The sequence below is a fragment of the Schistocerca gregaria genome, chromosome 1 (assembly GCF_023897955.1).
Source record: "Schistocerca gregaria isolate iqSchGreg1 chromosome 1, iqSchGreg1.2, whole genome shotgun sequence".
Taxonomy (NCBI): Eukaryota; Metazoa; Arthropoda; class Insecta; order Orthoptera; family Acrididae; genus Schistocerca; species Schistocerca gregaria.
In genome coordinates, this window is record NC_064920.1 from 417,699,452 (window position 1) to 417,771,540 (window position 72,089).

Sequence of the window (72,089 nt, forward strand, 5' to 3'; positions counted from 1 at the left end):
ATTATGCACCAAATTTAAAAATGTAACTTATCATAATCTACTCATTAAGAGTAAGTTAAACTTAATATGATAAGACAAGTATTACAATTAGAAACCAAGTATTTGTCTTGAAGCTCATGGCGCTCAAATATTCCAACTTAATTCAACCATTACTCGAAAATTATAACACTTTAACTCTTCCAACAAAGTTAATAGATAGCTTCAGACCTTTATTTAGGGGTTTTTTTCTCCTTACAGCCCCCACAGAATGATGGAAGAAAACAAGTTTATCACTCACATTTTCGCTGTTCATGTGATCGAACTTCAAACTTCATCATCTGCCATGACATTTAAATATTTTATTTCTTTACTACTAATGCTGTTCACAACAAACTTTGTAGACAGTATCTGCATACATCACTAAACCTAACTGGAAAAATTATATCACTGTACGGAACATAGTTCAGTGGGTATGACATGACACACACTTAAACATGTAAAAAACTAGCTTCTGCTAACATTCACGTGCAATAAACATCAGGTGTGACATTTTAATTTATCACTTCTTTACCACTAATGCTATTCACAACACATTTTTCGTATAGTATCTACACAAATATCTGAATGCACCTACAACATAATGTCAATATACAGCAAATAGTTCAGGAGATATGACGTGAGATATAGTGAGATGCGTCAAAAACGTGCTTCTACTTAAAACGAAGGGCAAATTACCTACACTACAATCATCCAATATTTCATAATGAAAGCACTTAGAGACATCTAACAAACTTCATGCATAATTTCAGTCCTTTTCTAAACTTTGTCTCACTTACATGCTTATCGTCAAGAATAATGGAATTAGAGCGCAATTATGATTGTTGCAGTGCATTGGGAAGAACTCTTGTCTGATCTTAGCTGGGGCTTTATACTGGTACCACATATAATTAGGTGTTTCCGATTATTACATCAACTTATGAACATTAAATATGGTTCATAAAATTATACAAAAAATTTCTTTGTTATTTGTTTAGCTTGGAGGAGGACATAAAAATGGAATGTATGATCATCATCATTGTCATCATCAAATCTTCATCCCTTCAAGATGCAGAAACAGAAGAACTGGCAGCCAATGGCCTTGAAAATAACTGCCTTTTCTTCATGCAACTGAGATGATGCTCCTCACATACTGACTGGCAAGCAGACATCCATTCACTATTGAATTAATGTGCCTATTCCTATTTTTCACTTTTATAAGTTTCATCTTACTAACAACTCTTTCACAATTAGCAGGGAATTCTCTCTCGCCAAATAAAGTTTTTATGTTGGGCATGTTCCCACATATGTGACCACTTCTGAACAGTTCTTAATATTTTCATCTATTTTCTACGATAGAAAGTTTCCTTCAGTCATCGTCGATTTTTTATATATGGTTATCATCATCTAGAGAGAGACTATTCTTGACAATGTTGACATAAGAGGTGTAAGAGAAAGGAGTATTTTCTCTTTACGTGTTTGGAAGGGTCCTTTGAGGCGTCAAACCTGCAAGCAATGACAATAAGTTATCATCAAGATTACATCTCTTTTTCAGCTCTGAAAACTTCGTCTGCATGAAATCCCTACATCTGCAGTAATAGTCTTTTACTGCATCCCATTCATTATATGTTTCTGGTTCCAGAATTACCTTCAGAGCTTCAACTCCTAAATACATTTGGCTATCACGAAGAAACTTTGACCTGTTGTGGTGACAGTGTCAATCAATTTATTGGTTACGACATAGTGCTGGTCCATGAGCCAATGGAACATTTTCTTGAACCCTGTACCGTCTTTTAATGTAAGCCAATAATAATAACTTTACCACTCTGCAAGTTCTTATTTAAATCTGTGAATTTCGGTAACAGAGAGGTCAAAAATAAATAAAATAATTAACAAAAATTGTCCTTGAGGGATTAGACAATTTCTTCTGCCACAACCGGCACATCCTCTAGGTATTTAAAATCAAAATAGAGATGCAAAGCAGCCCATTGCTCTAAAATCCCCACTACAATAGCACACAAAGATAGCCATCTTGTCTGTGATGGATGCAGCAATTTATAAATTTACATATCTAAAAACTTTTGAAGTTCATGCCGTTGTGCCCGTCCCTTAGCACTAGCTTTAAAATTGTTATGGCTGTTCCAGCTACGTCCTTCCAACATCTGGGAAGACATTTACAGGCTTCACTGCCATATGTGAAACGTGTGACAGATACATTTGAGAACAATTATTCGAGGACATTTTTCAGCCAGTCGAGATGCAACAGAGTTTCTTGACCCCATATTAGAATTACAACCGTCAGAAGCAAATTCTAGAATATTGTTTTCAGTAGCGTTGTACTCAGAAAATGAAAGCATTAGATTAGAATAAAAGTTTTTAATTATTGCACATTCCTTTGCTTTATCATATTCACCCTGATTAAAAATTTCATAAAGTTTCCAAAATTCACTTTCAATTATCTAAAAACGAAACAGGATGTTTTAACAAATCTTACATCTGTTGACTCATCAGTAAGAACATTGAATTGTGTATGTCTCAGTGTTTCTGCAAGTTCATTCTTATGACTCACTCCTAACTTTCTCTACAATCTGGGAACACTTAATGTGAAGGAAATGTATACTGTCAGCGATTTTAAAATCAAGATGGCAACTCTTAACCCCTAACTGGTACATCCAAAAATGTTAATACACAAGGTACACCTGGGTCATCAGGACCCAAATAAATCCTGAACAGGTTTTAGAAGAAAATAAACAAGATGATAAAATTTAAATATTAACTATTTAAGATGGTATTATTAATGCTAATACAAAACTAGTTTTCTTATTTCTCTTTCAGAAGCTATTTAAAAAGACAATGAAGTAGTTAAAGCACAAAAAGTGAAAAACATACATTTGTCAAGTCATACTCAAGAGCTACAAATATTAATCTTTATAACTGAAATTACACATTTACAATCAAAATGGACTGTTCTTCAAAGCTGTAAACCAAAAGAAAAGTTCAAATATGGTATAAAGATTTCTGCAGGCATAGCTTCTGGAAAGATTCTGTGGTAACATTTTCAGCCGAATGACATCCTATCTTTCTTAGATGGTTACATGGAGCACCTTGTTCTCTTAGATTTAGTAGGCGGAGCCTCTTTGCCGGCTTGTTATGTTCCTGGTGCCTCGTTAGGATTCATTCCTAAAATATCACAAATATAATTTCTGACGTCTTTTCTCAGAAATGGAGAATCCAGTCTTCTTTTCATATGGTCACTTACAACTTCTATTCCTAGTTGAATGAGTAATTCTCGACGAATAATATCATTATTATCTTCTTTACCATGGAGTAAAACAAAAGCGTTTACACCAGCTATATCCAATATGGTATAGAAGATTCCATAGGCTTCCGCCTTTTCTTCTGGAAGTTGTATAATTATGAGTTTTTTCATCAAGAGCATCAGTGCCCAATTTTGTTCTATTGTAGTCATATATAATTTCAGGTTTATGTTCCACCTCACATTCACCATAGTGCATTGTTGACATCATATTCACTACCTTGTTCTTTTTGGGATGTGTGAAAGTAGTGTTATACAGCCAGAGTATCCATAAATTGAGGAAGACTCATTTCTGCCTTTTGCTGCAGTAATGTGTTTAAGGATAGTTCAGCCTTATTCTTTCTTATAGTGCCAATATAAGTAAAATGGCATTTGTACAACTCATTTATACAGTTGAGAACCTGAGAACCAGTTGTCTCCAGACACATTTCTGTTGCTTCCTCTAGATGGTTCAACCAACTGCATGGCAACTGCTGTTGCAATGAGCATACGCTGTGGGGTGGTTACAGCTGGTTTTCCACTATTAATTTCGGCATTCAGACAGTAATGCATTTGTCACTAGCCAGGATGAATATTTTTATTCCACATTTCCTTTGCTTAGAAGGAATGTAAATCCTGAATGCACATCTGCCACGGAATCCAACAAACATTTCGTCCATGGTGACATATTCTCCAACTGGATAGTTTTCTTGGCAACCTTTTACAAATGAATAGAATAGCCAAGAGATGTGGTACATTTTATCTCTGGGTTTTCTGGTATCACAGGTTGTTGAATCATCAAAACGAAAACAATGCAATAAAAATAATAGACGTTTCAAGGGCATAGTTGTTCTACGAATTGGTCTACCAGTGCCATTTGTAGCAAACAAATCATCCAGATCTTCACTGTTTGATTTGAAGGCTCCCCAGGGATAACAAAGACCCAAAAGGGCCTTTATTTCCACTTTATCTGTTACTTTTGAAAGAATAAACTTTTAGACTCAGGCAGCAATGATATAATTTTTTCATTGGTTCTGCGTGCTATCTCTGCAATCATTTTATAAGTAAAAAGTAATTCCCAAAATGCTAGAGGGATCTTTTTGTTAGCTGTCTAGCTGGGCCATGTATTCCAGGAAGATGAATTGTAGTGATGATATTGCTTGGTGACATTCTACCACGTATGCTGGGTGCTGTTGACCATTTGACTCTATTCCTCCCATAGATATTATTACCTGCTGTCACTTTCAGTTTCATGTTCACTAGTTTCACAATTGTTGTCACTTCCGCTTATATCATCAATATCACTGTCCACCTGTTCGTTCTGAGTATCGATGGTATCTTCTACACTCATTTTTATGAAATGTGGTACAATAAATCCAAAATATTGCAAGTGGTGTTAAGATGAAAAACTTCCACTGCAGTTACAACTGCGTCCTTGGGACCCATGTACTTTTATAGATGCAAAACTAGCGAAGACACTTGTGACAATGCTGTGGGCTGATAGCCAACTGAATGCTGGAGAGTACACAGGAATGCATGTCAGTGTGCTGCACACATTGCAATGCTGGAAAAAAATAAATTTCTCTCAGGTCCCTAGTACCTAGGTGTACCAGTTACCGGTTAACTATGCCCTCCAGCTGATCTGCAACACTGAAAGGCAGATTGTGATCTGCCAAGAATCCCACCAATTTAATTACAGCAATGTGAGCCTGATTATTTAAAGTTAGATCACTTGTAACTGATTTCACAAATGAACTCAAAATTATCTGGCTTTTAGATGACATCATCCTCACATTTTTGACATGGTTTACAATATAAGAATGTTTATAACACATCCCAATTCAGGCACAAAAATTATTTTACAGGTTCTACATATAGCCCTTTCAGAGTTAGGTTCATCAATCCACAACCAACCATTACATTCAGGATTAGTTTCCAAGAATTTTCTGTATTTTTGAATTCGCTTCTTACAGTTAAACACGACCACTACTGCAATCTTCTGTTTCCATTGACACAATTTTGCGTACTTAACACTTTACAAATCGCTCTGTCCTCATCTGAACCAACATGTCAACTGTAATCGTTTTCGCTTATATATGAGCGCAGCGCAGGTTGCAAACCAGTCGATACAGTGAATTCCCCGGAGTTTTCACCCAAGGGAGTAAGCAAAGTTGACTAATGACGCTTAACGTAATCAAATTGGGGAATACAATGGCTGCACAGATGGGCGTGTAGGCTGCTCAAAATCATACTTGTGAAATAAATTGTCAAAAGGTAAATATACCATAATAATTAAAATAATATAAAAGATGAAACCTTTACAACAGTAAGCCTTTTAACAATCGTATAACAGATGTGCGATCCGAGGGTGGAACGTATGTTCGTGCAACATCTCTGGAGAGTAGTGGGTGCGTCATACTATTTTCGTAGAACATCGTTGAGTAAAAATCTGGGAATCGAGAGCAATCAGTGAAAACGGTGAAGATGGCGCCGACTGGTGGTAGGATGCAGAGTGTTGTATTATGTTTTAGTTTTTTGATGGTTTTTCTTCAGTGTTCCGCTTACAGGAAATGTGAGTGTAGTCTATACTGGAATCTGCAATGATGGGAGAAAATTTGTGTGCTGTGATACAGAATTGTCTATTTTGTACCAATGTTTACATGTTTTGACAGCTCATATAATCCAGTTCGTAACAAAATACCGGAAATAAAATAATGTTTTTTATCATTTTGGTGTTAATGAAAGTTTATTGCTAGGCTAAATATGTCCGCAAATGAATTGGCAGAGCAGGCGTATAGCGTATAGTAGTGTTGCTGGAAGTTGTTGAGGCTGTCTTCCGTGAAGAATTTTTAACTTGGCGCAGGCCAGCGGTGAAATATTTGTTTTTCAGTGATTAATCCTTCTGGTGATAGTTGTTGTGTAAAGTGATATACAATGTTGATCGGGTGGTTTCTTTGGGTGTGCAGTGTATTGATCAAGTGCATACTGAATCACTTGAAATAATTAATGTTGACAGCATTTTAATGAAGTTAAAAATTTGAATGTGCGAGCGACTACATTACTACTAAGTTATTCTCATTCTGATTTTTTTCTTCCAGATAGTTTAGGGAATGACAAGATTTGTTCACACGTGAAAAAACAAACAATTAAACTTCCTCCAGAAAATGGAATTTTAATTACTGAACAGCGAACATTTGATAAGTGGTCTGGATACAAAGAATTTCACTGTAAGTTTAAAGTTGAGCTTCTAGATGAAGGAGATTTGTTTGCGGTGATACAAAATGTAACTTTTAGAAAGGATCCAATTACTGGTGAATGCATCGATTATGTACAGGTAATTAGTTGTTCAGCGCTAGAATATGTTTTGACTTATTTGTATGTAATTATCCTAGAGGTTTTGAGTCTAATAAAATGGGGTTCGATACGATATATTTAGCAAATATCAGAGTAGTGCTTTGGAAACCATTGTTGCTCTTATCTGTTTTATATTGTGTTTGTTTTTTTCTTTGTATCTATGAGTAGACATTTGTTTAAATCGTTTTCATGCATTTTGGATGCTTTATTATTTATTGTGAAGAGCGAAGTAGGCAGCACAGTAGTGTTTGCTAGTAAATTTGGAAATGAAAGAAGTGCCAATTTTTCATTGTCGCACAGTTCAGTACAATAATGACTACTTAGAGAATACAGTGGTGTATCTTATTTACACGAAAACATAAAGTATCAGATTATAGCATCCATTAAATCAATGAAGTTCGAATTTAAATGAAATATGGAATAGGTATTGTTATCTGTTAGTTCATCTGTGGATGTAAGTATTGGAGAAACTTCTGCTTTCAAATGATAGAGTGAATTTTGTTTGGTCTTTGCTACATCTATGTCTACATTCTGCAAACCACTGTGAAGTGCATGGCAAGGGTACGTCCAAATGTACCAGCTATTAGGGTAACTTCCTGTTCAGTCAAGTATGTAGTGCAAGAAGACTGATTGTTTTAATGCCTCTGTGCATGAAGTAGGCAGTGGGGTTGCCTTCATAGTTTCGGATGTTATTGAATTTAGCATATGTTAACATTCAGGAGTAAGTAAGAAACATACTTTTTTGTATTCTCAAAAAAAAGAAAGAAAATCGTGCAGATAGATACAGGCCTCCAAAGATGACATTGCGAACATCATTTTCAAGATACGAATCTTGGAAAAAAACTTTGAAATCCTATCTCTCTACATCTACATCCATACTCCGCAAGCCACCTGACGGTGTGTGGCGGAGGGTAACCTGAGTACCTCTATCGGTTCTCCCTTCTATTCCAGTCTCGTATTGTACATGGAAAGAAGGATTGTCGGTATGCTTCTGTGTGGGCTCTAATCTCTCTGATTTTATCCTCATGGTCTCTTCGCGAGATATACGTAGGAGGGAGCAATATACTGCTTGACTCTTAGGTGAAGGTATGTTCTCGAAACTTTAACAAAAGCCCGTACCGAGCTACTGAGCGTCTCTCCTGCAGAGTCTTCCACTTGAGTTTATCTATTATCTCCGTAAAGCTTTCGTGATTACTAAATGATCCTGTAACGAAGCGCGCTGCTCTCCGTTGGATCAACCCTACCTGGTGCGGATCCCACACTGCTGAGCAGTATTCAAGCATTGGGCAAACAAGCGTACTGTAACCTACTTCCTTTGTTGTCGGATTGCATTTCCTTAGGATTCTTCCAATGAATCTCAGTCTGGCATCTGCTTTACCAACGATCAACTTTATATGATCATTCCATTTTAAATCACTCCTAATGAGTACTCCCAGATAATGTATGGAATTAACTGCTTCCAGTTGCTGACCTGCTATTTTGTAGCTAAATGATAAGGGACCTATCTTTCTATGTATTCGCATCACATTAAACTTGTCTACATTGAGATTCAATTGCCATTCCGTGCACCATGCGTCAATTCGCTGCCGATCCTCCTGCATTTCAGTACAATTTTCCATTGTTGCAACCTCTCGATACACCACAGCATCATCTGCAAAAAGCCTCAGTGAACTTCCGATGTCATCCACCAGGTCATTTATGTATATTGTGAATGGCAACGGTCCTATGACACTCCCCTGCGGCACACCTGAAATCACTCTTGCTTCGGAAGACTTCTCTCCATTGAGAATGACATGCTGCGTTCTGTTATCTAGGAACTCCTCAATCCAATCACACAATTGATCTGATAGTCCGTATGCTCTTACTTTGTTCATTAAACGACTGTGGGGAACTGTGTCAAACGCCTTGCGGAAGTCAAGAAACACGGCATCTACCTGTGAACCCGTGTTTAAGGCCCTCTGAGTCTCGTGGACGAATAGCGCGAGCTGGGTTTCACACGACCGTCTTTTTCGAAACCCATGCTGATTCCTACAGAATAGATTCTAGTCTCCAGAAAAGTCATTATACTCGAACATAATACGTGTTCCAAAATTCTACAACTGATCGACGTTAGAGATATAGGTCTATAGTTCTGCACATCTGTTCGACGTCCCTTCTTGAAAACGGGGATGACCTGTGCCCTTTTCCAATCCTTTGGAACGCGTCGCTCTTCTAGAGACCTACGGTACACCGCTGCAAGAAGAGGGGCAAGTTCCTTCGCGTACTCTGTGTAAAATCGAGCTGGTATTCCATCAGGACCAGCGGCCTTTCCTCTTTTGAGCGATTTTAATTGTTTCTCTATCCCTCTGTCGTCTACTTCGATATCTACCATTTTGTCAACTGTGCGACAATCTAGAGAAGGAAGCACAGTGCAGTCTTCCTCTGTGAAACAGCTTTGGAAGAAGACATTTAGTAATTCGGCCTTTAGTCTGTCATCCTCTGTTTCAGTACCATTTTGGTCACAGAGTGTCTGGACATTTTGTTTTGATCCACCTACCGCTTTGACATAGGACCAAAATTTCTTAGGATTTTCTGCCAAGTCAGTACATAGAACTTCGCATAATTTTTGTTTGTCTGCAAGGCTTTGGCTATGTTTATGTTTGCTGTGAAGTTCCCTTTGCTTCCGCAGCAGTTTTCTAACTCGGTTGTTGTACCACGGTGGCTCTTTCCCATCTCTTACGATCTTGCTTGGCACATATTCATCTAACGCATATTGTACCATGGTTTTGAACTTTGTCCACTGATCCTCAACACTATCTGCACTTGAGACAAAACTTTTGTGTTGAGCCGTCAGGTACTCTGTAATCTGCTTTTTGTCACTTTTGCTAAACAGAAAAATCTTCCTACCTTTTTTAATATTTCTATTTACGGCTGAAATCATCGATGCAGTAACCGCTTTATGATCGCTGATTCCCTGTTGTGCATTAACTGATTCAAATAGTTCGGGTCTGTTTGTCACCAGAAGGTCTAATATGTTATCGCCACGAGTCGGTTTTCTGTTTAACTGCTCAAGGTAGTTTTCAGATAAAGCACTTAAAAATATTTCACTGGATTCTTTGTCCCTGCCACCCGTTACGAACGTTTGAGTCTCCCAGTCTATATCAGGCAAATTAAAATCTCCACTCAGAACTATAACATGGTGGGGAAATCTACTCGAAATATTTTCCAAATTATTCTTCAGGTGCTGAGCCACAACAGCTACTGAGCCCGGGGGCCTATAGAGACATCCAATTACCATGTCTGAGCCTGCTTTAACAGTGACCTTCACCCAAATCATTTCACAATTAGAATCTCCGTCAATTTCCTTCGATACTATTGCACTTCTTATCGCTATAAACACGCCTCCCCACTTCACTGTCCAGCCTATCTCTGCGGTATACATTCCAATCCGAGTTTAGGATTTCATTACTGTTTACGTCTGGTTTCAGCCAACTTTCTGTTCCTAGTACTATATGGGCGTTGTGACCGTTTATTAATGAGAGCAGTTCTGGGACCTTTCTGTAGACGCTCCTGCAGTTTACTATTAGCACATTAATATTGTTATTCCTTGTTGCATTTTGCCTACTCTTGCCTTGCCGCGTCCCAGGAGGCGTCTTGTCGGGCCTAGGGAGGGAATTCTCTAACCTAAAAAAACCCCATGTGCACTCCACACGTACTCCGCTACCCTCGTAACCGCTTCCGGCGTGTAGTGCACGCCTGACCTATTCAGGGGGACCCTACATTTCTCCACCCGATAGCGGAGGTCTAGAAATTTGCACCCCAGCTCTCCGCAGAATTGTCTGAGCCTCTGGTTTAAGCCTTCCACTCGGGTCCAAACCAGAGGACCGCGATCGGTTCTGGGAACGATACTACAAATAGTTAGCTCTAATTCCACCCCGAGAGCGAGGCTTTCCGCCTTCACCAACTCCGCCAACCGCCTGTACGAACTGAGGATGACCTCTGAACCCAGACGGCAGGAGTCATTGGTGCCGACATGGGCAACAATTTGCAGTCGGGTGCACCCAGTGCTCTCTATCGCCGCCGGTAGGGCCTCCTCTGCATCTCGGATGAGACCCCCCAGCAAGCAGACAGAGTGAACACTGGCCTTCTTCCCCAACCTTTCCGCTATTTCCCTAAGGGTCTCCATCACCCGCCTAACGTTGGAGCTCCCAATAACTAATAAACCCCTCCCCCCGTGTGCCTGCTCGGACCTTGCTGAAGGAGTGGCCACATGTCCACTCACAGGCAGAGCGGGCGATGCCACACGGCCAGCCTCCACATTGACCCTCCGCCGCGAACGCCGCTGAACCCGCCACTCCCCTTGGGGAGAGGGTGGCCCAACCGTGCCTGGTACCCGCGAAGATGTCTTGACAGCAGGGACAGTGGGTGAAGCATGTAACACCTGGGGTGTACCTTGCGACGCACCAGACTCCCCACTGCCGCTACACTCCGAGGCAGCAGCCTGAAGACGGCTGACTGCGGCCATCAACACGCTCAGCTGTTCGCGAAGAGTGGCCAGCTCCTCCTGCGTCCGTACACAGCAGCCACACATCCTATCCATCCTAAGAAATCAATTTACTATAGAGTGTTAATCAACTTTTAACTAGACTGCTAATTCACTAAAGGCGGTTGATTATTGACTAAACTGTGATTGCTAACCACTTCTTGTAGAAAACAAGGAAAATAGCTCTACCCAGGCGGAGAAATCGGCCGTGGCAGAGCACGCACTGAATGAGACCGACCACATAATAAAATTCCCAGACACGGAAGTTCTGGCTGCAGAGAAGTACTATCATATGCACTTGTTCTGAAAAGCTGTAGAAATACAAAAGCATGTGAACAGTTTCAACAAGAAAGAGGAAAGCCTTACGAAAACGGATCCTGGCTTCCCATACTGCAGCGAACGACCGTCGCAGGTAGCAAGAGGAGAACCGCACCGGAAATGACCACGGAGAAGCCCTCGGACGTGGCGCGCCAGGTACATATAGTCTGCAGCCGCGAGCTCGGCTCCAGTTCACCACCGACAATGGAGGGTGAAGCTTTGACAATGCCAGCCACTCGTGCTGGCGAAACGTTAGAAAAATCATTAGATGAACGTCGGCCGAAGAACCCGAGACAGAAGCCAATAGGCAGTTTGTCAACAAGTGGCCGCGAAAGCGTTAACAATTTTGTATTCACCACCAGGTTTAGGAACAGTCGCACTCGAAGGATGTTAATTGAAAATATTTATTTTAATCATGTCGTAATAGTATAAATGTTAACTTCAGTGATGATTCCACTTTTTGTATATAATTCAGTACCTTACTTCAATAATAATTGATTATATGCCAGCAATATCACACATGAATAGGCAACAGTCATAAGATCAGTTGTAGAGTATTGTGAATTATCTCCTCATTTTCAAAAATTCATAACTTTGTTCACAGTCAAATATCAATGTTGAAATTATTACAGTACAGTGCTATCATATAGGTGTACAAACTGTGCAAAAATCATATTTTTATATTCAGGCCCACATAAGATAACTACCCCAAACTTTACAAAAAATGAAAATTTTCAAATTTCATGAATTCATAAAAAATTAAGGGAACATTTGTAAGTGTTCTTGCTCTCTATGAGGCTAGTAGTATATGATACCTAACTATAGGGAAAAACACTCTCTTATATCACTCCTTGTTTGTTATTTTTGGGCCTAAAAAGCAGATTTTTGAAAATTTGGATACCAAACTTTTGAGGCCATTTTGACTGGTTATTTTTGAATTTAGGGTTCTGTGTGTAATAGACAGTGTTGTAGTGGACACTTTTCTAAAAACAATCATGTCAGTTGCAATATTGTAACTTAACCCAGTGCTGAGATATTCATATTTTTGCTAAAGTCTCGAAACTGAAACATCGTCACGCGCTTACAAACAAAAGTGGCTGCCATTCAGTAAAGGTGAAAGGTAATTTTTTAAGAAAGAAAAAAAAACTATTTTGAACTAATCAATTATAGGGTAATCACATATAAAAAATTAAAATGTAAAACTGGTCAAGCAACCAACTTAATTTTTATTGGACCCCTTCGTTTGGATTGACCCTCTGTTAAGAAAACGTGGTCAGTGAAATAGTCATATGCTCTATGGATCAATAAAGTGCAGAGAAATTACTAAAGCTATGGATGAGTACCCAACAGCAAAACTGACCACCCTCTTCAAAGTAGAAATTCCATCTTCAGAAGAAAATGAACCAAAGCACTCTTCCACTTTTTGCCACAAATTGTTCACAAATATTAATTCATCTCTTGAATATTGTGCATCCTACAGTGAAAAGGTGCAATTTTTACTATTATTCTGGCGACATTTTCAAAGAAAACAATTTTGAACCATGTTCCACCAGTATCAAAGTACAAGGAACACAAAGCAAGATATCAGAGGTCTGTAAAAGGAGCAAATGGGACTGTTCTTGCCAGAATGCCAACAAAAAAGACACTATAACTGTAACAGTTGAAGATAAAAAAGTTTTGAAAGTGAAGAGGTATATGACTCTGAGTATTTAAGAAACTTTTGCAGTTTATAAGACCAACTATACAACTTCACATATTGGAATATCAAAATTGTGTGCACGACGACCTAAATGGGTAGTTCCACACCCACCTAGAGATGTCTGTTTATGTGTGTACTGCACAAATTTAGAACTTTGTGTCATAACTTTGAAGAACTATCTAGAACATGTGACATATGACATCTTGATTGGGCATGTGAAGTCATTAGTAGTCTGTGACATAAAGTGAGAGACTTGTTTGTTTCAAGAATGTGGTGACTGCCCTGGAAAGGGAGGACTGTCTTTGCAGACCCGTGGCCTGGAAGATGTAGCAAATAACTCTGCACAAATTACATATGCGACATGAGAGGATAATAAAGTATTTAAGAAAACTGTTGCCTTTGATAGTTCCATTGGTGAATTTTGTAAATGGTCAGTGAAAGCAGTAACACACCAGCATCAGAAGAAATTGCAACAAAAACATATTGCAGAAGTAAAAGGGTGTGTACAGGCTGACGAACTATGTTCATTGCTTCACTTTGATTTTGCTGAGAACTGGTCTCTAATTCCCCCACAAGAAGTGCAAGGGTATCATTGGAGTAACAACGAGGTTTCAGTTTTTACAGGAGTGACGTATTTTCAAAACAAGACAAGAAGTGTTGCAGTTAAGAGTGATGACACAGGACATGACTCGGCACCTGCTTCGCTAGCAATGCGCAAAATTTTTCAACTGCAAACGGGCAGAGAAGATCATCATCATTTCTGATGGTTCTCCTAGTCATTTTAAAAATTGTTACCAGCTGTTTGAACTGAGTAAGTCACTTGTCCCAAGTGACACAGTATACAGTGCTACTGGTCATGGGAAGGCGCCTTGTGATAGTATAGGAGGCCTGCTGAAATGCCATGCTACCAAACATAATCTTTCCAGACCAAATACAACTGCTATTCAGAATGCTCAGGATTTTAAGAGAGTTCTGAAAGCTTTCACATCCAGTTCCCTGTCTTTTGTTCAAAGAGGAAATTGAAGAATTCCACGAGAAGAAAAAGAAGAATGGTTCAAACAAACCACTCTTGCGAAAGGAATTCAGAAGACACATTTTTAGTCTCTAAGTGATGGGCAAACTCATATTGCACACCATTTAAAGAGCAAGAAAAAAGAAATTTCAATCATTTGACCAACACCTCAGAAACACCAGGATAACATTCAGATTCACAGACTGAGAAGAGGAATGTTTGTGGTGTGCTTGTGTATGACTGTGACTGGTGGATTGCAGAGATTATAGACACCAGTTATGAGTTAAACAAAATTGTAGTGAATTTTATGCTAGCATATGGGCCAGCTGCTGGGTATAGGTTTTTCAGCTGAAGGATAGCAACAACAGCATTAGTGCTGACTTCCTGTTCACAATATTTTGAAGATTGTAAATGCCCCAGTTCCTATTGGTTCACCAGGAAGGCATCACTCTATATCAAAGGAAGATACTGAAGCAGCGGAACACATTTTCAGTTCATTGACTGGCTAAATTCTGTACAAAACAAAGAAGGATACTGAAGTAATGGAACACATTTTTGGTTCATTGACTATAAGGCTAGGTTTTGATTTTTATTAGCCTGTTATGTGATAATAAAATGGGTTTTCTGCACGACAAACATTTCAGTTGTTTATAATACCTGTTCAACCTAAAAGTGGAAGCTCTCCGTTTCAGGGAATGTAGAACTATATGGTATTAATCAACAGGGAAAAAAAAGTCAGTTTTACGGATTGCCATTTTTGAAAAAAAATCCATAAATTATAAAAAAAAGTTCAGAACGCTATAGTAAAAGAAGAGATAAGTCCAAATGGAAGATTCCTTAGTAATCATAAAGCAATTATCTTTCAAATAAAAAGATAAAAAAAAAAAACATATAAAATGTCCCGGAGATGAATCATATTAAAATTTTTCCAAAATTCACGTCTTCAAATGGTGTGCACTGTGTCATCTTTGGAGGGCTGTACCTCAGAGCAGGAACTTTTTGGAGAAAAAAAAATATATGTTTTCCTTACTTAACATATGCTAAATTCAATAATATCTGAGACTATAAAGATAAGATTCTTTGCTAGACTGCCTGAAGGGATATGGACTATGCCAGTAATTGTTCTAATCTTATCCTTATGATCCCTATGCGGGTGATACTCAGGGAGTTGTAGTCTATCCATAAAGTAATCAGTTAAAGTTGGCGCTTGAAACTTTCTCGGAATAGTTTACGTCTGTCTTAAAGAGTATGCCAGTTACGTTTCTTCAGTATCTCTGTTAGACTCTCCCATGCATTAAACAAAAATTAATAACTATTCTTGACTCTTTGGAATACAGAAAATCAACGTCAGCAGTTGTGGCCCAAACAATGATTTTTAAATATGTAAAACACTTTCTGACAGCTGATACAAGATTTATTTTTATCGAAACTCTGGTATTGGGGGGGAGAGAAGGGGGGGCAGTGCCCTGAGTTTTTATTGGATGTTTAACACATATCACATCATTGTTCAGAAAGTCATTCAAATCAGATTATGGAAACTGACAACCTATAGTAAGGCTGCCTCATGAAACTACAGACCCAAAAGTTACAAATTTAATTGAAACATTTTTATTACACATCGTAACTTTATTTAGGGTAAACGACAATTATTCTAGCCACACTAATATTAATTTAAAATGTACCTGTTCAACAGTGAAGATCCATGAAACTATCAATGAAACTTCTTAAGAGCATATCTGTTTTTAATCCACTGTGACAAATTATATTCACTTAACTTCATATCTGTATCATTAAAGTAATACATTCTGCCTAATGATGTCGATTTAGGTACACCAACAGCACATAAAATGTTTTCCTAAGGCACAAAACAAGAGTATTCCTTTTCAGGCCCAAAGAATATTACTGCTGATCCAGGTGGGCAGAGAAAAAGTAGTTCAATGTCGCCTTCTTCATCAGACATTTCCCACGAAGGCGAAGTACCACCTGTCATCACACACAGCTACTACAAAAGAATCTTGTTGAGGACAAGTGCAAGTCCATTGTGGGGCATTTTCATTGAATTAAAAAATCAAGGAAGGCTTTTCGGAAGAAGTTACTCTTGCAATCTCTAAATAATCACAAGAAAGTGGTTTGTAATGGTGAAAATTCCTGGTAACAGTTACCGTACAGGTTGTTGAAAATCTCTTCTTGAGATTTTTGCTTAGGAAATCTACATTGACTTTCTCTAAGAAATGCAAAATAATTGTCAATATTAGGTTTGCAAAAATCGTAAACAAAGATGCAGTTGTTATTTGTGCATAATTTGCTAGTTGAAGACAAGCTTTTCTCAATACATTTTTTATAGTTCCTCCCAAACCATCGCACACAGATTTATCATGGCTCAGCATCAGTAGAAAAATTGTTTTTGTGCCTCACATAAATTTTTAAAGCGTTTTCTATTCTTATTTTGAGCAGCACATCCATTAGTGAAATAAAGCACTTTCTTCACTTGTGGGTAATGCTCTGCCAGCCACTTAACCATCTCTTTCCGGACAGCATTTACAAATCCTACATCATGTTCCATATCATCACTTATAAAGCAGTGGTTCACTATCACCAATTTAATTTCTTCTTTTACCACATAAATACCCACAGGATGGATTGTACATATGCTTCTTGTCCAGAGGTAACGCTGAATTTCATTCCGAATTTCAAAACTGTAGTTTGCAGCACAGTCCATTAACAGAGTTACTTTTTCTGGGGTTATATTTCCTTTCAATTTTTTCAGTGATTTTGACTGACACTTAGATATAAATAAGCATGGTTTAAGTGCCTGTAACTTTGTTTCCAATAAGTCAGTGTATTCTTCAACAGTTGCAGACTGCTTTAGCAGTTCTGCCTGATGATCTGTGTTTATCGACCGGCTGAACTCAATTTCATCATCAGCATCTTTGTAAGCTAATTTCTGTGTTAATAATTCTGACAGATTGTCATCTATGGGACAATTGTCACAGTGATTAAGCATGCACAGTTTTTAGAATTACGTACAAGAAATTTAATAAGTTCTTTGTATGTTTCTTCAATGTGTTCCACGTCCAGAAGCAGTCTTACATTTTTTTTGGCTCACACACACACACACACACACACTGAATGAGTGCGGGCAGCACCAGCTGAAATACACCACTTCGGTCTTAGTGAATAAAATTTAGAAAGACCAATGTTAATGTTTGGATTCTCTCATTTAAAACAATAGTACAGTTCTCTTAAGTTGCAAAGGATGAGTTTTTTTTTTGCGTATACACATTCTTCTGAATGCTAACTTTGTCTTTCGCATCTGGTAACATTTGAGTATATTCGCCGTTTTGATAGAAATCAGTGACAATCTTTACCATTTCATCGGCAATAACTTTGCTCCTTTTTTGTTTAGGAATTGATAAAATATCCATTTCTGCTTCCAGTTTCCTTGCTTGTCGAACCACATTACTGACAATATGTTTTCTTTTGACCAAGAAGGTGGAGCTAAAGTTAAAGTTTGAATTTTTTCAGGTACTCTTACACTAGCCACTTTTCTCTCTTCTCTTAACAATATCATGGCATCAAATTTTTCTTCTCTATGGTCAGAACCTTCGTAATTGCAATCTAATGTCTGGCTCACTTTTTCTAGTTTCTGTTTGCCATATGAGACCTTGTGATTTGGAATGGAGTGGGGAATTCACCCTAAATCATGTAAAATTTTATTTGCATCCTCACTACTTTTGACTTTCTAGTACTGATTTGTGAAATGTCACATCTGGGTCATCTGCATCACTTTCATTTCTATCACTGATGTCAGTTCACAAATTTTGTGGACAAATTGTGCACAGCTTTTGGCCTCAGATTTTTTAACTGTTTGCGTTTTTGGGAAGGATCACAATAATTTCATTGATGACTTTCGTAACTTTTAAGTAATAGTATGCGTGATGTCCACACATAGTAGCACTTTCTTGATCTTTTGGAAAGCAATATCAAATCTCGTTGTTCTTCACTCAGCTCTTCCGTTTTTTTTAAACTAAGGTATAGGTTGTCAAATGACATAGTGTGTTCAGTAATTTTCCTACAGTGCATTAATTCACATTTTCCATTGCAATTAACTGAGTGCTAATTCCATTAAAACATACTTTTTACAACTGGAATGATAGAGCCACACCACAAACAGATAAGAGATATCTCAGAGAAAGACAAAGAACAACTGAGGCCAAATAGACTAATTGTTGCATTCCAGTTATTCTCAACAATGAATTTCAGCAATTGTTGCATTACTTGCATGCCTAGAAAGGTTTCAAACATGTTAGTGCTTTCTTAAGAACACTTTTTTATCATTGTAGAGGGTGATCGGCTGAATACACAAATCATATATATTATAGTCTTAAAAAATCACTGAATTAGGCAAATGAAAGGAAATAAATTTTCACTCTTAAAGAAAGGTAACTTGCCTACCTAGAATGAGTTATACTTAAATTTGCTACTTTGATACCATTGCATCTGAGACAGTGAGTGGATGGACTTACTTTAAAATGAGCCTTTTACCTCACAGCAAAAAGTATTTTGATTTCTAATGCGTGTGTCAATTAGCAGAAGATTCATTGAAATATTTATTAGAAAACTTACAATCTAGGTGATTATTTAAGACCAAAATCAGGTTCCCAGCAAGTTGGAGAAATGTGATATGAGCGTTTTTCCACAACATTGCAATTTTTCTGAAAACTAAAATTGATATGCATGAATACTTTTAAAAATTTTCTTTGTAATTTTACTACTTCAATAAGTTGATATCTCTGAACTATATGCCTTATTTAACTTCCAAAAAAATTCAAAATCAAAAGCTTCATAAACACCTGCATTTATGTAGATAACTACCATTTTCCATTGACATTCTTGCAGAGCCCATTTACCAGAATATCACTATATTTAAAATTTGATGTAAAATAAAGTTGTAGACTGATACCAAAAAGATGTTGCAGTAGTTCCTACGCTATAATGTGTAAAGTTTTGTGAAAATCTGAGAGAGAGAGTTACACATCCTTGGATTGTTGTGTGTTTTGACATGAATAACACTTTCACATCTGTACAAAATATTTCACCTGGGTATTCTATAAGTAGGCCAATTTCAAAAGTGACTCATTAATATTATAGTCAAAGCATACTTTTTTTGATAAGTGCAAAATTTTACATTTCTGAACATTGAGAGCAAGTTGCCAATCTCTGCAACATGTTGAAATCTTATCAAGATCTGACTGAATATTTATGCAGCTTTTTTCAGGTAGTAAATCATTATAGATAAATGCATTGTCTGCAAGGACATCAATATACAACATGAATAGCATAGGTCCCAACACATTTCTCTGGGCCAAAACCGAAGTTACTTCTGCATCTGATGATGACTCGTATAACAAGCTTTGTCCTCCCTAGCAAAAAGTCCTCAATCCACTCACAAATTTCACTTGATACCCCATATGATCATACTTTTGACAAGAAGTGTAGTTGTGGTATTGAGTCAAATGCTTTCCAGAAATTAAAAAACACTGCATCTACCTGGTTGCCATGGTCCAACTTTCAGTATGTCATGTGACAGAAGTGCGATTTGGGTTTCACATGATCAATGTTTTTGAAATCCGTGCTTGTTGGCATTGAGGAGGTCATCCTGTTCAAGGTACCTCATTATGTTTGAGCTCAAGATACGTTCTAAGATTCTACAACAAATTGATATCAAGGACATTGGATGGTTGTTTTGTGGATCACTGCTACTACCCCTTCTTTTAGACAGGTGTGACCTGTGCCTTTTTCCAAAAACTAGACATGGTTTTTTTGTTTCAAGGGATCTATCACAGATTATAGCTAGAAGAGGGGCTAACTTAGCTGCAAATTCAGTATAGAACTGACAGGGATTCCACCATGGCCTGGAGCTTTGTTCAGTTTTAACAGTCTCGCCTGTTTCTCAACACTACTATCACTAATACTTATTTCATTCATCTTGTCAGTGGTATGAGGATTAAATTGGGGCAATTCTCCTGGGTTTTACTTTGTAAGGGAAAATTTGAAAATGGAGTTAAGCATTTTAGCTTTTTCTTTGCTATCCTCAGGCACTTTGGTGCCACTAACAGCCTTTACATATCACTGGAATTTCTTTGGGTTATGAAAAAAATTGCTTGACAGTATTCTGCTACGGTAGTCATTGATGGCATCATGCATTGCTCTCTTTACAGCCAAATGCATTTCATTCAGCATCTCTCTGTTTGCAGCACTATGCTTTGTTTTACACCTATTATGTGTTAACTTCTGTTTCTTTAGAAATTTCTTTACAGTGGCTGTATTCCATGAAGGTTCCCTCCCATGATGAACTGTTCTGCTGGGTACATATCTACCCAATGCATGGTCAACTATTCTTTTAAACTTGAGCCAAAGTTCCTCTACATGCTTCTGACCTGTGCTGAAAGTGTCAAGTTCTCCATTAGGGTAGGGCACTACTGATATTTTGTCTAGTTTGCTGAGCTTATAAATCTTTCTACTTGTCTTAGTTGGTCTTTCTACTTTAGTATTCATAGTTGTTACAACTGCCTTATGGTCACTGATACCAGTTTTGTTGTGGACATTCTCAAAGAGGTCAGTTTTGTTTGTTGCCATTAGAGCTAATATATTTCCATGATGAATGAAGTGCCTTGCCATTTATTCTTGGTAGTTTTCAGAGAAGGCATTTAGTAAAGTTTCACAGGGTGTTTTATCACACCCTCTACTAACAAAACTGTAATTTTTCCAAATAATTGTTGGACAATTGAAGTCTCCGCTGATGATGACAGTATGATTGGGGAACTTACGTACAAGTGAACTGAGTTTTTCAGTAAGGTTTTTGGTTACGTGGGAGATGAGTCTGATGGGCGATAGAACGATGCAATTATAATTTTATGCCCACCCCTGATAGTGAGACTTGCCCAAATGATCTCACATGCAGCTTCAGCTTGTCTCGGTGAATTTTGAGTTCCTTGCCTTCTGCGACAAATGCATCACCTACATTTTCCTATTCTTTCAACAAACACTTAAATTTCCCCCAAAAATCACACTGCTGTCAATTTCAGGTTTAAACCAGCTATATATACCGACTATTATGTGAGCTTAACTGATTTTCATGAGTCAAACTCTGGCACTTTTTTGCAAATGCTTCAGCAGTTTACCATGAGGATTTTAATACACTCACCTGTGGGAGGCATTTCTTTCGATCTTTCACTGTTGCTGTGGGTGTCCTACAGTTATCGTTATCTGGATTGGATGGAGAGTCGCCTAACCTAAAAATATGCTTTTGTGCATCCCACCCACAGTCAGCTACCTGAGAAGCAGCCTCTGATGTGTAGTGCACATCTGACCAGTATTTGCATGCTGGCCCCAAGATTGGAAGAAACATATATTTAGTTACTCCTTCAACAACATTTCTGGGTAGGAGCTACAGTCATATGAAGTGTTTTGGTCATTTTTCTTGCAGTCACATCAGACTTCAAATTAATGAAGTGTTTGATATACCTTCTCCAACTCAGAACCAAATGTCACCTCACAACCTAACCTAAACCTCAAGCTGTGTTACAGATCCGCATGTCACCACATTTAAGATTTCATATGTAGATTCTTTGGCTTTATCAACTTGCTACCAAAGTGTCAGCTTCCAACCAAACTTACTCTCTGGGCTACACTGCAGATCATTGTGTCACTGCAAATCACATCTCAAAACAAACAAAGATGAAATAGTCTGTTGTGTTTTCTTCGTGTTGTGTGCATATGGTACCGCACATCACATCATGTTATGGGATGCAGCCAACATCTGGTGTTGCTAGGTTCAGTTGACCACAAACTTCTGCTATCTTAATTATCAGATCATAGTGCTCCATCTCAGAGGATAGTAGCAACTGTTTAGGTTTGATAGTTCACTTTCAAATTCAGTGGAAATGTTTGTAAATTACAGTTGTGTAAATTCTGTACTTCGGTTTTTGCTAAGTTAAAGATGACTGGTTGCAGTTACTTGTGGTAATCTTAATTCATCAGTCACAGTGTTCAGCATGCGTAACTGATAAAAGTTTGCTTCCTTCAGTGCTGATAATCAGATGTAATCATTCATTTCTGGCATTAGTCCCCAGTTAAGTGGAAACAAACACATTTTTATTTAAAAAATATGTTGACAATAGACAATTCAGTTAGTAATGTGATACATAGTTCACAGACTTCATGGACAGTAGACAACATTTCAACTGTAGCTCCAAATTATTTTTAGAGTAAGGCAGTAGCCTTTATCACTCCAGGCTCTTGAAAAATCGTATGAGCACAAGTGGAATGGGAACTGTATGTGTAAAAAACACTTGTTCACTGTGTAAAAAGAATGTTAATTAGAGAAAAATAAGTGCTGTTACATACAAGACATTATGGTATGTAGAAGTATCAGTTTCATCTTAAATGAAAGCTGCAGCTTTTTTATGGAACTCAGATTGTAATGTTAGAATTTTATACGCTTAGTAAATTCAGCTTTGGTTTTAAAAATGACGTACAGAGAAATGATAAACATTTCTTACATCTTTTTATACGGCCAAGATGACCTTTCACAAATTTGTAATAGAAACACCTGCTTTTAGCTACAAAAGAGACATGCAGTATATGGAAATTTTAGGCACTCTACATATGCAGATGTGTTCTCACCTGCATTTTTGAGTGACCTTTATGAGCAACCATTTTGTTTATAAGTAGCTGTCATTTTTTGAGGAAAATAGGTTATGTAGAAGTTAAAGTACTAGCAAAATCTTTCAGAAAAAATATTTCTAAACATAATCTCCTTCAGCTGAAACTGAAAGGATCATTCATACTTGCGAGATATCTGCAGTAATTGATGTAGGGCGAACATCACGTGTGTCCATTTGTCACCCATTCCTACCACACACACCTGCCATCAGCAAAATTTATATTAAAGTGTAGCATACATCACAAGTTATATGTTTGTGCCCATTGCTAGGCAAAGAGGAATTAAGCAATGCCTCTACAAGCACTGGCTTATCCCAGTTTACATTGAGAAGTAAAGATGAAGGGAAAAAAAGTAGTTTGACCCATTGTGGTCAAGCTACACTTGGTGTGTGTGGCAAATTTGATTAAGTTGAAAGTTCAGATCATGCCAACATGGAACTGTGCTTGAGTTAACATTTAGATCAGTCTGAAAAAACCTAGAAGCCCCCTCTAACGGCATCTCAACCATCAATCTAGATGGATAATGGTAAACAGAGATGGCACTAGCACATGGTTAAGTTATCTACGAAGTCAGTTCTACGTGCTTTGCACTCGCTAAATTCTTTTATTGTCTTGACCTGTAGATGGGACCACTAGCATACATTGCATCACATCAGATTCCAACTTCCGGCATAATCTTCTGGGACAGTGCAGTGAAGGTCAAAGAAGTATTTATTCTACTGAAGTGTGCTGTACGAATATTGTCTATAGCTGATAACTGAACACCTTGCAGGCATCTTCAGGCAGATGGATATTTACGCAATACATATATAGACCAACTCCGTAATGAAATTCATGGTGAATAACAAGAGTGAATTTAGAAGTTTAGAATGAACTCTTGTCATTTACAGCTTCAGTACTAGAAATAAAAAATTCCATGCAGACTATTCATCACTCTAAGGTTTAGAACTGAGTTTTATATTCCAATGAAAAAGACTGTAGAAGGTCATCAGCAGTTATAAAACCATGAAAATGAAAATCCTAAGATATTGAAAACAAATAAGTATTAGCTACTCCTCCTAAAATTTACTTTGATTTTTGGAATCAAGTATGTAAATCTCTCTTTAACTTCAGTGTTTAACCTAAACATGTCTCAACCTCTCTACTATGTATTTAGTTGGTATGGTTCTGTGTATAAACTTGTTGGGAGTAGCCTGTTACATGAAAAAGTCAGTAGGTGAGTAGATAAGAGGAGATACAGTGTCTCCCCCCCCCCCCCCCCTACAGACAAACATTTTATTATTCTAAAATAAAGTAACTGTTTTTCCCCTCACGTAAAAGTAATCCAGAATTAAGTACTGTAGTGAAGCAGCGTGTAGTTGCTGCTTCTGCCTGTTAAAGCTAACTATGCATTCGCATCTCTGAATCCTGTCCGTTATTTTGGGCTTTGTGTGTTCTGAATGTGTTGCAGATTGCCATCTTTAGAATAGCTATGAGGGCATTCTCCAGCTCTTTCTTTCACTGTGTTGTCCAGTCCGTACACACACACACACACACACACACACACACACACACACACACACACACAAAATTCTGTGGGAAAAGGTCAAGATCTACACTGTAGTTGCCACTTCTTGATCTGGATAAAACATGCCAGATGGAGCGCACACAACTTCATATATTGTGCCAATAAATCTTCAGATGTAGAGGAGACAATGAGGAGAGTTTGATGTTGTGATGCAGGGTGCTTCACTAATACAGTAAAGAGAAGTGGGATTCATCCACTCTAGCAAAGGAGACATTGCTTAGACTATTGGACCTCCCATCCAGTAACCATCTTCCTGCTTCAACTGAGTTATTGTAAGGCTCAAGACAGGCGACATTGCTATATTCATTACTGACTTGTGTCATGAGCCATAGATGTTCGTGTATTTCTATTCTTTTTGTTACTGCTGGCTGTTACTTTGGTTTCTGCACCTGGAACCATTTCAAAATGACCTGAAGGTCAAAATTTCTGTAGTCGATATTGTAGCAAATGTACAACACTGGAAAGTATGAAGTCATTTACAATATCGTATGAGAATGTAAGCCCACAACAAAGACAATTATGTGTATCGACATAAAGCTATCATCTAGTAATTCTCTTTCTGGTGCATTCCTCATGTGGGAAGAGAGGCTATTTTGTGATGATTAGTCCTTTTATTGTACTTAGGATAGTTCCCTTCAGTTAGATATTGTGTGTTAACCCTTAAACGCATGATTTTTTATTTCAAGCTGTAAAAATTACCACATTTAGTTTATATTGCCTACATTACAAAAAAAAAATTGAAAAGATTTTTTAATTGAATTAACAAAGCATTATTGTTTTAAATCACTACAAATACAAAAACACACCTAATTTCAAATCTACCATAAAGACACTTGTCCACACCATATCTACTTAAGTTTTCAGAATTAAAAAAAAGGTCCGCAGCTCATGGTTGTACGGTAACATTCTCGCTTCCCACGCCCGGGTTCTTGGGTTCGATTCCCGGCGGGGTCAGGGATTCTCTCTGCCTCGTGATGACTGGGTGTTGTGTTCTGTCCTTAAGTTAGTTAGACTTAAGTAGTTCTAAGTTCTGGGGGACTGATGACCATAGATGTTAAGTCCCATAGTACTCAGAGCCATTTTTGAATAAAAAAAATGATTTTAAATCCCACAAATAAGTGCACAAACACCAAAAAAAGTCTCTACTGTTAGCCGAAACACACGTGCCACAATACATCCACACAGCTGGTTGTCGAACTGTTTCAGTTCATCCTGCTGTTTAAAATGGCTATGAAGAACCACTAGCAGCTTAGCAGGCACAGTGGAGTGTATACACTAAACGACCCAATGAGTTTGTTACAAAATGTTGCTCAGTATAGGATACAATGAAGAAATAAAGTCTGCAGCTGATCAGCTACATTATGCATTAAAGGGGTTAAGGGAAATGTCCGATTCCACCTGTCTGCTTTGATGTCACCAATATGGCAGAAATGACCATTCACAACTACTCCCATATTGCGACTATGACGTCATTACATAAACATGACAACAAATACAAAAATAGTTCGAAAAACCATCAAACACATATTCCTTCAAAAATATAATGAAAACAATCGGACAAGTGGGGGAAATTGGGAGTTTTTGTGTGGAGACAAACTAAAAATACACACACATCACTAAACCAAACGACAAAAACGATAAAACAACCACAACTTCCCAAAATAACTTCCATACCGTGCTAGAAATCTCGTAACTTTCACCACCATCACACTTAATACTAAAAAAAAAATGGAATCAAACACTTCCCATGACCTGTTATTCCACTTATAGCCATCCCTGGTCCGAGATGCCAGAACTTGAGTAAGCCTCATTTCTTCACGACACACTGAAAACTTCACGACTTATCCAAAAATCTGAATAGTTGAAGAAATTTTAGAAGAGACAAAGCACTGTCTCCCACATTGCCAACAACCGAAAACTGTTGACCTTGTCAGTCATATCCATACCTACCAAAGACATAAACAAAGCAATTTTCCAAAATTCACACATGATGAACAGAAAAAAACTACAATAATGTCAACGTAACATAACCAAAATCGTTAACTCACTGAAAAATATTCCGATGAAAAGCACAGTCACTATCAATACCACGCACATGCAATGCTACCACGCAAATTAACTCCATACACCACCTAACACACTACCCATAAAGACACCACCAGATAGAACCACTGACTGCAATAATACGCCACTTATAAACACGCCACACACGCAAGCTAAACCAAAAACATCACGTAACATACAACACATAAACACACCACCAGAGAGCATCACCGATCACATCAAAATGACACCTACAAACGTGCCACTCTCACAAACTAAATTCCGCGCCGTCGAGACGTCACACACCACAACAGCCTTGCATCATGGGTCAAAGCCGACAGGTACAATCGGACGCTTCCGTTGACCCCCATTAAAGGGTTAAATTCTAAAATTGGATCGGTGCTATCTTTTTTTTCTCGCATTTCCATGAAGCCACATTACTATGTTTAAGATATATTGCAATTACTCAATTTTTTTTTTTTCAGTGTGCCTCATTGATAGTATATTTGTGTGTGGCCTACACAATGATAATCGTGTTTTCATACTCCTCATTAATAGCAAGTATTACAGTTCAGTGTGTGATCCACTCAATGAAAGTTGTATTCAACCACCTACCCAAGTTTATTCCAAAATGAGAAAGAAACACATTCTGAATGAGAAAGTATTTGAGGGTAGATCATCATCTATACTAGTATATGAAGACAAGTCGTCGTCGTTTAACATTGTTACCAAAAATCTCGGAAAGCACTTAACTAATTTACTTCCAATTTTTACATGGCTTTGGAATAACTTACGCTATATATTTTTAATATATATAATTGCATATGCAGGTTGTATATTTTATTATATATTGTATATATAAAATACAAAGTGGAAACATTACAAAAATCGCAAAAAATTCTTGACTGATTTACTCCAAATTTTTAAATGATACTAAAAAAAATATAACCTATGTTTGATAAATATTTGTTAAACAACAATATACAGGTTTTATGCTAAAACTGACTGCAAGAAAGAAAATGCTGTGCTGTGAACAGTCCAATTTCATTTTCTTTCTCACATTCAGTTTTAGCTACGATACCAGGGCATTTAAACCATTAAACTAAAGTCTTGCTACCATATGTATTCATCCTCCTTACATATAATGTCAAGCAAAAATTCTATACACAGCGGTGTACTGTTTCATTTTCTTCACCATAGCCATTTTTAACAGAAAGCATTAAACTTGTCTTATTGCATATCACCCTATGCTTAAAATACTATGACAGAATCTGTATTATGCAAAAATTTGTAATACTACCTGTTTGCAGCAGCAAGAGAGATCTCATACACCATGTTTGCTAATGATCCCAAATGATTTACTCATTTATTTTAAGCGACTTCCATTCCCAATCAAGTTTTTGTTGGTCATAGCAATACACAAGGCTCAAGGCCAGTGAGAGGCGGAAAGAGGAGTTGAACCAGTGGATGGGGGCAGGCAATGGACATAGAGGGGAGAAGGAGAAGATGGACAGACAGAGGAGCAAGTAGACAGAAATAGGAGGAGGGGGGGGGGGGAGGGAGGGAGGTGGGTTGGCAGGACTTAATTCAATTCCCACACATATTTAGCAGTTGCAAAGCATTGTCGGGAACACTAGTGAAGTAGAAAGTGACCAATGTTTCTCATCCATAGTATCAGAAGTCTGTCAAACTATAAAATTTTTCCACCAACTTGCCTTAAAAACATTGACTGTAATTTTATTATTTTATTTTACAATGTCTGTGTTTACAATTGTTTTTATACAATGTTCCTTCAGTGATATGAGCGTGTCTGACACTGATGACGATCCACAGCTCCTCATTAAATATTATGAAATTTTATTTGAAAATTGAGATTTCAAAGTGACTTAAGCTTTACTATTTATGGATGACACGTGAAAACCTGTGCTGGTCCGACACAAACTTTCAATGTGTCCCCAATAAATAATACAGGTGAAGTCACTTTGCATTCACCTAAAATTTAGAATATTTAACATTCTTTATAAAACTATGGCAATAACACCTTCTGTAAGCTGATTTTGGGTACACAGTTTGTTCTTTGTATTTAATTTAGAAAATAGCCCATAAAGAACTCCACTTCCACAGACAACCAGAGGATGCAAAAATATTTCAATCCAAGTGTGATTAGTCAGTCTCTCTGTTCTTCAAAACTGATTTCTATTCAGTTGGTGCAAAATTTCATTAGTGAAGGTGCTGGTCCATCATGTCATTGTTCTTCATTGTAATGTGAAAAATTGAGTTTACAGGTATGGAATCTCATTTGACATGATCTGAAAAATTTGAAGAGATAGTTGTTATTTTCAAAAATGTTGTGCTTGTTGAGTGAAATTAGATATCTGAGGTTATTATGTCACGGAGTTTTGAGTGCATTTCCATTTTATAGTACTTTGTTATGTACAGGCATAGGAATTGTTCCTAACATAACAGTAGCATAGCATAACAATAGCTGGTGAGGGAAACAGTTTAGTTTCATAACTGCAGTTTAATTATGTATTAAGTTTTATGTTTTCCTATAGCTCACAGGTGATGATAAACGAATGAAGACTGAGAAAATTTGTGGGACTGTCAATGCAATAAAACGTCTTTATGGAAATGCAGTACAATCATATTCAGATACTGTACCAATAGCTTTTGTGGATTCTGATGGTGAAATATCAGTTGAAGTGTATGTGGCTAATGAGCCTCTGTCTTCAAACTCTGAGGAGCTTACATTTTCACTGGCATTCACACGTTCTGTTCGTAAGTTTTTCACCTTTCTTTCTCCTTTTTTTGCTTACTTTATTACTAAAAACCTTGTGTCACAGACTAAAGATTTTGATGCTGGTTATGTTGCTGCTAATTGTTTTTAAGTGAAATGTTCCTTGAATGAGAAATCCACGTTGTTGAACAGTTAACTTTTAAATTTTTATTGTTTTGGAGATTTGCAAAATCTAGTTGTCTAAGTGGCGAGGCTAATTTATTATTTTCATCCTTGTGACGTGATAAGGTTGAAAATAAATGTACGCTGTTATTTACAGTAACTTTCTACTATCGCTGCTTGGATATTTTATGATACATTGTGAAATTGTGCTTTAAATAGTGCCTGATTTGGACATTATTATTATTATTATTATTATTATTATTATTATTATTATTATTATTATTACTGGTTTGAGAACATATTTACATAGTGCCTGCTTGAAAAGTTCTCATGCATTGTGTCGGACACTATCAGAGAAACTGTACAATATTTCAACACGGAAACTGCTCGTCATGTTCAAGTGAGAATGTGGGTAGCTGTGGTGGTGGTGATACACTATACATGCTAGCTTGCTAGAAATGTGCGGGTGCCAGAAGTGTGTGTGTGTGTGGGGGGGGGGGGGGGGGGCTATTAAATCATTGCAATATATTTGACTTCCATGGCCCCTGCTGGATCATGTCTCTGTTCATTAAATCATTTGTTACACACATTTTGATTCATTCTGTAATGATATCCCAGTATATCAGATACACTTACTTTTTGGTCACTCACTATGTTTAATCCATATTTGTGGAAACATGTGGTGGATCTTCCGTTTAGAATACCCATTCTGAACAAGTACAGAGGGAAGATGGCTATGATCTGTTGATAAACTCTCAGGATGTGATATATCCTTTATGAATGAGTGTATGTAATACATTGCTGTGTTGAGACGGCTAGTATCTCATAATTGCTGGTCAGTATGTGTTGGTTGTGAAGCACATTGTACCTCAAGTATCCATTATCTGTTATATGAACCATTGTGTTAAAAGATGTTCTCCATTTTTTTCCCACTTCCATAGTGAAACAAAGGATAGAATGAGAAAAATTCGTATTATCTACATACCTCAAAAAAATAAATTTCACTTTAGAATGTCTGATAGAAATGATTTATCCTCAATGACATTAGTATAAACATTGGTTACTGTGGAAGACATTGCTTCATTGCAACACCTTCTGTTTGCTCACACTATTGGTCCCTGTGTAAAAAATTGGTCAAAGTGAGCACATGTTTGAATAACTTATTTATATGAGTTGCAAAGCACAGCATCCAATTATGGCAGTCATCTCGACAGAAAGACTACGGTACTACTAAGACTCACACCTGTTGATTTGAGACTGAAATTCTTAAGTTTATCTATACAGTCATCTGATTTGCAAATTTGGTATTCACATTTCCCAAAAAACAGGGCTCAAAACAGAAGCTAAATGAATCATTAGATAGTATGTCAGAGCTCCAATATAGCTAGCAGTAGGACAAAGCAGAACCCATTTTATGTATCAAAGACAAACAAGTGCTTGTACTGTTAGGCACGTATAACTACATAGCTAGGAAACTGAAAATGAAATATTGTGTGGCTAGGACCTCCCATCGGGAGGTGCAAGTCTTTTTAGTTGACACCACTTCGGCGACTTGTATGATGATGGGGATGATATGATGACGAAGACAACATAACACCCAGTCCTTGAGCAGAGAAAAATCCCAACCCAGCTGTGAATCAAACCCGGGCCCACTTGGACGACATTCTACCATGCTGAACACTCAGCTATTGAGGCGGACAGCTAGGAAACTGGTTTGATATGAAGAGGGTGGAATTCTTCCATTGTGTTGCATCTGTAGCACCCTTCTGAACACGTCACTGTATTAAAGACAGATATGCTGACTCAAGTGTCACATTAGAATAGGTTGGACAGGAAAATTGATTGTTGCTTTCCAACATCTAAAGACAGGACATAGCACTAACAATTGGGTGACCAAGATCCTCCTGTCTCCCTCAGCTGGGTTTCCAACACCATACTTTGCATATTTGTGTGGTAGGGAGCTCAGGGACTCAGCATCCCTACGATGATGTAAAATCCTCTTCCCTTTCTCTTGGCATATGTGCTCTGGTAGCTAGCTAAAGGGCAAGTGTATTGTGTACTTGGGCAACCTACGGAACCTTTCAAGCTGTTATTACCAACTGTTGCAAAAAAAACTTTAATACAGTGCACAGTGAGTACTGACTCAGCATATTGAAAAGTCGAAACAGCCTTAGGTGAAATTAAAAGCGAGGGTGGTGACATAAAGAGTGTAATGGAAATTCCACTGTTGAACGCAGTGGTACCGCATTCTTGGTCTAGGGGTAGCATCTTTGAATTACAGTCAAAACGTCTTCGTTCCCGGGTTCGAATCCAGCCGCTGCTTAAATTTTGATTAATAATCAGCATTGGTGGCCAAAGACTTCTGGCATAAGAAGTCACCCTCATTCTGCCAACAGCATTGTCAAAAAAGGTGAATGAGTGGACAGGGCACTATCTTGTCCTAGGGGTGGGAAACTGCCCCTAAAGGCAGAAGAATCAGCAAAGATCAATGGCATGAGGACGCAGAAAGCAATGGAAACCACTGCATGACAAACGCATCATGTATATCCACAGGACATGCGACCTGTAATTGACGAATGTCATGATGATCTCTCCATTGGCAAAAGATTCCCAAATAGTCCCTCATTCGGATCGCCGGAAGGGGACTGCCAAGGGATAGGTTATCATGAGGAAAAGATTGAATAATCAACACAACGATGACGCTCTACAAGTTGGGGCGTGGAATGTCAGAAGCTTGAACGGTTCAGGGAAACTAGAAAATCTGAAAAGGGAAATGCAAAGGCGCAATCTAGATATAGTGGGGATCAGTGAAGTGAAGTGGAAAGAAGACAAGGATTTCTGGTCAGATGAGTATAGGGTAATATCAACAGCAGCAAAAAATGGTATGACGGGAGTAGGATTCGTTATGAATAGGAAGATAGGGCAGAGAGAATGTTACTGTGAACAGTTCAGTGGCAGAATCGACAGCAAACCAACACCGACAATGATAGTTCAGGTATAGGTGCCGATGTCACAAGCTGAAGATGAAGAGAGAGTGTATGAGGATATCGAAAGGGTAATACAGTATGTAAAGGGGGATGAAAATCTAATAGTCGTGGGGGACTGGAATGCAATTGTAGGGGAAAGAGTTGAAGAAAAGGTTACAAGAGAATATGGAATTGGAACAAGGAATGAGAGAGGAGAAAGACTAATTGAGTTTTGTAACAAGTTTCAGCTAGTAGTAGCGAATACTCTGTTCAAGAATCACAAGAAGAGGAGGTATACTTGGAAAAGGTCGGGTGACACGGGAAGATTTCAGTTAGATTACGTCATGGTCAGACAGAGATTCCAAAATTTGATACTGGATTGTAAGGCATACCCAGGAGCAGGTACAGCATTCAGATCACAATATAGTAGTGATGAAGAGTAGGCTGAAGTTTAAGATATTAGTCAGGAAGAATCAGTAAGCAAAGGAGGAGGATTTGGAAGTACTAAGGAATGAAGAGATATATAGCTCATTAGGCAGTACAGTTGAAGTGGTAAGGACCATCACAGAAGTTGGAAAGGAAAACATATTTACAATGAAGGTAACTGCGAAGAAACCAGATAACACAAGAAATACTTCAATTGATTGAAGAAAGGAGGAACTACAAAAATGTTCCAGGAAAGTCAGGAAGAGAGAAATACAAGACACTAAGGAATGAAATAGATAGGAAGTGAAGGGAAGCCAAGACGAAATGTGCTACAGGAAAATGAGAAGAGATAAAAAAAAAATGATTGTCCATACAAGAAAGTGAAAACAACCTTCAGTGACATTAAAAGCGAGGGTGACAACAATAAGGGTGTAGCGGGAATTCCTATTAAATGTGTAGGAGAGAGCAGACAGGTGGAAACAATACATTGAAAGCCTCTATGAGGGGGAAGATTTGTCTGATGTGATAGAAGAAGAAACAGGAGTCTATTTAGAAGAGATAGGGGATCCATAATTAGAATCAGAATTTAAAACAGCTTTGGAGGACTTACGGTCAAGAAAGGCAGAAAAGATACATAACATTCCATCAGAATTTCTAATATCATTGGGGGAAGTGGCAACAAAACGACTGTTCACATTGCTGTGTCGAACGTTTGAGTCTGGTGACATACCATCTGACTTTCGGAAAAGCATCATCCACACAATCCCGAAGACGGCAAGAGCTGACAAGTGCGAGAATTATTGCACAATCAGCTTAACAGCTCATGCATCCAAGTTGCTTTCAGGAATAATATACAGAAGAATGGAAAAGAAAATTGAGGCTGCACTAGACAAAGATCAGTTTGGCTCTAGGAAAGGTAAAGGTACAAGAGAGGCAATTCTGGAGTTGTGGTTAATAATGGAAGCAAGACTAAAGAAAAATAAAGACACATTCATAGGATTTGTCAACCTGGAAAAAGCGTTCTACAATGTAAAATGGTGCAAGATGTTCGAAATTCTGAGAAAAGTAGGGGTAAGCTATAGGGAGAGATGAGTCATACACAATATGTACAACAGCCAAGAGGGAATAATAAGAGTGGATGACCAACAAAGTGTTCATATTAAAAAGGATGTAAGACTAGGATGTTGCTTTTCGCTCCTACTGTTCAATCTGTACATTGAGGAAGCAGTTATGGAAATAAAAGAAAGGTTCAGTAGTGGAATTAAAATTCAGGGTGAAAGGATATCAATGATACTATTTGCTGATGACATTACTATCCTGAGTGAAAGAAGAAGAATTACATGATTTGCTGAACAGAATGGACAGTCTAATGAGTACAGAGTATGGATTGAGAGTAAATCGAAGAAAGACGAAGGTAATCAGAAGTAGTAGGAATGAGAAACTTAATATCAGGAGCGATGGTAATAAAGTAGATGAGGTCAAGGAATTTTGCTAACTAGGCAGTAAAATAACCCATGACTGAAGAAGGAAGGGGGACATCAAAAGCAGACCAGCAATAGCCAAGAGAAGTCTACTGATATCAAATATCAACCTTAATTTGAGGAAGAAATTTGAACATGGACTTTAGGAAAACTGGAACAGGAGAGAATCAAAGCATTTGAGATGTGGTGCTACAGATGAATGTTGAAAAGTAGGTGGACTGATAAGGTAAGGAATGAGGAGGTTCTGTGCAGAATAAGAGAGGAAAGGGATATGTGGAACACAATGATAAGGAGAAGGGAAAGGGTGATAGGACATCTGTCAAGATATGAGGGAATAACTTCCATGGTACTAGAGGGAGCTGTAGAGAGCAAAAAAGATAGAGGAAGACAGAGATTGGAATACATCCAACAAATAATTGAGGCTGTAGGTTGCAAGTGCTATTCTGAGATGAAGTGGTTAGCACAGGAGAGGAATTCCTAGCAGGTCATATCAATCCAGTCAGAAGACTGATCACAAAGAAAAAATAAGAAAACAGAGGATGGATGATGGATGGATGGACGGAAAGAGTACACTGAAGGCCTCTGAGTGGGGGGGGGGTCTTATTTGATAACATGATAGAAGAAGAAATTGAAGTTGATATAGAAGACATTGGATGAAATGGCATCCAAACATCTATTTATGCTGCCATGTAGAATCTGAGAGTGGCGACATAGCAACAGACTTCCCGAAAAATATCATCCAAACAATTCCAAAGATAGAAAGGGCAGATAAGTGTGAGGACTATTGCACATTCAGCTTAACGGCACATGCATCCAAGTTGCTGACAAGAATAGTGTAAAGAAGAATGGAAAATAAAGTTAAAAACCAATCAGATAAGGACCAGTTCGTCTTCAGGAAAAGTAAAGACACCAGAAAGGCAGTTCTTACATTGTGCTTGAGAATAAGAAACAAGGCTGCAGAAAAATCGAGACACACTTCATGGGATTTGTTGACCTCGAAAAAACATTCAGTAATGTACAATGTTGCAAGATCTTCGAAATTCTGAAAAGAAAAAAGGTGTAAGCCAAAGGGAAAGATGGGTGATACACAGTATGTACAAGAATCAAGATGGAACAATAATATTGGAAGACCAGGAATGAAGTGCTTGGATTGAGAAGGGTGTAAGACGGATGCAGTGTTATGCCCCTACTACTCAATCTTCTCGTTGAAGAAGTAATGACAGAAATTAAAGAAAGGTTCAAGAGTGAAGTCGAAATCTAGGATGGAAAGGTATCAATGACAAGATCACTGCTGACATTGCCATCCTCAGTAAAAGTGAAGAAAAATCACAGGACCTGTTGGGTAGAATGAACAGTCTAATGAGCACAGAATATGAATTGATATTGACTTATGAAACAAGGAGGACATAAAAAACAGACTAGCACAGACAAAGGGGTCATTCATGGCTAAGAAAAGTCTACTAGTATCAAACATAGACCTTACTTTGAAGAAGAAATTCCTGATAATGTACATACGAGCACAGCATTGTTTGGTGATAATCGTGGGCTGTGGGAAAGCTAAGGCAGAAGAAATTCGAAGCTTTTGAGATGCCATGCTACAGATAATGTTGAAAAGTAGGTGGACTGATAACATAACAAATGAGTTCTCCATAGAAGCGGCAAAGACATTGACAAGAAGAGGGAACAATGGCAGAACACATGTTACATCATCAGGGAATAACTTCCATGGCACTAGAGGGAGCTGTGGTGGGTAAAAACTGCAGGAGGAGACAGAGATTGGAATACATCCAACAAATAATTGAGAACAGTATTATGAAAAAAATAGATTGCTACTCACCGTATAGCGGCAATGGTGAGTCGCAGACAGGCACATGATCACTGCCTATGGGTGCTGAGGCTAAACTACATGCAACAGCACGTGGAGAAGCAGTGTGGGTGATGGGGGTTTGGAAGAGGCTTGGGCAGGCAGGCGGAGGGGGGGGGGGGGGGGGATAGCAGTGTAGGGGTGGTGATGGTTCCCATACATCCTCCCGCCACCACCTGCTGCAGTCTGGTCATGAGCATCATCTATCCCATCAAAAACAGGGCTACCTGTGAAATCAATCGTGATCTACAAACTAAGTTGCAACCACTCTGCCATGTTCAATGTGGGTGTGACAGCCAACAAGGTGTCTGTCCCTATGAATGGCCATTGACAAACTGGCGAAGAAACAGCTGGACCACCCAGTTGCTGAGCATGTTGTCCAACATAGCATTCTTCATTTCAGTGATTGCTGCACACCCTGTGCCATCGGAATCCTTTATACCAACATCAGCTTCTGAATTGCACAGGTGGGAACTCTTCTACACACTCTTCTAATCCCCAACACACCCAGTCTCTCTACTTTTCTCCTTTTCAGCTTCCCTTCACTATCTGTCTAACCTTCTGACTGCACTTAGCTGCTTTACCCTCTCTCCACCATCCATGTATGCTCCCACAAGCAGCACTTTACCTTTCCCCATCTATACGCTGCTATCCTTCCCTCTCCCCACCCCAGGCTCCTGCTTACTCCCACTCCACCACCCACCCACCCATCCATCCACACAAATTATTTCTCCCATCATGCACTGTTGCTCACAGTCTGGGCTCGGCAGCCAGACTGTGTGTGTGTGTGTGTGTGTGTGTGTGTGTGTGTGTGTGTGTGTGTGTGTGTGTGTCTGTTGTTAAATAACAGGACGTAAGGTTCAGGTGCTGCCACAGCATATGCTGAATTTATCTACAGTCGAGTGAGGTTCTGAAATTTAACATGGTTCCACCTCAGCACTTGCTTTGCAAGTATTTGTAATTTACTGCATTTTATAACATTGGCATCAAAATAGAAATAACTTGCAAATGACACAAGAGCAACTAAAAAGGAACCATGTCACCCTTCGATAAGCTCATGATTAAGCTCCTGAGTTTGTATTCTTACGTGGTGTTTAAAATGATAGAAACACAGTTACATCATATTGGCACAAAATGCCCAGGCAATCCAATGAAAATGTGATAAAATACTTAAGAACACAGAACATCATTAAAAGCTTCTGAAGTCTTTATCAGACCGTATGGAAGGTGTCTGTTCAGTAACTGAAGCAGCCAGTCAAAATTATGGAAAGAGATATAACAGACCACGATAATGAATTACTCTTGATGTAACAGGTTACTTAAGTTCAGCAAGTTAACATTGTCGTTAAGAATTCTCTTAAGTACAGTGTAGAAGAGGTGGGAAAATAATTCACTCGTCCAGAAATATGTCCTTTGAGACTGACTGGTAAGTGTGTATTCATAACCATTGATTATCGTGAACTAAATCAAACATTAGAAAGTCCAGCATGGATAACAACTATATGGAAAGGATAGATTGCTGCTCACCACACAGAGGAGACAGTGAGACAATATACAGACTGCTAAAATATTTAAACTTTTGGGTGCTGAGGCCCAATCTGCTGATTGTGATGAACTTTGAGTCTAGTGTAAAATGACTTAAAAAAATTGTCAGGGCTACTAGCAGATATCGATTGTACATCATTTGAAGTTTCCTATAACATGCAGTAACAAAACAAAGAATGTTTGGATTAAGATTATTGATGAGTTTACCAAACATTGTATTAAGGATTACTCGAAAGCATGTCATAGCTTTGTTTTTGGAACGAAACTTCTCATTTGCTATGGTTATTGAAATTTGGCAAAAATTGAAGTTACACGATTACTGGTGTCATGATAGTATCATTCGTACACTAGTCTACTTGTGGTAGAAGTATATAACAGCTTGCCTGTTACTCACCTACACAATCTTATGCCTTAAGCTGTGTTGTATATATGTATACAGTCACAAATCTCTTATGCGCCCCCACCCAAAAATAAACAAATAACAACTTCTATAAGTGACTTGTCCATAACACATTGGTTTCAACTAAGATGCTTGCAAAGAATGTGAGAAGAGCAATTCATCCTCTTTTGATTAATGGAAGTTCCTATTAACTACAATATAGTTGTTTGAATCTGGCCAATCCTTAAATTAACTGTGTCGACCTGTGCTGATTTGGGACAAAGGTCAAGAAAAAGAAGTTACCTAGAAATTGCCATCCTCCAGTTTGGATGAAATGGAAAAAAGTTGAGGTATTAATGTGCCGGTTCAGATGTTGTTTGTTTCAGCTATGTTGTAAAAAGCACATATTTGTTCACATTAATGATATATGTATCCTGTGTTGTCATTCAGTTTATAAACCAATTTAAGCACTCTTTTTATCTATTGCTCTAATATCTTTCCTTCACTTTTCTAGCCTGTTCTTCTCGGAACGCTTTTGTTTGTGCAGAAGACAAGTGCATACCTGAGGAATTCAAATTAGATAGTATAGTGAACTGCCCGTATGGAAGTTGTTTAGACGAGCACTGCACATATGGAGGTATGTCTCACTGGTTTGATTGCAAGTCTATTTTTAAACCAAACTTACTCACATCCAATTCCCCTTCATTTTGCCTGTAATTCTTCTTCTGTATATTTTAAGATGGTGCCCCACATTTACAACTGACTGACAAGAGGTGGAATTTTTTAATTTTTTTAAATACAGTCAGTTTCAGTCCACATATTTAAATACAGTCAGTTTCAGTCCCCAGACCATCATCGCATATCATAAAATACACTCATGAAATACACTGTCTAACAAAAACAGTGAAGTTCTTATGAGGGGAGGAGGAAATGAAATCAAGCTCCACAGGTTGAAAGTGTACATGATATTATTTCAGTGACTGCAAAATCGAGTCAAAATTTACAAATAACTTGGCAGTAATAGCCCCTTATTGGTGTTCTGCAGCATGCCTTTTTGCCTGTATACATGCACAGGTTTGGTTGGGAAGGGTGTCACAAAGCTATTATATCCTCTCTGTAGCAAGATGGCCCATCACTTTTATAACTAATCCATGGTATCCTGGATACTGGCAATGGGACAGAGTTGACATCCAGTCTGGTCACAAATGTTTTATTGAGGACAGGTAAGGAGATGGATCAGCTATGTTTGAATTAAATAAATATTTTCAGAAATTAACTAGAAGAAATAAAAATATATTCTTTAATGAACAGTGCAAGGAAGTTGAAGATAGTAACGGAATGGGGAAGACAAGAGATCTTTATAAGAAAATTAGAGAAATTAAAGGAAAATTCCAGGCAAAAATTGGAATGATAAAAGATAGAAACGGGAAAGATCTGAGTGAAGCAGAGGATGTTAAGGAAAGATGGGCAGAATATGTAGAAGGACCTATACAAGAAAGAACTGTATAATGACAGGGCTCCTACTGCTGATGTTAATGTTAATTTAGAACTAGTGCCAGATATTTTGGAGAGCGAAATCCAGTGGGCCCTTGAAAATATGGCTGATAACAAAACTAGTGATCATGATGAAATACTAGCAGAATTGTTTATAGTCACTGGAAAGGATGCAGTGAAAGTGCTGCACTCAATATGTCAAAAAATATGGATCACGCAGCAGTGGCCAGAAGACTGGAAAAGATCAGTATTCATCCCCATTCCAAAGAAGAGAAGTACTAAAGAATGCTCAGATTACCGAACAATCGCACTTATTTCACATGCTAGCAAAGTTATGTGAAAATCTTACAAAATAGACTTCGTCAATATCTACATCGAGAGTTACCAGAAGAACAAGCTGGATTTAGGAAAGGAAAAGGAACTAGAGACCAAATTGCTAACATTCGATGGATTATGGAAAAAGCATGAGAATTCAAGAAAGATGTGTACCTCTGCTTTATTGACTAAGCCAAAGCCTTTGACTGCGTCGATCACTACAAGTTATGGAATGTACTGGAAAGCGTGGGTGTACCAGATCACCTCATTCATCTGATACAGAGTTTATACCTTGACCAAGAAGCCACGGTGAGAATTATGTATGGAACAACGAAACGGACAAAGATTCAGAAAGGGGTCCAGCAAGGCTGCATACTGTCACCGTACTTATTCAATCTGTATGCAGAACATGTTAAGAGGAATGTGAGGCTAGATGAAGGAGAAACAGGAATTAAAATAGCTGGAATAAATGTAAACCACCTCAGGTACGCGGATGATACGATCCTGTTGGCAGAAAGTAAAGACGGACTGAGAACACTCTTGCTGAAGGTGAAAGACGAAAGTGAAAGGGCCGGTCTTAGGCTGAATGTGAAGTAAACAACAATTATGGCAACTACACCTAGCAATTTGTATGATATAGTTGGAGAAACCATGGAGGTAGTGACCACATTCAGTTAGTTCCGTTCCCAGATCTCTGCTGATAGCGACTGCAGCCATGAAATCCGGAGAAGCCTGTTGCTCGGTAGACAGGCGATGTCAAACCTTGACAAGGTTATAAGGCCTAGAGATGCAACACTAGCAACAAAGATCTGTATTTTGAGTGCTATGGTCTTTCCAGTTTTGATGTGTGGATGTGAGACCTGTACCATTAGAAAGGCTGAACGGCGAAGAATTGACTCCTTCGAATTGTGGTGTTGGAGGAAACTTCTTAGAGTTCCATGGACTGCAAAGAGAACCAAAAGATCAATATTGGATCAAATAAAACCAGATTTCTCCCTGGAAGGTCTAATGTTAAAAGAAAAGCTGACCTACTTTGAACACACAATGCGAAGGCATGCCTCACTGGAAAAAACATTAATGCTGGGGAAGATTGAAGGAACTAGAAGAGGACATCAGAGGATGAGATGGATCGATGGCATCACAGGAGCAATGTGTTCCAACCTGGAAGGTCTACGGGAGAAAGTGCAAGACAGGAAGAAGTGGCGTGATTTGGTTCATGGGGTCATGAAGGGTCAGAACCGACTAAACGAATAGAGAGAGAGAGAGAGAGAGAGAGAGAGAGAGAGAGAGAGAGAAGGGAAACTTAATAGCCACAGGAGTTCCTCAGAATCGTGCAGACAGTTCATAGACACACATGCCTAAATGTGCTCTTTACAGTGTGGTTCTTTTGTGTTTCATGTACACCCATAAAAAAAAATTAATCTTGTGCAATAGGGACTTAACATTCTACCACTTCAGGGGCTCTTTATAAGAAAACCAGTAACAACTGTAGTAAAATAATTTATACCGCTATCCACTTGTTATTTTTTTTAAAAATATTAGTGAAGTGGCATCTTATGCAGATTGAATTTCAATTTTTTTTTTTTTTCATTGTATTTCATTTGGCAACAGCTAGTAATGCAGCACTGTACAGTACTCTTTTTCTTCTTTCTTTTAACTAGCATTAATCTTGTTTTTTATATGGAATCTATGGCACTCAAGTTTTGACAAATTTGTTTTATTTAACTTTGTGGACGGATGCCTTTATTGTTGCCTTAGTCATCAAGATAACCTAACAGAAGGAAGTTGTTTGTGTCACCTTTCTTTGAATTGTGTAAACATTATTTGTGTGATTGTATTTTAACTAGAGTATTTGTGTGTTGTGTTTTCTGAGGTGGAAGTTCCTAGCATTTGCTTAAACGAGTGTGGGAAAACACCTAAAAAACCTCTCTGACTGGCCAGTGCACCAGCCACCCTTATTAATCCATTTAAGCCTGGTGTGTCTCACTTTCCTGTCCCACAAGCTAGTGCACTGCACATTATGCTACATGAGCAGATACTGTGCAGCACACTCTCTCTCTCTCTCTCTCTCTCTCTCTCTCTCTCTCTCGCAAAATAATGTTTGTCTTGGGTTTGTAGGATGGGGCCAACTTACGTTCTGCGTGATGCTAAGTCGAATAGAGCTGTGGTGATGAATGTAAGCAAACTTGAGCTACACCATCTTTTTTCCCAGGTGTACTGCATCTGTCTGTCTGTGATTTATCTCTGTGATTTATCTGTCACTCCCCATTACTGACATTTTGAAAACCAAATACTTTCGGTATGTTACTGGTGATCTTGTTGGCTAATCTGCCTGGTGAGTACACTAAAGAATTTAAAGAAAAAACAGAAGGAAATGTGTGCACTGGATGAGAGCAGGAGGATTGGTTTGCAAAAAACTGACAGTTTCATTAGCTTCCTTTTTTTTAAGTATTGGGGTTCTCTTTTGTAGAACAGTGTGTGAATTTTGGAGGAAGCTGACTGTCAGTCATGTTTGTAGGACAAGGGAGAATGAAGAAAAAAGTGCGTGAGTGACAAATTGATATCTTATTACTGCAGACAATTGTTGTTGTCATTTTTCATTGCTTCAACAATGGAAGTTAATTCTTTCATAGACATTGTAAACTTCATTGAATAAATAATTTTTTTGATTAAGAGATGGTGGTAATTGCAGGGTGGCTGATGGGGGTTTGAGGTGATATGAAGACTTGGGGGGGGGGGGGGGGGGGGGGAGAAATGAAAGAAGAATGTCTTGAATATATTGAATTGAATTGATTTGAATTGAATTTTATTTGATCCTGTAAGATTACATTGTGTACAGTAATTGTACGTGTAATATAGGACACGTCAAAGTGTTAACATTTCTTATCACTTATTTTTCTACACCTTTAGCTTACATTTTTACATTACTGATAATGAGTACCAATATATACAAATTTAATGGCATAAGTATTCTGCAACACTGTAAAAACTCTTTTTCATTGAGATAGTCTTCAAGTTTCTTTGGAAAGTCATTGTGAAGTACACTATCTTTCAGGGTTTTGGGCATACTTCTTAGTAGTCTGATACCAAAGTACTGGGGTCCTTTTTCTAGCATTGCCAGTTGGTGGGGTATGCTCCGTACTTCATTCTTCGTTCTTGTATTGTGGGTGTGTACACTAGCATTTGTAATCCAGGCCCTCACTACCTTTTTGATGTACATTATTGTTTTGTGTATATACAATGATGAAAAAGTTCAGATATTTAAATTCTTGAAACAGTTTCTCTGCATGTTTCAGAGGTCTTTCTTCTTAAAATGGTCCTAATTGCTTTTTTTTTTAATGTGAACACTCGTTTTGTCTCTTGTTTGTTTGAGTTTTCCCACACAGTCTCTCCATACTGCAAGTATGGTTTGAAAAGTCCATGATACACTGTACACAGAAGGTTCTTGTCCTCAGTTTCCCAATACTGTCAGTCAGTTATTGCTCAGATTCGGCATCATTTGCATTTTGCACTGTGCAAGACTTCTCAGGCATGAGTTTGAAAAAAACTCCAAATTAGTCTGCATGAAATATATTGCACTCATGATACCGTAGCATCAAGCCTGCTAAGACTCTAAAATTGTATTCTTTCATATTACTCCTCACGGTCTAACACGCGATCTAGTGTATTTGACATCATGAAGAAATTAACACACCTAGCCTGGTGCTGGCTTGCATAGAGTTTTATGGTATGCCATTGTTACCAATAGCCAACACTTTCCAATCTCACTCATAATCTCCCTCCCCCCTCCCCCCTCTCACCCCTCCCCCCTCTCACCCTCCCCCCTCTCACCCTCCCCCCTCTCACCCTCCCCCCTCTCACCCTCCCCCCTCTCACCCTCCCCCCTCTCACCCTCCCCCCTCTCACCCTCCCCCCCTCTCACCCTCCCCCCTCTCACCCTCCCCCCTCTCACCCTCCCCCCTCACCCTCCCCCCTCACCCTCCCCCCTCTCACCCTCCCCCCTCTCACCCTACCCCCTCTCACCCTCCCCCCCTCTCACCCTCCCCCCTCTCACCCTACCCCCTCTCACCCTCCCCCCCTCTCACCCTCCCCCCCTCTCACCCTCCCCCCTCTCACCCTCCCCCCCTCTCACCCTACCCCCTCTCACCCTCCCCCCTCTCACCCTCCCCCCTCTCACCCTCCCCCCTCTCACCCTCCCCCCTCTCACCCTGCCCCCTCTCACCCTGCCCCCTCTCACCCTGCCCCCTCTCACCCTCCCCCCCTCTCACCCTCCCCCCTCTCACCCTCCCCCCTCTCACCCTCCCCCCTCTCACCCTACCCCCTCTCACCCTACCCCCTCTCACCCTCCCCCCTCTCACCCTCCCCCCTCTCACCCTGCCCCCTCTCACCCACTGCCCCCTCTCACCCACTGCCCCCTCTCACCCACTGCCCCCTCTCACCCACTCCCACACTCCCCCCTTAACCCCTCCACCCTCTGCCCCTCCTCCTCCTGACCCTCCTCCCCCTCTCCCCTTTCGGGCCCAGCCCCTCTTGGCCCCGCCCCCCTCTCGGCCCCCCGCCCTCTGTGTGTGTGTGTGTGTGTGTGTGTGTGTGTGTGTGTGTGTGTGTGTGTGTGTGTGTACTTCCCAGAGCGTCTCAAAATCATGACATTTAAGGAAGGGATGGGAAAAGAGCGCATCAGTGTCAAATGTTGTGTATAGGCTGTTTCCGAAGTTTCTCAGGGTTGAAGTGAAAGAACGTTTTTCACAGAGAAGCAATTTATATGAGAATGTCTAGATGAGTTAGAGCCCCTGTTGTTAAAGTATAAAACAAAAGTGGAACTGATTAAGTTACTTAGTTCAGTAAGAAACTGATCTGGCTTCTAGACAAAAATGAGAAAAAAAGTCAAAATTTGTAATTTTGCACTTTAAGCTACAAATCATTATAGTTTGAAAAAAATTTATAAATGTCTAGCTCATGAAATTTTTAGGCTCTTCTTGTAAGGTGTTGTATCTTGCAGAGTACGTTGATGATGGACCCAAGGTGCCTAAGAGTGGACTAGGCACAAAGGTGGTGCTCGGTGCCGTTGCAACAGTGCTCCTGGCATTTGTGCTGTTCCTTGTAATCATCTGGGTATTACGACGGTGTCACAAAGCTTGCTGGAGTGCTCCGCACCAGCGAGTTCCAGTCTCAGCAGCTGAATCGGGTGCACTTGCAGAACATCTTGCCTACAATCGGGGAAGTAGCCCTCTTGGTCGTACATCGTCTAGTTCAGGACATGCACAATCTCAGTTTCCTCCCACATCTGTGATGGTTGAGTCTGTGGCTAATTTGCCACCATCAGCACCTCCAGCACATCTGGCAGCTGACAAAGACCTCCCACCATCATACGAGTCACTCTTTCCATCACGATGAAGCATGTGCATTGACTCTGGATGAGGCGAATCAAATTAATCTAAGAATCAAACACTTTCCCATCTCATGTTCTCAAAAGCATCAGTTTGAGACATCGTATGCCATTTTTTATCATCATCGTGTCAGTTTTCCGTTATCTCTCTTTCATTGATATGTATGAGGTTGCAACTTTGTGGTTATACTATCTAGTTTTACAGATCTGCTATGAAGTTAGTTATAGAATATTAATTTTGAATGTATGGCCTAAGCATATGAAGAAAAGAGGCAGCATGTAATATGAAGTTTGTAATGACCAGTTTTTCAGGAACATTTATGTTGGAGATTATGAAATCTATATAAGGTGATCCAAAATTCCTATTACAAGCTTCTAGGGGTTGTGGAGGGGCTTTAGTAGATACAGTTTTCGAAAGGAATCAGTGCCCAGGAATTCAGTGTTTGGTAGTAAAATCAGTTTGAAGAGCAGATAACTTCCAAATCTTCAGCTGTTACTGTATGCACAGAAGTTGAGAAGAGGGCACTGTCGTCAGTCCCTGTTGTAATTCTGATGCCACATGACACCTTTATCTGACTACAGCAATGGCTGAAAAAAACTGGCACTATTGAAAGTAGGAGGGTTGGCTGTGATGTTCCATGGAGATGGTGCATGTTCAACATTGAAGAGGACACAGATGAGAGCCCGAGGACAAGTACTCAAAATATTCATGTGCCCCTACAGCACACAAGTCAGAACTCGTTATCTCCACTTTGTGTGTACCATGAGGAGTGTAAGTCTCCTCTGCAACCCCTAGAAGCCTGTAATAGGAATTTTGAATCACCCAGTATTTAGCATTGTGTAGTTTTACTTGGGCACAAGTATTATAACTGCTGATAATTCCTCGATACATGGCGGCCAGAAACAGTAAATCAATGGTTTAAAATTGTTTCAGTCAAAATGCGCTTTTTCAGTGTTTCAGAGACTCAGAATGGTTTTTTTAGCTTTGCGTTGGGTTTGTGATCATCCTTGAGCCCAGATTGAATAATATTTCTGCTTGTTAAAATGTGTAAAATAAAATTTGCTGTGGTGTTAATGTAAATTGTAAGTTCGTTACACTTGCAGTGTTCAGCAGCTCATGGCATTTTCTTGGAAATATGATAAAATCAGTTGCAGAAACTTACCCATTCTTTGACAAATGTGCTATGGAAAAACTCTTATCCAAATATGTGGCTAAATTGTGATCTTGTCCACATTTTCAGTAAAACATTTCTGAGTAGTGTCAGCATTACATACCTGCAAATGTTTAAATGGAGAATATCCCTTTGTTTATAAGAACATTCACATTTAGGGATGAGAAACATCCAAATACAATTGTTAGATATTGTTTATATTTCCTTCTTTTCAGCTTAGAGGTTAAGATGTAAACAGCAATGTCTGGTATTGCTGGGCAGTAGAAAACATAATAATTAGAGTTTTAATTATTGATAGCAATCTTGTTCTTGGAAAGTTTTAGCTCCTAAATATTTTCCTTTGGTATATTTTCTCCTTCATTTGATGTGCACATTGTTATACATGCTGAATTTCCTTCTGCATACATGTGTGCACATGCACACCTGCCAATCCATATACGCTGTTTTAATGTTAACAAACATGTGTATCAAAGTGACTATATTATTTTTGGTTGCCATGGAGTCACACAGACGTTATACCTGATCTTATTTTCTCTTTGTGTATAATCTAGGTACTCTATTGTTGAGTATACTTTCTGCAATGTCTGATTCATTCCAGAATATCTTGTTAGTTAATTTTGGTTTTGATTACACTTTCTTTCACCACACTTCAGGATGCCTCTTCTCTAAGAGCTTTTAGTGATAGGAAACTCTTTTGAAGAATATTATTTGGGTTAATACTTGGATAGTTATATGTTTTGGATCTGCAGAATTTTTTGTTTTCTGGTGTGTACATAAGGGTAATATTTATGATGTAGCTATCATTGATATTTTTGGCATTTGTTTAAGTAATTATTGTCTGATGGTTTACTAATAGGTATCTTTTGAACAGCAACTTATGATGTTATTGTGCCATTTTTCAGTTTTGATGGTGGAAGGATATTTCTAAATTAAAAATTCTCATTGAAACAGTCAGGTGTATGGCCAGTGATCCTTTTGTCCTGATTGCTTAAAGGAGAGATACAATAGGATTTACAATATAGAAGCACAGTGGTCATCAGAATTCTGACATTACTTCTGTTTATGTGGGGAATCAGCCAATCCCATGCAATACAAAGATACAATTCAAAATGAGAATTTTAAAGTTAAAAACTCACGTTCCTTCATGAAGAGACTTGTGAATGAAATATAGATTTCGTGATTCTTATCATCTTTTTTGGTAGTTACTCTACATTAATTTTACCTAGTACTAAACACTTGCCATGTTGAACCATCAAGAAATGGAAGGTCGTCGTTTAAAAGTAATGTAGATGAATCATTCAGGTTGCAAGCTGCCTCTTTTATTACGTGGCGTAGCTAAATGCATTAATAGTCCCAGATTTTTCCTTTGGCCAGCTCAGTAGGATCCTTTACTCAGAAAGCAAAGCTATGGGGGATGCTAGAGATTTATTGGTATAAATATACTCTGAGCACTGGAGTTTTATTATTATTATTATTATTATTACTACTACTACTATGGAGCACAGTGTCGGAAATACTTCTTTTTAATAGTGAGAAATTTTTTATTCCAGTAATGTTGTTGGTTAACTACCATATATGATTGTTGCACAATGAAAGCATTCAGCAGTCAGTTGCAAATTGCACTGCAGTTATCAGATGAGGTGACACAACAGCTATTGGTTTTAACAATTTAGAGGGGTATTTCTTTGATCAGTCATGGAGGGCATTGTCATCAGTGAAATGAAGACTTGAAGAGTCTGGGGATTAGGCAGTACTTGTGTGTGTGTGTGTGTGTGTGTGTGTGTGTGTGTGTGTGTGTGTGTGTGTGTGTGTTTTAAATTCCTTGGTGGCAGTTGACATTGTTTATTGAATATTTTATATTTTTGTATTGTCTTAAGGAATTATTTGTTACCAATTATCTCTGTGGTGCTTTCTGTACTTGCTCAGTATTTTTTTATATGTAGTTTGCCTGAATATAGTGTCTGTGTGTGTGTGTGTGTGTGTGTGTGTGTGTGTGTGTGTAATCTTATGTGCTGTATAATTCTGAGTGTATCTATTTTATTTTTAAGATGTAATATATAATTCCAAGACTTAAATCAAGAATTATACTCATGAGAAAAATATTGTTACAGCTGATCCAATCTGTCACTAACACAATGAATCCTTCTGCAATTGCATGTTTTCCTTTTTGAAACAAACAAAATAAGGTGAAAGGGAAAAGATATAAGAGGACATAAAACTACAGTTTGCAAAAACGAGGGTTCACAGTGGCTACTTAAGAAATTTGCAAAGAGCTGTTGGCTAGACTCTGTCCAACAATAGCTTGGTCACTCTAGTTTACAATGTCGCACGGGTTGATCTGTTAAAAGAACTGAAATATATAAAGGACAGTGCCTTTAATAACTGCTTTTGGCATATAATTACCACAGTTGCCATGATCATTGTGATGTTGTGACATTGAAAAAGTGTGCTCAAAGATAATTTCACAGATATGATGGTGAGCAGCAGTGACCTTGGGTTGTGAGAAGTAACTACTGTGAAGGAGGTCAGAGCCATGATGCATACCCTTAAGATATTACCTTTTTTTCATGCAACTAGTAAACAGATTTTTTGTTGAATGAAAAAGCAATGAAAATCAGAAACTAGAAACCTGTTGTTATAGAGATGTGGCTGTGCGAAGTTGCTTAGTTAAAAGTAGCACTTATTCAGCAGCAGATTCACGTAGGCTCTGCACATTGCACAGTGAGGGCCCATTAAAACAGTTGTATCATTACTGAGATGAAATTTATATACTCTTTAGTGGGATGTGTGCTTTGAGAAACTTTTTAAAACCAAAGCCATGTTCTTACGAGGGCTTGACACCAGATTCCCGTCTAGTGGGAATTGTCTGCAACTAAAAATGTTCACATCTCTGTTATCACCTCATGCACACTGGTTCTATTTATTACTGTTTGTTAACATTTGTTCAGGACCAGTCATAGTTTTTTCTTGCATTCCTCTCTGTATGACCTATTCTACATATGTGAAGTTGTATTTCATTTTTGATTTCTTGTATGTTCAAGTCTTCTCTGTATTATTGACTAAATATTGAAACAGTTTTGGCTTAAACATACATGTTATAGCTTGTTATAATTTAAACATTTCATTTAATGTCATGTAGAAATAGTAAATTTTATTTGGTATGCTACTCAAAAGACTCTTCAATCGTGTTGATTCAAGAGTCAGTAGGTACTGTTTTTATCCCACAACATGACTTGTAATTTATTTACAAATATAACAGGTTTACAAAATTGTGCCATCAGTACATTTTCCATTAATGACAGTAAAACAGTAATATTCTGTTACATCTTTGTTGTAGAAAGAGCAATAATTAATATTTTTGGTGTTGGTGTATGCTTCAGTGACGAAAGGATGGAAGAGAACATTCACTTGAAGAGAATTTTACATAAAGGATACTCAGGGATAAAATCTCAATTTCTTGTTGTGAGTTTTCATACTTTTGTTGTAATAGAGAAGATCTGAGATTTTAAAATCAAAATTGTATTAGAACTTATTATAATAATTATTATTTAGTGTTTATTTTAGATATCCCTTTCTCCATGGTATGTCTTCCAATTTTTCAGAACTGCTTTTATTCATAGTTATTTGTATTTAGTGAAGTGAAAATATAATGCAATTCTTGATTACCACAAGGGATGTGATTTTGTTTGTGTTTTCAAATATGCTTTCTCCATTTTCTGTAATTTCGAAAAATCTCGTTGATGATGTCATTTTGAGGGCTTGTCTTCTAGTACCATTAGCATGTACTTGGCTAATTGAAAGTATGAGAGGAAAGCTCAAAGAAAATTTCAATTAAAACCACCTGTTTGTAAGGAGAAAATTAATTATGAAGTTGCTGATACTGTAAAATAACTTGAAAAGTGTAATTTGCTTGAAGATTAACATGCAGCCTAAGGCTGAGATGCACACTTATCAGAAATTGAACTATTTGGACAGATTTATTTGGGGCCATACTTCAAATTCCAACACTCTGTAAGAACTTGTTGCAGGAATATTCTGTCTCTCTTGTGTGCACAGTGGTGGACTGTGTGTTTTTCACAAACTGTTAACAAAGGAACAGTTATTTTAAGTATTTTATTTTCCATCATACAGCCATTGAAACAAGCCGAACTGTTTTTCAGTACCATAGGAAATGTGATCAAACTACTTAATCAAAGATGAGCTTGGGGATGCAATGATTTGATCAATCCATAATTATGTAAATATAAATATGCAGCAGAGGGCAAGCTAAATTATGCCCATTACAAGTATTATTAATTACTTCTGTTCTGAATCTTCTTGTGATTAGGTCCCTCCCTCCCTCCCTCCGTGTTCGAAGGATTTACCTTATTTTCAATGTGTGCCCTTTGAAGAGAACCCATGTACATAGAAAAGTGATTTGTAACTTTATTTACAGACTAGATAGTGTGTGGATCACTTTGTGTTTTGATACACTTAGTGTACAGATCACATAAAACAAAAATATATATTTTGTGAAAGTTTTATATTTGCAGGATATTTTTACAGATTTGTTATAAAGGTAGCCTGATGTAAATATTTGTAAATTCTGATATATTTGCCAGGAATAAACTTATAAGTATCATAAATTATAATTCAGCAAGGAAGAGATGGTTTCAGATAATTTAAGGAAATGTAGCTTTAATGTATAGATAATGATAGTATTTATGTAATGAAAGATGGAAGCTGTGTATACTTCAAAAAGAATACTCAGTTGATTTACATGCATTTTTGCATGATTCTACATGAACTGTCAGTGTTAACTTTGTGTTTTATTACAATATTGTAACCAGTTTACAAGAAGAAAAACTAAGGTTGCATATTTGTTCCAGGTAAATGATTATAAGATTTCCTGCAAATATTTTTCACCGTAATAACTGCCGAAATGTAAAATCTGTTTTGGTTCCATATGTGTTTTTTACAAACACTGACATTATGAAATTGTACATTTGCATTTTTTAGCAGTGGCGAATTTTGTGATATGAATAACCTTTTTGTAGTTTGTGTTAATTAAGTCTGTTACATTTTGTGAAAAAAGTTCTGTCAAAATTTGTGTTACCGTGTATTTTTACTGCAAAACAAAAGATTGTTCAAGTACTTACTTTCTCTGCCTTTCATTATTGCTTGTCATTTATTTCAGTGTAAGAAATAGGCTTTCGAAGCTTTCCATGCATTTGTGCATGTTGTTCATACACTCAAGCAGAGATATCCTCCAGATTTTTCATTAACTTCTAAACTTTGTAGAAATAGATTCTGTTGCTTCTAAACAGATACATTGAATAATGATGTGATGTGAGTGACCAGGAGGATGATTTTGTTTTAATAAATGAGGAGAAGAAAAAACTTTCTTATGGTGTATTTTCGGGAAAAGCTGAGGATGTAGGGCACAAGAAAATTGAGTGAAATGAGAGCAGGAAAAAAGTGTACTATTTAGAACAAAACAAGCTTTTTACCAACATTTCTGAGAATCAAGAACCTGAAAGGAATAAAAATATGGATGGCTTCCTTGCTTTCCTAAGATGATAAAACTGGCTGAGTACTTCGGTTGTTCGGCAAACTGTGATCTAATGATTCAGAGGATGATCGTGGATTGTTCTAGAATCTTTTGTGGCAAGTAACATGTTATTCACATTGCAAATACTTGGAAATTGAAATGAAGTCCCATGCTTCTTGAGAGAGCGTAGGGAAACAATGCAGGAGACGCGCACCGCTGTACTAGGCAAGGTTCTAAAATTTGCCATTGCCTTCTTCCCACTGTAATGGCGATGAATAATGATGATAAAGGTAACACACGACCACCCAGTCATCTCAGGGCAGGTGAAAATCCTTGACCCCGCCAGGAATCGAACCCAGGACCCCGTGCTTGGGAAGCAAGAATGCTACCACGAACTGCGGACTGAAAATACTTAATCTGTGTAAAAAAAAAAAAAAAAAAAAAAAAAAAATTAAAAAAATTGAAGATGGTAGTGGGGCTCAGAATTAAATTTTAAATGTAGAGTGATTAATTTCAGTGGAGCACCAGGTTGTAAATTTACAATGGCTTCTTGCTGGGTGTCTAATGTATGTTTTTGCAATAGGTAGTTACTATTTTGAAGTGTTGATGACCTGTTTCGAAGAATCACCACCACCACCGGCGCAAGTCTTCGTGCTCATTGCTGAGCATTGTGACCCCCGAAGCAAGTTTCTGCATTGTGGATGGTTATGAGCTGCTCTTAGAGCCTGCTGAAGAGGTAGACCAGATATCTACTTTATTTGATCAAGTTGTCTATTCACTGCTCTTGGCCTTGATCTTCCTTTCCACGATTATTTTTTGTCTGGTTTGTCCATCTCGTCTCAAAATATAGCCAAAGAACTGGAGAATTTTTTGGTTGTCATAAGAAGAAAAGTGAAGGAGATATTGAGGTGCTCAATAATGATCTTTTTTTTTTCTTTAAATTAATTTTATATGCAGCATCCTGCCTGAGCATCAAAGCCCAAATGCTGTGATCTGCTGTTGGTCTTTGGATTTAAGGGTTTCTGTCTCCCAACTATGAAAGAAGACTGAAAACTCGAGTATTTCAACAAATTCAACTATTGTGGTGTTTGTTATTTCTCTGTTCTGCCAGAGCTTGGTGAGCTGCTTCATAGCCAATCGTCATCGCCTGATCTGTCTTGTTATGTTCATAACTTTCCATGTCGCAGGTGGATGGCTCAAGATAGGTACACAACTTACAGGTCCTTTAATCAACCTTTGAGTTGAATCTGTACTCAGGCCTAATCCTTATGATAGATTAATGTCTTTTACTTTTGTTAGTAGCTCAGCAGGTTCATATTTGCTGCTGGCTAAAACCACGATATTATCAGCAAATTGGAGGTTGTTAATAGTTCTACCACCAATTGAGACGCCTTTAGTCCGTCCATCAAGAGCATTCCTAATGACATGTTCTGCATAGATATCGTACAATTGGGGGGGGGGGGGGGGGGGAGGTGGTAGAACACAATTGTCCAACATCTTTTGAAACACTTACGAAATCAGACTTGTCAAAGAACCAGATGATGACAGGAACATAGAACTCCCAAGATTTCCCGATTATTTGTCATTTATTGAGAATCTGTTCACAAGTTCTTTTGCCCTAAACAAAACTTACTTGGTATGTGAACTTGCGAAGCTGAATGTATGGCTTGAAAAGCTAGTTCAAGATATAGAGTAAAATTTTGCTTTTGTGGGATATGAGAGCAATGGTTTGGTAGTAGGAGCAGTTCCTTATTGACTGTTTCTTGTGTAGGGGGATGATGGGAGACTTCAACCAGTCTTCTGGCCACTACCCATTTGAATGCAGTACACCAACAGAAGACTAGCTTTGCTTCATTTCCCATGAGTTATAATGTTGGTTTGGCCTCCCATGTCCAGTGCTAAGTTTTGCACCATAAATTGCACATTCAACTTTCTCTTAAGTTTCTTCTTGATACATGTAGACAATATCACAGTACCATTTATAAAAATCATAGCTGTGAGTATCGGGACATAACATACACTAAACTGCTGTCTGACATATTACAAAAATATGTATGTTATGACTGAACACCGAAGTCCAGACATATCATATTTATGACATTTTAGGGGTTTCCGATGAATACTGTTATTATATTTTGAACAAAAAGCTTGATACAGCTTAATTTTTTGAAAGAATGAAGCATAATGCCAAAATTTCCTCCAATAATTGAAATAATGGTAGGGAAATAACCTGGATTCGAGAAGTTAGGGAAAATTTGGAAAGAAACAACAGGAGTCATAAAGATGCAACAGAAGAGAGATTTTTAAAAAGAAAGTGTTAAAAATGGAAGGATTCCAAGGCAGAAGAGGCAAGAAGGCAGGGTCAAAATGATCTGAGCAGAGAAAAATGATTCATAGTGAGAAGGTGAAAGATTACTGGAGGAAGAAGACAGAAGAACAAAGGAGGAAGCACTGAAATTGGCACATGGTCCTTACGTGACCCAAACTGAAAAAAGGGAAATTCGTACAGTTTTCGGAAAGAAAGTGCCCCATAAAGATAAAATGATGGGTTTAAAAATGAGAGGCACAGTATGTAAGATGAATGTCAGGGACTTATGTTGTCCCTAAAGAGTGGAGACAGTCCAGTTTATTAAAAATAGGAAGTCTCCCAAAGAAAATCAGAATGGAGACACTGTATTTAGCACAAAACTCTTTGACTGTAAGAAAATGGAGTAGATGAGGCACCACAAAAGTAACAACTTTCTCGTCTGTTCTAAACAGAGACAAAATCAAACAATGGAAAATACATGAAGGAATCTAACAGTGTGTGAATAACAGTGTGTGTGTGTGTGTGTGTGTGTGTGTGTGTGTGTGTGTGTGTAAAAAGGTGGGAGGACCTTCATGTGTTTGTGAGTGTGCATATGAATTTGGCTAAAGTCTTAATATTTTAGTAGCAACTTTAAATCTCTTTCTGTTTGAACTGCCCTTGCCTCAGTATTTTAGTATGGGAACCAAAGACCCAGATGTGCAACTAGGAGAACTAGCATCCCCACCACCAAATTGATTTGAAGGTTAGACCTGCTGAGACTGAGTGGACCTTCCATAATCTGTGGTGGAGTATTTTGAAGTACTATTTCTAGTGTGTGTGTGTGTGTGTGTGTGTGTGTGTGTGTGTGTGTGAGTGAGAGAGAAGGCAAATGATCATTTCATCTGGCATTTCAGGAACCAACATGAACTTGTAATGTTGTAATGCAGGTGTATTATTTATCTATGGTACACTGGAAACAAATAAAACATTCAGTCTTGGGTTGCAAGTAACCTATTGAATTTAATTGATGATCCGGTGTACTCAGGATGAAATGATATGCGAGACGTGTTTTTCTGGAGAAAGAAGATTTGAGAGTAACTGGCATTTGATCAGTATTTTGTGATAGTGAAGAATATCCTACAAATTAAATATGCAAACTTGAATAAATCTTGTCTCCCCTTATCCTTTCAACATATACATCTTACTCAACATGGAGTCTGAGTGGCCTCACTCTTTTCCAACCTACCTCACCCTATCCTTCATTCTCCTCTAGAAATAATCAAATAATTCTGAAATCGGTACTTGGAATTTCTACTGTTAAAGGTAGGTAGTGGCCAACTATTCTCCCTTTCTCAAGTTAGTTTTCCTTTTGTTGTAACTAAATAAAGTAATTGCCGAATCATGGTTCCTACCAAAGGTGTGATAATGCTGGAAAAAAGCAGGATAGCATTAACATTAACTAATCAAGGATACATGGATGTGTATACGATCAGTATAATGGAACATATGTTAAATGATGTTTCAAATTCAACTGTGTTCAGAAATTGAGGAATTAAAAGAAAACCAGTACACTTTGCTCCATTTTATGGCAACTTGACAGCTATGATCTTTTCAGAAGATTCTTAACACAGAGTTCAAAATGGTAAAACAGATGGCCCAAACCATATGGAAAAGTGTTTCACATATATTCCCTCTGTCTACCACCACCACCCTCAACAACATGTGAACACGCAGGACAATAATTAAGCGGCTATCAAAAAAGATATTCAAGGTGTTCAAGTAGCGCTCTAACCTCAGCAGTCCAATACACAGGAAGTTAAAGCAAAACAGTATGCTGACAGAGAATTAACTGTTGGACTAAATCTTGTAAGCTGCAGGATGTATAATAATAATAATAATTATAATAATTATTATTATTATTTGCTACTCAGACATACCTTTTCTATCACTGACCAAGTTGATCCCATTAACTTAAAAGAGTAAATAACAGTGCACATGATAAATCGATGTATGTGGCCTTGTGAAAGGCAAGATGTGTGTATGAGTGCAGTGGAAGCCAAAAGTGGTTAAGAAGTTAAGGAAAGGTGCCAAATCCAGCTGTGATCAGTTTTGAGGTGCTATAATATAAAGCAGGATGATTTCAACAAATGAAAAACTCTGAGTCAATAAGGTTACAGGTAATTCACCAGGGTTATAATACACCAGGATAAATTCAATAAATACAGTAAAAAACTAAAAACCTGCCTCGATTGCGAAAGCACCTAGTGTTAAGTGTTAACTCAGGTTTCAGTGTAGATAACTACACGACCTTCAGAACAACAATAAAACCCACAAGTGCCTAAGAAGGCCTTTGTCAATGATTAGAACAACACCATAGCTATACATTTATAAAAGAAAAGGAAAACAAACAGTACATATGTACAAAGTCAAAACCACTACTTAACTTAATGGTGTATGCTCCACATCACACCGGTCTATGTTTGATGGGCCATGACCCGCCATAAACTGCAGCTGCAAATGGTCGCTCACTTACAAGCCTGACCCGCTATCTGTGCACATGCGCAAGACAAGGGAAATTACTTGAACGTGCATGCGCATGCGAATACGAGAAAGTTTATGCATGGGTCGGGGCTAAATAGCCCATATATTCCCAACCGTGGATCAACGTATATCAAAAAATGGAATAGATAGAACAAGAGACAAGCTAAATAGGAGATGAAACCTAAAAATAACTGTACACGGTTGCTTATGCTAGTAAAGAAACATCTATGAAGCTACCTATGACAACTGGAGGAACTTTAAACTATACCTAAAGCCAGTAGTTAGCCTGTGGGTGGGGGTGAGGTGATGTAATCTAAAGACGTCGTGGTAATAAAAATATAGGGATAAAACGTGAGGCGTTCAATGGGCTAAAATCACTTTCATCGTAAAAGGAAAATGAGGATAAAAAGGATAGGCACTTGTGGGTTTTATTGTTGTTCTGAAGAAGGTGCACCAAAACCTGGGTTAACACTAGGCGCTTTTTTTGCAATCGAGGCGGGTTTTTTGTTTTTTAATATATTAGCGATTGCTAACGCGCTGTGATGTTGAAGGTTCTTAAATTCAATAATTCATTTTGGTGCCATAACTGACTACAATATAAGACAGAAACTAGCACTAACTGGGGAGCAGTGCAGCACGGTTCCTGCTTCCACTTTCACTGCGCATTGTCCGGGCATACATTTACTGTGCGAGTGCCGAAGGTAAAGATATCGGTAATATTGATAGTTATGAGGAAGCTGCTTCACAAACTGAGGGTCCTGCAAAATTGGACATTTTGTCATTAATCGGGCACTGATGATGTAAAGAATAATCAAATAAAATGGAGAAACCTTTATGTTTCCAAACTTATACAACATTTCATTGTGCAGCAATGGGACAGAGCGATTGAAAGTAAAAAAGACTAAAGGCTCAAAATCTGCCAGTGAACCACTCTTAACATTTCTTCATGTCAGTGTATCAAGCAACTAAAAAGATGTGACCAACTAGTCAACATTTCATCTGACATAAAATATTTGAAGTGATTTCACAAATGAGGCATCTCTCCTAGGAATTCACAGTCCTCCAACTCAAGAACTTGAATCATCTTTGAATTGTGACACAAGTGCTTCATATCCATCGTAATTATCAGAAACCAGTGGTATGTCTTTCACAGTTCTTCAGAATTCAGTGGGCATACCTTAAAGACAGCTGCTGCAGCTTATGCTCTGTTCATGAATAGTAACAACAGTCTCCTAATTAAATTTCTAAAGTAACCTATGTAACTTCTGCTTACATGTTTACTTTTTAAGAAATTTGAGTAAAACTTATTCATGAACACAGCGGGTCTGCCTTCACTTCCAAGTGGTGTTTGGCCATTATACCCATCAGAAAATATATATTTCTGCACAAGCTTGTGAAGTTTATGGTCCAAATGGAAATAGTCTGTTAATTGTTTGTCAGGAAGCACTTTAACATCAAAGTGAATTCGCCATGAGTATTTCTTTTGTTTATGCATGCACTTTTTCATTGTGATATATTCAATTTTCAAGTGCTATATAATATCAGAATGTGTCTTTCTCATCAGAATCCGAATATGAACTAAGATTTACGAGTTCAGCAGTGTCTCCACAAAGGAGGACTTTATGACAATGGCTAAAATGCCTCCCAGTATGTGCACACACAGTGTCGTGAAGTATTTACTTCACTAAGGTGCCCTGCATTGCCCTGTACTTTGTTAGCTGTGTCCCATGATGTAGCTGTACCTCATCTCCTACCTTCCAACACTCACTGAAGTTCTCCCACATAACATGCATTTCACAGTGGTTTTTCAGAGTATGGATGTAGATATGATTGTCTACAGAAAATTTTTCAAGGAAAATTCAAGATTGGAAACTTGGCAGTTTTGAAATAACTGATTCGGTAAATGTGAAAATGCATTGTGCTTAAAGAACTAAATTTGACAATAAGTACACAAAATTATAATACCTCAAAAGATCTAAAGTTATCTACTCAGTATTTTTAAGTAGATTACTTCAGTACCTAAACAGCAAGAATATTTCAATAGTATATGCAGAGTAAGTCTTTTTTTATGTTACCCATCATATGATTATGGAAGGCATGTTTTTGATTCAACAGTCTTAAATAACATTCTCATATGATTAAATCTGGTTTATGAAATAAAGCTTGAAAATATTCACAAAATAATTCATTCATACTCCCACAATGTCAGATTGAAACTGAAAATTAAAAATCTGAAATAATAAAAAAAAAAAGTCAGGAATATAGAGAAAATCCTGCTGAATATCAACAAAATTGCCACATAAAAGCCTCTTGATTTGGAGATAACAGGAATAAACTTTAACAAGGCTTATTCAATTTTGATGCCTACTGTAACACTTAGTTTACTTACAAAACCAATTTTTTTCACATTAATGGTGTTGTTTCATTATTTTCATGGCTTAATTTTTTTGAAGAGTTGACTGGTATAATTTACGTTGAACAGAGTGTAGTTTGAAAGCTACTTATTTTGTCACTACTTAAAGTGTAGCCCAGGCCAGTATACGACTAGATGAATAGGGGAAAACTTTTTTTTTTTTTAAAAAAAAGCCCTCAGATTGGCCAATAGAATCAACATTTAGTGCATCAGGTAATCCTTGTCACTTCAGTTTTAGAGAGCATGCCAACACCTATGGTAATGGACACTGTTATTTCTCTGGCAGGTTACACAGACCTTCGACTTTACAGATATCGCAATATTTTTGTCTGTCTTCTAGTGCATAAAATGGTATTAGCTGCTTGTTGGCACATTTTCCCCAATACAGGCATTTCCTTTTATCAAGTGATCTATTTAGTATTGAGGGTAGATGTATACACCTGCAGTGGCTGTGTACTGTCACATAAAACTGAACGCAAAATCAACATTCCACCATGGGTTCCCTCTTTCCAAAGGCAAATAGTAAACTACTGTTGTGATTCCATTGTGCACCCAGAGGAGTAGGCATGCTTATGGGAGTGGGGGAGGAATGATTGACATGTATACTGCTGCCAGCTTTAACCCTTTCCACTCGATTTTTTTCCCCTACCCAGTACTTCCATTGCACTCACAATATTTGCGCTTAAAATAGCCTCTATTACATGTAATGAATTGATGCCAGTGCTAACTATAAACTAAACAGTAAAACAAAGTACAAATAATGGTACATTATAATGCTGAGCATGTCTTGTGTCATGTTTTTGGTAACCTAGGCTCCATATTTCTTCAAGATGTGGTACTTTTTGAATCATTCGCCTGAATGCAGTCTTTATAAAATGAACACTTTGTGTTCATTCATCAGTAAAGTAATTCTGAATATTGGACCTGGGATTCAGTCTCATATTCAGGATTATAGCGCTTTCATTTAATCAAAAGTAACTTCTTTCCAATCTTTCCTGGCTGATTTCTCCTTCAGTGATTCTTTTTTTTATTTGCCCTTAGCATTCTCATTTGTATTTTTTGCTATCTTTTTTATTAGTTTCAGGATAAAAAATAACAAAAAAAAGTACCTCATTAGGACACTCAAAGGGGCTTTGAATCCATTTCCAACAGTGAAATTGGTTTTTGCAAAGTCTTACAGCTAACTGAAGTTTGTGTCAGGTGACGTCCAACATGTGAGTCTGTTGCAATATTTACGTGGTTACGATTTCCCCATCTGTCGAGGGCTAAGTGTCGAGAATCTGCAATGGAATCCTCATGCCATTGTATTAGACTGACTTTTTTCTGTAGTTCGGCAAGGACTGAATGAGAAAATGACAGCAAATTATTGGAGAGACAACTTGGTCACAGTTCTGTACAGGGTGATTTCATAACAATACATACTGGTCATGTCAACTTGTGGTCAAGACTTTCTCTGGAAAAAATATATATTAGACCTCTATTATCATAAGTGTTAAAAAATAAAGTATTTTTGTTTTATCTTAATTCTTGTAAATGGTACAACCATTTGAAAAAAGTATATTTTAGAAATAACCCTTGAAACAAAAAAAAAAAAAAAACACCTAATAAATCATAAGTGCTGGAGACCTGGCAGATGTTTCATGTTAAAGCTCTCTCTTAGCATGTTGAAATTTTGTTAACACCTACACATTTTTGGGCTTCCTTTAACTTACATATTTAAGATGAAAATACAAAATTTAAGTTAATTTTCCCACTTAATTTTTATTATTTTTTTCTTCAATGTGGTAAGGCATAAAATGTTATCTTTGCTTTCATATTACCAGATACTACTAATATAGTATCTCCTCTGCTCCAGCTATCTGTATTATGTAAATATTTATTACTAAAAATGTAAAAATTGCATTTTTACGAGTTTTTGTGAATAATTTACTCAAAAAACCCCATCCAAAAATTTTTGAGAATTACACAGAATATTGTTTGATTAATATATCAATAGTCAGTGCAAACACAGTTGGCAGTATTTTTCTTTGTAGAGTGTTAAAAATTGCTCAACATTTTGCATCACAATTTCTTGTGTAAAATATGCATGTTGGCAACACTGTTTCCAGTGCTCTTCTGTTTTAAACAAATGAGTGATAGCTTGCACACAAACCGTTCTGCATTGAGTTTTATGTTTGGTTTGAAGTTTTTTTTAGATACAATGTCAGTGAGGAAATATAGTAGTGAAAGAGTGAGATGTGTGGAGTATGAAAAAAAAGAAAAGTGAAAAACTTAACAGTTGTTGGAAATCTGTCAGAGGTATTGCAGAAATATCTTGGTCTCAAGTAACAGTATTAGCACCACATCTATTGTGCAGGAACTGTCACCCTAACTACAAGAAGAAATATAGTGACATCCCACCTGAACGATCACCATTGCCTGAATGCGAAACTGAAGAAAGTAGTGCAGATGTTTGTATTCCTGGGTGTGAAGTTGTTGTTGCATTAAATGTTAGCATTTCTGCTGTAGGCCCTATTAAATCTGCCCTAAAACATCCAGAAAAGTTAAGAAGAAAACAGTATGTAAAAAGAAAATGGTAGAAATTTAACCAAGTTTTACACAAGTAACATCTTCAAAATTTTGTGAAGTGTACAATGTAGGTGCACTTGGTGCAGAACCTGAAGATAGTGATATGTACATGAAATGTGATGTGTAGTTTCAGACCCCAAATACTACTATCTTAGCAGGCACATATACTGAGAAAGTACAGTTACTGACACTGATACCACGTAGCTACTCTAAGCAGCAGATACAGAAAAACATACCCACTTCCTCAAATTATTTGATTTCAAAAGCTCGTTAAATAATGAATGAGGAAGATATTTGCGCATGCTCAGATTCTTACTGTGGGTAATCCATCACTTCCTATTGCTCTGGAATATTGCCTAAGTGATGTCAAAGATTGCAGCAGGGAAAGTCCTAACAAGGTTGATGTTATTTCTGTTAGTGACAATGGTGAAAAATTTGAAAAGATAAACAAATATATGACAAGACCAATAAGAGAAGAACATCTTCTAATTGAAAAGGAGAACCCAAATTAAAAAAAAAAGGGTCTCACAAATTTCTACTCCTTATGATCAAAGTGAGTAAAATGCCAGCCAATGAAGAAAGTATGCACATGTATTTAGTGCACTAATTTGTAACTTTTTAGTTTCACCATAAGCAGTGACACGGGATAGAATTACGCAGAAATGGGCCGATGCCTTTGTGTGTACATCAAGAGCCGCAAGATAATGTTGGTTGCAGGAGTGTGCAATATGACCTGCTGCTGAAGTGATGCCTGTTGAAGCATTGAACCTTCACGATACTGCCAATGGAATAACCTATGCACTGTGGTAGGGAGGAGAGTTGGTGTAGAAGACAATAGAGCCAGATAAGTTTGTTACGGAGGTTACGCATTGATTCATGAAAGGGTTAGCTCACCATCATATCTCGACATTTCAGAGACAGGCCACAGCAGAAGTCAAATCAGTCACATCCCAGAATACTGACACATTAGTACTTCATTTCGACTTGGCTGAGAACTGGTCTATCGCTTTGTGGAAAGAAATTCAAAGTTACCACTGGCACACATCACAGTTGTCAACATTCACATGTGTTGCTCGCTTTTTTGGAACATCACACTGTTTTACTATTGTCAGTGATCATCTCATTCATGACACTGCACATGCATGCTACTCTGTCAGCATGATAGTTGATGACATAGCATCTAGAGACCATGCATTTCCTAAACATGTGTATGGGACTGATGGTACAGCATCTCATTTTAAAAACTGCTTTCAGCTTTTATGAGCTTGGTCAACACTATAGTACAGTAATTAAGACAAAAAATGGATAATTTCAGCAACAGGTCAGGGAAAAAGTGCATGTTATGAGGTAGGAGGTCTCTCTAAACATCTTGCAACAAGGTTTAATTTCCAGCATGAAGCTGTTGATGCTATACGAGATGATACTGCATTTTTGCACACCATATCAACATTAATAACAAACATGAGACTCTTAATTCTAAATGAAATTATATGAAGGGAATTCCATTTAAGAAAGAGAGAAGAATGTTCTGCTATGAACCTGCTGAAAGATCAGTTTGCAGATCCCATTTCCCAAGTACTGCTCTTGTTGGATCATCCTTGACCGTGTTTAAATTCAGCTCGGCTAAATTAGTTAAATGAGAAGCAGATGGAAAAAAGGAACAAATTAACTCTTTTCAACAATGTAGTTTTGATTGTTACATTGTAGGCAATTTTAATTCATGGAAAGCCACCGAGAAGTTAAATAATAATAGAAGACAACAATAATTTGTGAATAATATGATAAAAAGAAAAATGGATATAAATATTCTATGCCTCACTTTTGCTATAATATGCTTTCAAACAAAATCATGATTTTTTTCCCTGTTCACTTATAATGTTGTAAAGTAACTATTCTGATTCAGAAATTCCAGTTTTACATGACATTTACGTAAAACCAGTTATCCATTTAAAAAGTGTCCATTGTTTTTTTTTACCTTGAGAGTACAGCAAGGTCTACCTAAAAAATTTCTTGTATTTCGTACAGACAAGTATTGCCCACTCTGATTGTACATTTTTTATGTACAATGACCAACGAACTACCATGAAATATTTAGGATGGGGTTTGGGAGAAAATAATTTATAAATAACCAAAAACTTTCAGATTCTTTCATCTTTGCGCACAAATATTTTGACAGTTTAAGAATTTCTTACAGTAGTCATAGCTGACAGCTAGCAGTCTTTCCGCATTATCATTTCTCAAGACAGTCAACATTCTGTGACTGTTCATAGTTTCAAAACATAATTTTAAAATTCGCAAAAAGTTACAAATTTTCGTAGATTATTTTTCCAAAAAGAAAAGAAAGAAAAAAGTAAAAAAGCTCAGAAGTGTATATGTAGTAATCATGTCTCATAGAATTTGGAACAAAGTATTTACTGAAAATAAATTCAGATCTCTATCACTTTTGGTTTCTGTATTTACAATTTTTTAATTTTCCGTTCCGTTACGACATTTTCACAAATACCCTCATTTAGAGAGGTTTGTAGCGTTTCAACAAATCATCAGAAAACCGAAATACTGTAGTTTTGGCCAGGTATCTTGTGGAAATTCAGCGTGTTTTTTTTTTTTTTTTTTTTTTTCAGCATACTTTGAAATAGTGATGTGACATATTCACCCTTGGCTTGTATGATTTGAGATGGAATCGCCCTACTACAAATCAGCGCCGAAACCGGAATCGCATATAGCGACTGCGAAATCCATAGTACTTCTCGTGGCGCTAGGCAACGTTAAATCGGCTGTTTAGTGGACTTGCAGATAATGACTGCTAGAAATTCGAGAGAATTACGTAATGAATAAAAAGAGTACCAAGATTCCAGGAGGGTGAAGTGCCCCCCCTTCCCTCCTCACCCTTTGCCAACGACAATGTATGTAGAAGTAGATCAGTAAAACTTGCTCAAAACGGAATCGTCTGGGACTAAAATAATTTTCCACGTTGGACAAGTTTACGGATTACACAAAACTCCCTGGGTTATGTAAAATTTGTCAGATATCATGCACGAAAGCACAGTAAAATTTTTTAATTACGCATGTACTGTTTTTATGTACCTCACCCCAACACATTAGATTTTCATTTACTGTATACTGGACAATAGAATACTGGACTATTACACTAATTGATAAATAACACGGCATTTCTATATTTTTACTCGAACTTTAAATTCCTTTATTATTGTATGTACATACATATTATTTCCATTTTTATTTGCTTTACGTTTCACTTTTTTCGCCACCTATCAAGAATTGTTTTAATTTCCTGTTCAAAATTGCTTTTTCTTGACAATTCTTTGCACCATACAATAGCTCCAACAAGTTGGGAGAATTTTTGTGTGCTGCAAATTACATAATATCGTTTTTGCATGCGATGGCCTTCAGGCATATTAATTTTTCTAGAGACATCATTTTGCTCCTCTTCTTCTTCTTCTTCCGTTGTTTCTTCTTCTTCATCATCATCATCATCATCATCATCATCATCATCCTCTGTGTTTCGGATTTCTATTAAATCTGTTGATGAAGTGAAAGTGGAGTCATCACTTCGAACGTAATCATCTGCACGACATGAAATGTTTCGCATTGACATTAATTCAGCAATGGCTGTTGCATTTTCAACTTCGGTGGGCACAAAAGCGACTTGTTCTTATCCCCCAAACCACGCTTTGTTGAAGCATTTGGTGACAGTTTCGGGATTTACTTTCTTTACTGCCAAGCCAATCCAATTTATTGCACCCAGGACGGAAACTGACCGTGCAAGAGCAAACGCACTTCCGGCTTCTTCATCATTTAGAATAAGAGATTGTATCAGGAATCGCCTATAATGACACTTGAATGTGTAAATAACTCCCGGTCCATGGGTTGCGTGAGACTGGTTGAATCTGGAGGGAATCAAGCCAATTTCACGTTTGATAACATTACTTTCGAGTGGCAGGTTGCATTATATAGGGAAAGGAGAACTTGGCGATTTCCTTTTTTCATTTGGGCATTGAAAGAGCGCAGCCATTCTTCCACAAGACCACTCACCATCCACGCCTTTTTATTGCTTCGCCATGTGACAGGAAACTTTCTGACGTCTATGTTTTTGAAATAATGCCGTTTTGCCGCCTTTCCAATAACCAGTGGCTTCTCCATTTCACCTGACATGTTTCCACGCAGCAGCATATTTTTCCGCCTGTGCACTTTCCACCCGGAGTTGCTATCGATTTTGAAGGCAGCGCGCGATAAAACAGTCCCTTTTCACTGGCACTGAACACGTCTTTTGGGTCATAATTCACAATTAAGTTGGGCAGTATTGTCTTCCATTCTGTTGCTACACTTTCCTGCACATCGTTAGGTTCCCCACACACCTCATTCCACACGATGATGTGCCTAACTTTGAAACTGTCCACCCATTCTGTGGACGCCTTAAACTCCGTAATTCCAATGTCTGTAGCGACTTCCGGCGCCTTACTATGAAACATGGGTCCCACATTAGTTCCTTAATTTCTTAATTTCCGATCTTCTTCGCCTTTCTTTTCATCTACCTATTCCCTTTCATCCATTCGTCCCGAATCTTATCTTTGTTTATTGAAGACTCATTAATTTGTGTTTTGCCGCATTTGAAACGCAACATAATTTCGCGCAGAGAGAGTTTGTCTTTCTCACTCGCCTCGATTCATTAATCTTTTCGTTAAGTGTTAACAGCACATACCGTTTGTTCAACATCCTGTTAATGTATCTCGTACAGTGCTACTAGTCAACTGGCAGAATATAATGACTTTGCCGGTAAAATTGTTTAATGGAACAATACTCACGTCTTTCTCTGCGCACATTGCAGCAGTGTGTTGGCATATACGGAGCAATATTCCTGTACGCACCGGCGTGCGTCAAAAATGAGGAAAATGAGAAAGCCGACAAACAGAGCGCTGACGAACGGACCGTCTCCTTTGATGTTTTGTACTGACACTGTTCTTAACTTTTTCGTTGGTTAGCCGTGCGGTCTTGGGCGCCTTGTCCTGGTTCACGCCCCCCCCCCCCTCCCCTCCCCCGTCGGAGGTTCGAGTCCTCCATGGGGCAATTGTGTGTGTGTGTGTGTATGTGTTGTCGTTAGTCTAGGTTAGTTTAAGTTAAATTAAGTAGTGTGTAAGCCTAGGGACCAATGATCTTAGCAGTTTGGTCCCATGGGAACTTACCACAAATTTCCAAATTTTTTCATTGCTGCACAGAGCGGCGCGGCTTTAGGTCCTCACCAACAGCGCTTAACAGAGATGTTAAGAGTAACGCCCTTGTAGAGCGGTGAATATTGTAGTACCGTATAGACTCTTCTCCGCACTATACAATGAATTATTAGTATGTTCTAAAATTTGCTTTCCGTTTCCGTGTTAGGCACGTTTCGCTTTATACAAAAAATTTGCATATAAAAGTGCTCTGAATGCGTCGGGACTGAAATACTTGTACGGTTTGGGCAGATTTCCGAATTATACACGTGCCAATTTGATCAAGTTTTCTGTATTTATTTTTAATACCATAACAGTTTGCTATTTTTATACATTTAATTTAGAACTATTGTATCTGTTTTCAGATGCAGAATTGCGATCAGCTACGGGAAATAATATCAACCGAATGTCAGTGAAAATCTTTACTTTGGTATCGGAGTACGCCTTACGTAAAACACACGAGATGGCGAAGGTCGCACTCGTTGCTACGGCCTTGGCTGTGATTGGCTGAAGCCTGCCGCGCCTTCTTGTTTACTGCAGCAGTTGAATCAGCCCTGCTCAAGTTCTCGGAAGATTGACTCTGCCGTTAGATATCAGGAAAGCGCGGGGCTTACCTGCGTACTTGGATTTTGTTCTGTTTACTTGTTTCCTGATGGCAGGTGAAATACCGTTGATTCAACTTGACGCAATTCGTGCAGCCTGAGCATAAAAACCATTAAAACTACAAGGGCTGGAATCAATAATACAAACAACTTGGTACAAACGCCCATATCCGGTGATGACTGATCTGTTCGTGTTAAACAGCCTAATTTTCTCGTGAAGCGAACGTCGCGGGTTAGAGTCGTAGATGTTTCATCAGGCGTTGCTTTGTTTGACTTGACATCAAGTCAAAATAATATGAGACTCTGATTAAAACCAAATTAGTTCGTACTAGAGACAACGCTAGCGTCATGGCACAATGTAGCCTCCTTCTCTACAGAGACACGTTGTTCGTATTTATTTTTGAAGACTTGCGTACATTGTCACGCTTATTTTGTATTTATCATCGATTACATGGCCTAAGAACTGGCTGTCCAGGGTCTAGGCCATATTGCCTTTCACTAACGTAAATGAATTCTCAGAAAGTTAATACAGCAGTTTACTCGCTGCCTTTTTCACAGTATTTACAGTGAAAACATTTGGAAAACATTTATAGGTAAGTTTTCATTTTAAAAGAGAACGCATGTTTCGAAAACAAAGCCGCCCGCTGTGGGCGAGCGGTTGTAGGCGCTTCTGTCCGAAACCGCGCTGCTGCTACGGTCGCAGGTTCGAATCCTGCCTCAGGCATGGATGTGTGTGATGTCCTTATGTTAGTTAGGTTTAAGTAGTTCTACGTCTAGGGGACTGATGACCTCAGATGTTAAGTTCCGTAGTGCTTAGAGCCATTTAAACGATTTTTCGAAAACAAAGGTACAGTATGTATATTGTTCTATACGCTTGAGACTTATTTTTCCCCAAACTGCCAAGGAGTAGACCAATGTCTGACGCAGACACAAAAAGAAGCAAATGGAAAGCATGAAAGCATGCTGTTAAGGAATTTGGAATAAGTAGTAAAATTTTAGAGGATTAAAAACGCAGGCAATATTCCCATAGGGGAGGACGGATTGGATCAATGCTTTGTAGGTGTGGAGAACAATGCAGGGTTTCCATCCTGGAAGTAAAAGCTCCTGTTATTTCACAACAAACATCTTGTTACGGGTCGACTTTTCAGAAGCGCGCTTAGAAAGTGTAGTTAAATTCACTTCGCAAGTAGACAAATGCTCAGTTCGCAAAATTCATCTCATATTACAAAAACATTTAACATTTTTCTCACGATATCGTCATTACATTTCGAGCAGTTGATGAGAGCTGGGATCAGTTTGCCTGCGCTTGAAACTCAGTCCCTGTTGCCAAATCAATTAACGATTCGCACAAGGCATCATTCACCTCCTGTTCTTTTGAAAATTGTGTTTCGGCCAAATGAGCGTTCAAAATGCCGAAAAGAAGAAAATCAATAGTAGCTGTATCGGAAGTGCATCTAAAAACAAACCACCTTGAAGTGCGAGTACTGAGTATGGTACCACGCACAGGGGTAGCTTCATGTTCCAGTCGCATATGAATCGCGGGAAGAATAACTCTGTACGTGCTGTCATTAATCGAATGCTGTCTTTGCGCTCCCTTCGGAAGCCAAAGGTATGTCACTTTCAAATCTATTCGAATCATAAAAAGTTGTGAACGGAGTTGCGTTTTGGAAAGAAGTCAGTGTCTAACGTTTACAAATTATTACTGTAAGGAATTACAACACATTTTTTAACAGTTACCGTAAAGTAAGCAAGTAATTCAGATTTGTATATAATAACTAGAATTAATGTTAAAAGGGGTACTTGCAGATGAAATGGGTTAGTCAAAGCAGTTTCCAAATAGAAGTCATGATATGGCTGTCATATTTTTCTTGCTTCCGCTCCTTACTTGTGCTGTCTGCAGGTAGGTGTCTTCCACATCACAAACCACTGTGAGAAAGATGACAGAGGGTACGTTCCATTACCCCACTTAGAACTTCTTCCTCTTCCGTTCATGTATGAAGTGCGGAAAGAATTGTTTGACTGCCTCTGTGCGTCCAGTATGTATTCTAATCTTATCCTCACCATGCCTGTGTAAATGATACTTAGTGCGTCGTAGTGTATCCCCACAGTAATCAAGTAAAGCCGGTTCTTGAAACTTTGTTAATAGGCATTCTCGGGATAGTTTACGTCTGTCTTCAAGAGTCTACAAGTCCAATTCCTTCAGCATATCTGTGACACTCTCCCACTGGTTAAAGAAACCTGTGACCCTTCGTGCGGCCCATCTCTGTATACATTCAATGTCCTCAGGTATTCCTATCTGCTAAGGGTCCCACAGACTTGAGTAATATTCTAGGGTGGGTCGCACAAGTTATTTGCAAGCAGTCTCTTATGAAGACTGACTGCACTTCCTCAGTATTTTAGCAATAAACCGAAGTCTACCATCCGCTTTACCCTTTCCTTTCAGAAACCAGCTATCCACATAAAGAGGTGCGTGAACCAGTCGTAAACGAGAAACTAGATAACGATGAAAGCGGTGCCTTGTGAAATGTATTTTAAAATCTAACAGCATAATACTGTTCTTTATTTCCGTGACTCTTAACATTCACATGTGGAACGATTTCAGTAATATTGTACAGGTCTCTATTCTAGTCACGTTTCGAAAAGACTGTGAGATCTGCTGCCATGATACCTAAAGGAAATATCAATTACAAATGCCCCAAATTAGACGAAATCTAATATCATTACTAGTTTTTGCAGGTAATGTCATCGCGGTGTTACTTTTCTGCCTTTTAATATAAATAAAAGGTAGCTTTTTTCCTCTCTGTGGGTTCGAAAAGTTAAAGGGGACCCATCACCGAGCGTACCTCGGATACTTAAACACTGCTTGTGACCATTCATGCCTCCCTTCTTTGAGTAACACGAGGGCGTGCTCAAAGTGATGCCTCCGAATTTTTTGTGTGAGAACTCTTAAAGAATTTCAAGCAAAACGAACGTTATTAACATTCTACAAGTTTATTCTTCATGTCTACATGCAGCCCTATGCCGCTACCCGGCTCCGGAATTGTAGCGTGTAAAATGGTGATGTGTAACGTAACTACATCGGTGCCTGAGGAACAACGTGTTGTACTGGAGTTTCGAATTCGAAGAGTTCGTCCACATGTAGAGCACCGTCTCTTTCAGCATGACAGTGCCAGACCACACACGAGCTCTGCGACTTTACATCGCCTTAGGTTCACTGTCATCGATCATCTTCAGCGCAGTCCCGAATTGACCCCATCCGATTTTCATTTGCTTCCAAAACTTACAGAACACCTCCGAGGGCTCCACTCTGATAGCGATGAAGCGGTGCAAGCGTAGACGAAGTTGTGGCTCCGTCAACAAAGTTAAACATCCTACAGTGACGGTATCAACAAACTGATCTCTCGTTGGAAGAAATGTCTACGTCTCCAGTGCGGCCACGTTGAAAAAAAATATAAGGAATAAAAATATAGATTGTTAATAATGGTTGGTTCACTTCAAAAGCTCTAAGAGTTTTCACGTAAAAAATTCAGAGGCGCTACTTTCCAGCACGCCCTATGTGATCAAAAGTATTCGGACACCCCAAAAACTTAAGATTTTCATATTGGGTGCATTGTGCTGCCACCTACTGCCAGGTACTCCCATCAGCGACCCCAGTAGTCATTAGACACCGTGAGAGAGCAGAATGGGGCGCTCCACGAAACTCACGGAATTCAGGTGATTGGGTTTCATTCGTGTCATACGTCCGTACGCGAAATTTCCACACTCCTTAACATACCTAGGTCCACTGTTTCCGATATGATGTTTGTTGTTGTTGTTGTTGTTGTCTTCAGTCCTGAGACTGGTTTGATGCAGTTCTCCATGCTACTCTATCCTGCGCAAGCTTCTTCATCTCCCAGTACCTACTGCATTCTACATCCTTCTGAATCTGCTTAGTGTATTCATCTCTTGGTCTCCCTCTACGATTTTTACCCTCCACGCTGTCCTCCAATGCTAAATTTGTGATCTCTTGATGCCTCAAAACATGTCCTACCAACCGATCCCTTCTTCTAGTCAAGTTGTGCCACAAACTTCTCTTCTCCCCAATCCTATTCAATACCTCCTCATTAGTTACGTGATCTATCCACCTTATCTTCAGCATTCTTCTGTAGCACCACATTTCGAAAGCTTCTATTCTCTTCTTGTCCGAACTAGTTATCGTCCACGTTCCACTTCCATACATGGCTCCACTCCAAACAAATACTTTCAGAAACGACTTCCTGATACATAAATCTATATTCGATGTTAACAAATTTCTCTTCTTCAGAAACGCTTTCCTTGCCATTGCCAGCCTACATTTTATATCCTCTCTACTTCGACCATCATCAGTTGTTTTACTTCCTAAATAGCAAAACTCCTTTACTACTTTAAGTGTCTCATTTCCTAATCTAATTCCCTCAGCATCACC

The 72,089-nt window shown here is 38.2% G+C and overlaps 1 protein-coding gene across 1 annotated transcript; it reads left to right on the top strand.

Moving 5' to 3' along the window:
• Positions 1 to 5,774: 5,774 nt before the first annotated feature.
• On the top strand, positions 5,775 to 51,616 carry LOC126350259 (uncharacterized). Its single transcript, XM_050002501.1, has 5 exons — positions 5,775 to 5,882; positions 6,409 to 6,644; positions 29,108 to 29,330; positions 38,627 to 38,749; positions 44,921 to 51,616. The coding sequence occupies exons 1-5, from the start codon at positions 5,795 to 5,797 to the stop codon at positions 45,313 to 45,315; spliced, it is 1,065 nt and encodes a 354-aa protein (XP_049858458.1). The 5' UTR covers positions 5,775 to 5,794; the 3' UTR covers positions 45,316 to 51,616.
• The last annotated feature ends 20,473 nt before the right edge of the window (positions 51,617 to 72,089 follow it).

Excerpts from the sequence above, each read along its gene's own strand:
- LOC126350259 (XM_050002501.1), top strand. The coding sequence starts at position 5,795 with ATGGCGCCGACTGGTGGTAGGATGCAGAGTGTTGTATTATGTTTTAGT. Across the intron at positions 5,883-6,408 it reads GTGTTCCGCTTACAGGAAAT|ATAGTTTAGGGAATGACAAG; the intron begins GTGAGTGTAGTC and ends TTTTTCTTCCAG. Across the intron at positions 6,645-29,107 it reads AATGCATCGATTATGTACAG|CTCACAGGTGATGATAAACG; the intron begins GTAATTAGTTGT and ends GTTTTCCTATAG.